The sequence below is a fragment of the Fundulus heteroclitus genome, unplaced genomic scaffold (genome assembly GCF_011125445.2).
Source record: "Fundulus heteroclitus isolate FHET01 unplaced genomic scaffold, MU-UCD_Fhet_4.1 scaffold_217, whole genome shotgun sequence".
Lineage (NCBI taxonomy): Eukaryota > Metazoa > Chordata > Actinopteri > Cyprinodontiformes > Fundulidae > Fundulus > Fundulus heteroclitus.
Genome location: NW_023396629.1, coordinates 1 through 69,023, shown reverse-complemented (window position 1 = coordinate 69,023; position 69,023 = coordinate 1). Strand labels below are relative to the sequence as shown.

General features: G+C 40.9%; 10 protein-coding genes across 11 annotated transcripts in view; 2 read left to right on the top strand and 8 right to left on the bottom strand.

Annotated features, from left to right (window-relative positions):
* Positions 1-10,598, bottom strand: part of dgcr2 (DiGeorge syndrome critical region gene 2) — a 17,272-nt gene extending 6,674 nt beyond the window's left edge. Inside the window, exons 1-3 of one of the 2 annotated variants that reach the window (XM_012849375.3) lie at positions 10,100-10,598; positions 3,747-3,779; positions 2,727-2,849 (exon numbers count right to left, since the gene is read on the bottom strand). In XM_012849375.3, coding sequence (XP_012704829.2) covers positions 2,727-2,849; positions 3,747-3,779; positions 10,100-10,184 — 241 coding nt within the window. In that variant the 5' untranslated portion in view covers positions 10,185-10,598. The remainder of the gene's footprint in view (positions 1-2,726; positions 2,850-3,746; positions 3,780-10,099) is intronic. The other variant, XM_012849376.3, reaches the window with a different exon arrangement.
* A 1,589-nt stretch (positions 10,599-12,187) lies between these two features.
* Positions 12,188-20,076, bottom strand: ess2 (ess-2 splicing factor homolog). The gene is made up of 10 exons (XM_012849370.3): positions 19,689-20,076; positions 18,832-19,000; positions 18,640-18,723; positions 18,319-18,488; positions 17,057-17,174; positions 16,771-16,904; positions 14,062-14,164; positions 13,737-13,846; positions 13,534-13,649; positions 12,188-13,401 (listed from the first exon to the last, which is right to left on the bottom strand). The coding sequence occupies exons 1-10, from the start codon at positions 19,830-19,832 to the stop codon at positions 13,122-13,124; spliced, it is 1,428 nt and encodes a 475-aa protein (XP_012704824.2). The 5' UTR covers positions 19,833-20,076; the 3' UTR covers positions 12,188-13,121.
* Positions 20,077-21,317: 1,241 nt separating this feature from the next.
* On the bottom strand, positions 21,318-23,548 carry LOC105915309 (homeobox protein goosecoid-2). Its single transcript, XM_012849374.2, has 3 exons — positions 23,214-23,548; positions 21,668-21,912; positions 21,318-21,515 (listed from the first exon to the last, which is right to left on the bottom strand). Exons 1-3 carry the CDS (start codon positions 23,434-23,436, stop codon positions 21,438-21,440), a joined length of 546 nt encoding a protein of 181 aa, XP_012704828.2. The 5' UTR covers positions 23,437-23,548; the 3' UTR covers positions 21,318-21,437.
* A 2,741-nt stretch (positions 23,549-26,289) lies between these two features.
* On the top strand, positions 26,290-29,629 carry LOC105915307. The gene is made up of 2 exons (XM_012849372.3): positions 26,290-26,515; positions 28,381-29,629. The coding sequence occupies exons 1-2, from the start codon at positions 26,386-26,388 to the stop codon at positions 29,055-29,057; spliced, it is 807 nt and encodes a 268-aa protein (XP_012704826.2). The 5' UTR covers positions 26,290-26,385; the 3' UTR covers positions 29,058-29,629.
* On the bottom strand, positions 29,217-34,285 carry rnf185 (ring finger protein 185). The gene is made up of 6 exons (XM_012849373.3): positions 33,699-34,285; positions 32,736-32,754; positions 32,522-32,634; positions 31,752-31,806; positions 31,303-31,420; positions 29,217-31,209 (listed from the first exon to the last, which is right to left on the bottom strand). Exons 1-6 carry the CDS (start codon positions 33,893-33,895, stop codon positions 31,112-31,114), a joined length of 600 nt encoding a protein of 199 aa, XP_012704827.1. The 5' UTR covers positions 33,896-34,285; the 3' UTR covers positions 29,217-31,111.
* Positions 34,286-37,694: 3,409 nt separating this feature from the next.
* LOC105915305 (chemokine-like receptor 1) lies at positions 37,695-39,644 on the bottom strand. The gene is made up of 2 exons (XM_012849369.3): positions 39,484-39,644; positions 37,695-39,259 (listed from the first exon to the last, which is right to left on the bottom strand). Exon 2 carries the CDS (start codon positions 39,246-39,248, stop codon positions 38,193-38,195), a length of 1,056 nt encoding a protein of 351 aa, XP_012704823.2. The 5' UTR covers positions 39,249-39,259; positions 39,484-39,644; the 3' UTR covers positions 37,695-38,192.
* Positions 39,645-42,574: 2,930 nt separating this feature from the next.
* On the top strand, positions 42,575-47,068 carry iscub (iron-sulfur cluster assembly enzyme b). The gene is made up of 5 exons (XM_012849368.3): positions 42,575-42,717; positions 44,956-45,069; positions 45,264-45,374; positions 46,328-46,406; positions 46,506-47,068. Exons 1-5 carry the CDS (start codon positions 42,616-42,618, stop codon positions 46,595-46,597), a joined length of 498 nt encoding a protein of 165 aa, XP_012704822.2. The 5' UTR covers positions 42,575-42,615; the 3' UTR covers positions 46,598-47,068.
* A 3,685-nt stretch (positions 47,069-50,753) lies between these two features.
* On the bottom strand, positions 50,754-55,635 carry tmem119b (transmembrane protein 119b). Its single transcript, XM_012849367.3, has 2 exons — positions 55,358-55,635; positions 50,754-51,966 (listed from the first exon to the last, which is right to left on the bottom strand). Exon 2 carries the CDS (start codon positions 51,948-51,950, stop codon positions 51,114-51,116), a length of 837 nt encoding a protein of 278 aa, XP_012704821.2. The 5' UTR covers positions 51,951-51,966; positions 55,358-55,635; the 3' UTR covers positions 50,754-51,113.
* Positions 55,636-57,999: 2,364 nt separating this feature from the next.
* selplg (selectin P ligand) lies at positions 58,000-62,482 on the bottom strand. The gene has a single exon (XM_036129779.1). The coding sequence runs from the start codon at positions 62,422-62,424 to the stop codon at positions 60,979-60,981; it is 1,446 nt and encodes a 481-aa protein (XP_035985672.1). The 5' UTR covers positions 62,425-62,482; the 3' UTR covers positions 58,000-60,978.
* Positions 62,483-67,007: 4,525 nt separating this feature from the next.
* On the bottom strand, positions 67,008-68,627 carry LOC118559084 (coronin-1C-like). The gene is made up of 2 exons (XM_036129777.1): positions 68,340-68,627; positions 67,008-67,335 (listed from the first exon to the last, which is right to left on the bottom strand). Exons 1-2 carry the CDS (start codon positions 68,622-68,624, stop codon positions 67,216-67,218), a joined length of 405 nt encoding a protein of 134 aa, XP_035985670.1. The 5' UTR covers positions 68,625-68,627; the 3' UTR covers positions 67,008-67,215.
* Positions 68,628-69,023: the final 396 nt, after the last annotated feature.

Genomic DNA, 69,023 nt, shown 5'->3' with positions numbered 1-69,023 from the left:
AAAATACCAACATGGGCAAAATGAAGTTAGCTATTGTTGACAATTTTGGTGTCTGTAAATTTTTGGTTTATCACCCAGGCCTACGTTAATGTCTACATTTTGTTATTTAAAGATAGGGCCGGTGATTTTTCTGGAAGTTTCCCCGTTCCTTTTTGAATAACTGCGCACACGTGAGACCGTCCTACCCACTGAGCTATATTATACACTGGAGTGCTGATTTTGCAGAAAAACTGAAGTCACTGGTCAGCTTGCTCCTCCCTACTCTCACAGAATCCCATAGGATTTGGTTGCAGCAACAAGCAGTTTTCTGGCTGTGTGAAAACGTTTCACAGGTAATTCTACAGTCAGTGGATGTACTAACACCATCAACAACTAGGAAATTAGGTGATGAAATATTTTACATGTTATTCATATTAATATATATATATATTAAATATATATATATATATATTAAATATATATATATATATATATATATCTATATATATATATATATATATAATATATATAAGTATGTGTATATGTATATATGTATACACATATGTAAATATATGTTTTTGTATATTGTTATTTATATATTTATAAATGTTAAATATATATACTTAAATGAATAAAATGCAAAATATTTCAGCACATGACTTTCTCAGTACTTGATAGTTTTAGAACATAACATAAAAGTATATGGCATTTGACATTTTAAAAGTTTTAAGCCCCCCCTGAACATGAAACAATCCTCGTTATTCGATGCTGTAGCGCACATATTCCCTAGTTACTGGGGGAAATAGGGAGTACCAATATGGCGGCTGGTGGCTTCAAAGCGACTCGTTCTAACAGGCGGCTATTAGCACTCCAGTGTATAATATAGCTCAGTGGTCCTACCTCACTCTTCCAGGGGATCGCATAAAAAAAAAAAGAGTCACCCAAATCCATTCTGGTCTTATTTCTTCCTACTCAGTCCTTCCTCTTCTTCTCATAAACATGAATGCGGTTCGCTTTCATGTTCAAAGTCTACGATGTGAGCAGAAGAACTACAATGAACCGCTAACCGCTAAGCTAAACTAGCCGCTAAGCTAACCGGATACATAAACACTAGAAGTGCGCATACGCAGCCAGCAAGCGGAAACTCAGAAAGAAAGAGCACGGACACTGGCATTACGTGAGCGCGTCAGATTGATTAGCATGTGGGACAACCAGTAGATAAGACGATTCCCCCAGAACCTGAAGGACAGAGGGGGGGGTGAGTGTATGACGTCTGTAGGTGAGAGCAGGAAAAAAAACTAACCAATCTTTGCCCTTGGGACCGAAAGGCAGAGATTGGTTAGAGATTTTACAGGCCTGCAGCTCCCACAGAGAACGATTTTTTACCTCCTTTTCCTGAATACATAATGTATTAACTACTTTCAGGATGGAAGGACCATTTTACCCAGTTTAACAAAAAGTGTTTCTGAACAGGATTACTAACTATGGCTTTAAGGGAACGTCAGGAGAGTTGTTATTCCACCGAGTGACGAGGTAATATATATATTTGTGCATAAAGCAGGTAGGGGTGATCTGACCTTTCAGAAGGTTTTTGATGCGTTTAGAGAACAATAGTTCAAATCAGCCAAGATTCGTGCAAAATTCCGGGTCTTGGTGAGTCGTTGTAGTCAGATTTGGAGCCACACAGTTATGTTATGGATATTTATCTTAACATACAGTTTCTGACAACACCTTCTGTAGCAAATCAGCAACGCTACAAGACTAACAGAAGGTTGATAAATCCTCAAAGGGTGATTCTTCCTCATTGAAGTATTTTCTGCTTTTCAGTTAACCCAAATAAATTCAGAAATGTAGCTTGGTGTTGCAACCCTTTATTAATAGTAGGTGGATAAATACCAAATTATCGGCATAGAGTCTTAATTACCCGGGACGTCACAACTCTAAAGGGCTCAAAACATTTAATTCCCGGTTGAAACATGTTCAGAAAACAAGAAAAATCCTCAGATTTCTTTCTATCCCAGTACTTAGAAAAAAAAACGACAGTTTTATCTTTTTCAGCCAGTCCTGGTGCCTGTTCAATACATGTGAGCTTATTGAAGAATAAAAAAAAAAAAAGGGGCCAGTGTGATGCCTTAATCAGCCGTACTCCAACAGCATTAACTGTGAGCTTGAAGCTTGAACAGCTACTCCTTTATGGAGGTCACATGCTGTACTCAATCCTTTCAATAATTCCCATTATGCGATCAGGGATCCGGGGATAAGTCTTCGGGATTTAGGGTAAAAACAATAGGATTTTGGTCAAAGGGCTTAGCTCTATAACATCTATACACTGTTGAGGGGATCAGCCCAATGGTAAACAACAAACAGACGTGAATAATTTAACTCTGGATTCTCCAACGTTTAGACGCTGTTACTCCTGATTTGCTCATTATTCATATTTACTGGTGAGATCAATGCGTTCATTGGTACTAATCACCCACTACAAATGTAAACCATTACTCTAGCATTAAAAAAACCCCGGCAAATCTGTCCTAATGTAGTCAAGATGCACAACTTAATCCAGATTGATGCAATTTCTCGACGTCCCCGAGGCCCTGTAGGTGCAGCCGCGTTTGTTTGTTTTTTTAAAAGCTGCTTCCCTGGGATTCGATCCTTCATGCGTGAAACACTCTGTGCGCCGCAGGGCTACTGAGAAGCCAATCAAAGCCCCGGTCGTTGGAACGGTTGTGGATGCGAGTTGTACTTACGGGGACAGTCCGTCTCGTCGCTTTTGTCCTCGCATGCTGTCCAGCCGTCACACTGCCAGGACATGGGGATGCACTTTATCGTCCCGCTGCGGCAGGCGAACTGCCCGGGGTTGCAGCGCGGCTCTGAAACACGACAAGGCGGTTTTGTGTGGTCAAACATGTGCCACGTGGACACCTTTATCGAACAAACAAACAAACGAAGGAAAGGAAATACCAAGGAAGACATGAAATATGCATGAGGGGCTTTAAAGGGATTGAGACGGGCATTTAGAACCATAGATGACGCTGATGGTGGATGGAACGGCTGCGATTGTTGTTCTTGTAACAAAAACAGGCGTCTGCTGTGCGGCAAACCGTATCAGAAACTTCGCTTTTCTGCTCCGCTTTTCATGTTCTTTGAGAAATGTAGAATTCCCAAGGGAGTGATAATAAAAAAGACAAATCTGCAGACATATCTGATCTTGTCTGCACATTTTTTCCTAAGAAGGAGCTGTTTTGTTTCAAACGGCCTGATGAGCCAATCTGTTTCACAGAGTCATTTATCACACTGCACAAGATCAGGTCACCCAAAGAGAAAACAACAGCAGGCCTGTTGGCTTTTACAAGCTTTCCATCAACTTTGGTTTAGGTCTGAAAAGAAAAAAAAAATGTAGAAAAACGACGGAATAATTCGAAAAAAAAATAAAAAATCCTGACCCGGCCTTAACATCTAACGTTGATGGCATTTGATAAAGAGAAAAGGCATAGAACCATCGCCTTGGGATCATTAATGAGGCTTATTTGTTTTGTGTTTTATATAATTAAATTATGAAAAATAAGAAATTTATTTTTTAGAAATTAAAGTAACTTTTAAAAATAATTAAATAAATAAATAAAACTTTTGAAAAATGTCCCTGTTAGAAATTATTCTGACAATAAATCAGCTTTACGTGAAACAAGGTTTTGGGACTGCTGGCGTATTCTAAGAAAAAAAAAAAAAAGAACTACACTTTAAAATAAATAAATAAAAAGCTTTCTTACCTGACAATAATCTTGCCACAGCTAGCCGTGGACCTGCAATAAACAGGAACAATGATGTGACTATCTGGCTCGTCAGACTGCTTCAATTTTACCTGCAATTCAACTGACCATAGTCAAAATTACCGCAAGATGCAATTAGTTTTTAAACAAAACGCCATTTACTAAGCTTTGAAAAACCATAATTGACCCTACTTTATAAAGTAACGTTTAATGGCGTATGAGGCCGACTATAAATTCTGTAACATCCAGTAAAACTAAGCGTGTAGCGGCTGAATGTCGATCAACATTTCAATCAGGGACGTCTAAACAGCAGGTAGGTCCAACAACCAAGCTGCGTGGAAGCCGAAGGTAAGCCCTAAACGAACTAAAAACTCTAAAAAAAAAAAAAAAATAATAATACATTTGTGCTCGGAAGCTTTGTATCAAAAGCCATTTAAGAACACTCAGCAGTCCAGTTTCAGTGATACTAAGTGGATTGAGAGGTTTTCTATGTACTGTAGGCTTGTGTCAGTTTCCAGGGACTGAATGAATTATGATCCACAAGGATGGGTAACAATAAAAGCCACGGATTTAAAAAATATATCACCGAGCACTATTAAAAAATGCATGCCTGAGGGTTTTTTTTTTTTTGCAAGGGTAAAGAAAGTTGAAGCGTTATCAGCGAGATGAATACCAGAACATGCGCTGCTATATAATTGTTTTATTAATTGAGCCGGCTCTTTAAGCTCAGGCTACACGTTGTTGTTCCAGCAGCACAACATCGAGGCATAGCTGCTGTCTCTGATGCGTGCGAGTCAAGGCTGACTGAACGCATCATTATTCACTGGATTTGGTGCATTTCTGATAACCGTGCCGCTGACAACTGCACAGGGACAGAACTCAGAGCTCAGATCCCAGCAGTTCAGGATTAGCAGATATCACTGGCCAGCTTTGATTATCGTTTCCACGCTCTCAATATGAGCCGCTTCCTTTTTACGGCGCTCGATGAATGTGCCGAGGCCTAATCGGGATTTTCTGGAAACGGGAACGGAGTACGACGAAATTACCGTGTAGCCTCTAGCTGTTTGTCTCTCTATCGGGTTTTAATTACAGAGAAGACGACTATTGATGATTCCCAATCATCATTACAGAAGCCAGTAATCAGGAAATTGACACATTTGACCGAAAGAGACGCACGGTGTTGGATGAACAACAACGTTAGGGGTTATGATTGAGGGGCTTTTAGAGAAAAATAACTAAAGTAATAATAAATAATCTAAAGAACATGTTTGGCGAGGCTGGCTGCAATTAAGTGTGTTTATCGTTTAGCTAGCAGACATAAATGCTAAATTTTTTTTGCAAAGACGTAATGCAAACAATCTCTATTTTATTTATTGTAAAATACAAGATGAAGTTTGCCTCGAACACATTACATCTGACAGTAGAAATATAACCAAAAAGTTGGTTATATAAAGCCATTAAATAATGCACATTAATGTCATCTTTCAGGGACGATAGAGGGGACTGCGTCAACGCTAAAGGTCTGCTGACTTATGAGAATGAAATCAAGTAAAGAGGTTTAAGTCACGCTTTAAAATACTGATCATTTCTTCTCTAAAACCCCAATCGGATGTCAAGATTTTAGGTGGAGTGCGAGTTTGTTTAAATAACTTCATGATGCCACAATCAACTGAATCAGTAATATAAGTTAAGTTACTACTTGGACACAATATCTGGTATCTGGTAGGGACTTCTATTTAAAGCCTGATGCGTTAACACTGAATGGACTCGCTGCCTTTGATGCCGACACCTAATGAAGATGATAGTGGTCAAGATGTTTGAGCTGACACAAAGATTCAGTATGATGAAAGAAAAAAAAAACAAGAGTACCGAAAATAATGGGTTGATTACGGCAAACGTCAACATTGGGATATTCAACAATAATGTCAGGTTTGCAAAGCTCTAAAGCATCAAGGAGAAAAAAAAAAAACATTGAAAGAGCTCATTAGTCTATTCTATAATAATAATATCCAAGCCCAAATATCAGTTTGGCTTATTTTTAAACGCTTCATATCCTAATTTCCCAATCCCTGTTCTCGAATCTCTAAACACGGGAAGTGAGTCATACGCCAGCGCTTCGCACGGCCAATTTTCAGAAGTCAGCTTATTTTCATGTGCACAGCTTGCAAATCTGCATTTAGGCTGTTCAGACCGTCCTGTGGGACAACCTGAAAGTGTTTTTCAACCAGACCAGTGACATTCACAGCGAAAGAGAGACAGTATTTGGTGTTTTAGCCTCAAATGTGAACCGCCCTGCACTGCCTGCGGTGCCCAGATATTATCTCTGGTGGTGAGATCAGCTCAGGACGCGGCGGAAACAGCTCGCCTTCAACCTTATGAGGTTCAGCGCACCGGGTTTGAAATGCAGGAGGACGATTCGCCGAAATCTGCTATGACGCAAAACGGAGAGTAGACATGATGGAACTAGCCTAGCGGCTAAGCTCCCTGCTCCCGATAACAACAAACAGCTTTAGAGACAAAAGTTCACTGTGTTTCAGGCGACATGTCGTCAGAACGCCGAGAAGCTCTCCTGTTTTGGTAAAGATCATCGGAGGCCGTCTTTCAGAAACTCACTTTGAGACAAAGTATCTGCAGCTGTCAAGAAAAACGAGCAAAGAGTCAGACTGCAGTTGGTTTGTGGATCGGTTTGAAAAAAGCAAAGGATTGAAAAAAAAAAAAGATCCTGTTTGGGACATCCTTTTCATTTTGATTTCAACTTTTCAAATATAGTTGGTGTTGCGAATGTTAAGACAAGCGAGAGAACCACGTGATTCAAACAAACACTGGAAACCTGGCCGTGTAAAACCAGCTCGGCTTGCTGAACTGAACCTGAAGGAAAACCACACGCAGAACTTTGACCCGGTTCTCCTCAGAAATCCTCCGTTTGCCGGAGGCTCGGCTCTCAGAGAGATGGAGCGGCTGAAGCAAAACCAAACCCGTAATCTGCCGTCTGAAAAGGCGCGTCAGCGTCTTGCTCACTGGTGTTCCTCTCACTCAGCAGCAGACGTGCATCCTTTGACGCACAGACAGTTAGCAGCACAGACCGGCCTAAAAAAAGGGAGTCTCTTATATAACAAAGGGGAACACGGCCCAACTGAGACGGACAGAGACGTGGCTTTGCACAGGTGATGACCCGCCTCACGCTCCTGATAATTCAGCGTGCAGCGATGCTGCTAAAAATGGCGAGTGAGTTTCTGCACTCACATTTAGAAACATCCCTGTGCAGATAAAAGCTCTATTTCAACACACCAACAATATGTCAACTGTGGATGTTTTTCACCCCCAGACTTCCCCGTTTCAGTTCTGATTTGATGAACTTAACACCTTAAAATAGCGAGTTGTACTCCTGCACTACCTCATTTCATAGCGAAACGTTTGCGCTGTCTCTGCAAACACAGCGGTAGTGACAACAGAAACCCGAGAGTATAAAACTATATCGAAGAAGACCGGGGCAGGGAAGTCGAAAATCACAAGAACAGTATGAAACCAGTCTTAATTTTCAATTCCTCTTTAAGTAGTTTCATTTGCTGAGCCGTGCAAGTTTTTTTTTAAAGCGACTGAAAAGGCCTTAAGCTGAGCCAGGAATATCAAGAGGATAAGGAATGTTTCACAGCTTCCTACGGCGGGACACAATGCTTCCTAAAAAATCGTCACCAACCTCACAGAGAAACCCCAAACATAGATAAAAATCAGGGCCATCTTTATATCTACACTCTGGAGGTACCAAACGTCTGCAACTGATTCCCAAGGATGCTAGTCAAATATTGAGTTTCATATTTACATGTTTATGTTTACAGTGAACGAACAAGATTTGCAATTATGTCCATACCTCCATAACTAACAAAGTAATATAGTTGTTGCAAAAGCTGAAAACAAATTGACTTTTTATTCTAAATAGCTATGTGTAAATGAACAAAAGTAATCGGAATAAAAGCGTCATGTAAACAATCCAATCGGAATATGATGATCAGATTAAGATCAATGGGAATTTAATTGTAATCCGAATGAGAGGGTGGTTTATGATGTCTGATAATCCGATCAATTTGCATATAAACACTTGTCGGGCTCAAATTATTCCGAATAATGGAAAACTGACCTGAATGCGCATGTGCGCCCGACGTAAACGTGACGTATTTCCGTGTTATTGAGTGGCGGATATGCGTCTGCAACAAAAACGGTCGGGGCTCCCCGATACAACCTTTCTATTCGGAAAAAAAATAAAAGAGCTAAAATTGTTGTTTACTGGGCGCTCGGAAGACAAACAACCTCATTTAACCCTGCTTTGTTTACTATTTTTGTTGTTTAGCAAAGACGGCAGTGTTTGTGGGGTTTTTTTTAGGGAAAATTGATAACTGCGCATGTCAGAGTGGTTCTATTCTGAATAAAGCCAGGTGCATATAAACGCACAATATGATCGGATTAATTGATCGTGTGCCGATAACTTAATCCGAATACGTTTTAATCCGAGCGTGAAATTTCGCGCATGTAAACATAGCCACTGAACTGAGCCATTACACAACAACACGTCTGCAATTAAAATGTACAAACCGAGCAGTTTCAGTCCAAACCTCGCTCAGATATGTCGCAATGTCTTATTTGGGCCTCTAATCTAAGGCATCAGCTGAAGTGGTCCAGTCGAAACTCGAACAGCCACAATTTAACGCCAAACGCTGCCACAGCCTTGCGCTATATTGCACCACTTCGTGCAGCGTTATGCATGACACACGAGTTGCTTGAATCACTCAACCAAAACAAAAATAATAAACAACAAAAAAAAGTTTATCATTTCGCCCCCCCTCCTCTGGTTTTTTCCCAATGAATCAATATATTTTAAAACTAAATTTATCAGTATTAAATATTTTTAGACGATCAAGCAAAAAAAATCCCATTGTTTTTTTTTCTTCTTCGCAGCACTGCATTGTGAAATAAACGTAAAAAACGTGGACGTCGCTTAGCAGCTTTAGCATGAATGCCCAGTGGTGGGTGCACGCTTACTAGACTAAACCCCATTCTAATCGAAGCGCCTCCTAAAAATTATTCCTCCATGCTCTTGAATTATGCACGCGTAACAATTTTCTCTCTCTGTTTTTTCCCCCCCTCCATAACACCTAACGTGCTCGACAAGTAGCCGTCAAACATGAACCGTGTGACACAGCCTGTGGAAAATATCATCGCCTAAACAACCAGTTTTCAAAGAATCGGGCATCTTGCTGAAATGTGCACACACACAAAAAAAAACAACAAAACGACCTTCACACTGTAGAAACAGGCCAGCAGAGCGGTGACTCACAGTTTTGACCCCTTTAAAGCCTAATTTGATTGCAGACTTAAAAGTGGCCGTGCGCGTCATCTCTCAAACAGGGCCAGAAGGCGCACTGAAAAAAAAATAATGTTTTGCTTCTTCTTTCTGCTTGCTCTCTAGGTAGGAGGTCAGGCCAGGGTCCTTTCGGTTGGAGGCAAACAATAATGCTTTTATCCTTGAGCTCAACCGATAACAGTTTCTCTAATCCGCACAATTGGCGGGATCACTGGACCAAGCTGGGAGGAAACCCACAAGATGCATTTGTCCTCCGCTGATGCTGACAAAGCTCTGGGAAAGGCGTTCAATCAAAGCAACAATACAGGCTTTTGGTTGAAGAGGAAAGAAGGGGGAAAAAAAACAACAACATTCAACTACTTCCTTGCTTGGTAAAGAGAGAAAGAGAGACACATGTCTAGACAGGGAAGAGGGCAGTAATCCAGTAAAGTGGTGCATCGTTTCACGTTTTATTGGGTGCACTTTGAATGTTTCTGCAGCTGTAACAACCAGCATCATCTTCTGTTGTGTTTTCAGCGGTGAAGATGAACGTGAGCCAGGTTTGGCGATCCGGGAGGAGAAATCTCTGGCGAGCATTTGATAAAAATCACATCCGAGGAGAAGGAGGGGGGAAAAAAACCCTGGGAACAGCTAACAAGGCTTTTCCAGTTACCCAAATAAGGGTGCGGGATTTGACGGGAAATAAAACGACCAAGTTAGCGTCTTTGGTTATTAAAAACAAAAACAAACATGGCTGTGGCGTAATATCTAATCGCCACTGGTGTAAATTGGCTGTTACAAGTGGCCTAGTTTGAGGGGGACCAAACATAGCTACTGCGCACACAGCTAGCTGGCCCTGGACCCTGACCAGCAGCGGCGGGGAGGCGGGTTGAAAACTACCAGAGTCCCAGGTCTGACCGCCAGGCCGCTGCGCGTGACCTGCACCTTCAAATCGGTCTCCCTCCCGCTTTATCAGCCAGAAACACAGTAAAATAAATAAAATAAAAACTTAATTTACCTGTCCGTGGTGGGTCCGTTAACGTGAGGACGAAGAGAAGAGAGAAGAGGAGGACCAAACTGCTGCTGTCAGCCTTCGGCAACATTTATCCTCCATTCATAGTAACTCCTCTATCCAGAAATGTAAAAATATACACCGAGGATCAGCGACGCCTCCGCCCTCTCTCCTAAATAACAGCCCCGAAACGTTGGAAACCACTCGTTCCCATTTCTTGTGCGCGCACGGCGTCGACTGGACTACATAAAGCAGCGCAAACGCAGCATAGTCGCAGCGCGAGGCGACGCAGGTTGTGGTTAATCTCTCCGAGCAGCAAGCGGCTAACGCTAGCTAGCTAGCTCGACTCGAATGGCTCCTCCGCCGTTTATCTTCGACCGTTGGTGCTCGGTGCGGAGCGGCGCTCATCCAAGATGGCTGCGGCCTCCCATCACAACAATTCCAAACATTCGCCAGCTCTCTCACAGGCAGCCAGACCGTCAACCGGAGGTGCTGCCGGAGGGGGCGGGGCCTGTCAGATTATACCCAAACAGAAGGCGTACGTGCACGTTGCTCGGGCCGGGGGTGGAGCCAGCAACTTTTATCAACGCCGCTTACAGAGGCGGTGTTAGAGGCTGGAATCACCGGGGGCCCAGCCCAGATCAATTTGGATTTTTACTTTAATGGCTTCATTTCCGACAGCTTATTTGAGGAACTTGTTAAAGGATGGCACGGAAAACTACCCAAACATATATATATATATATATATATATATATATATATATATATATATATATATATATATATAAAAATATAAATATATACTTGCATCCTTCTCTGAGTGCAAGCACGCTGCTCTAACCACTAGGCCAACACTGCCCAAACATACGTATACATATGTATATGTATACATATATGTATATATACTTATATGTATGCATATATACATATATATACATATATACACACAGATATATATATATATATATATATATATATATATATATATATATATATATATATATATATATCTTTATATCTCTCTATATATAAATGAAAAGGCCTTTTTGGACAGATGAGTTTAATTTCAGCTGTGTTAAAAAAAGCGGCCCTGGGGTCATTTGCGGCCCCTGTGCTGATTTTGTGCGCCCCCCCCCACCTGCATTTCAGGAAGGATGAAGCCGATCAGCACTAGTGGCTGGTGCGGATGAAAACTTTTTTTTAAATTATGGACACAAAAATAATCTCCCTATTTCTAGGCTGAATCTCGGTATACAATATTTATCTCGATATGTCTTTCTTTGAACACTGGAGACAGGCACCAGCAACCCCCGCGACCCCATGGGGGATTAAGCGGGTCAGAAAATGGATGTATGTCTTTCTTTTCATAAAGTAATTATAAAAAGGCATTTCTGATTCAAAGCTTTATCACAAATGTCTCACAGGCACAATTTTTAACAAACAGCTGTAGCTAAATATGAGAAACAGCTGAAAAATAACCTTTTTGGAAATGCATAAACTTATAACACAAGATAGACCATCTCAACATAAACGATATAGTCTCGTTTTATCCCTTTTTTTTAAAAAAAATCTCAATACATTGCCCAGCCCTACTGGAAATGGTTACAAAATTATTTCTGGGGCTTTGAAATTCCCGCCAACATAAGCGAAAATCATCATCCACAAATAGCGGAGAAATGCGACATTGAACATTCCCAGGAGAGGCCAGCCAATCAAAATGACTTCCAGTGTTCTGAACACTAGTCCAGAAAATCCTACCAGAAAATCCTGAATGACCATGCCTGGTTATCGATTCATGTCTTTGAAGTCAAGTACACTTGGATTACGCAGCAGCAGAATCATACGCAGTACACCAGCAAGTACACCTCTGAATGAAAAAAAATGAAGAAGGTATTTATTATAGTCCACAATGCAATTGAGATATTGTGGTATTACCATTTATCCTGCTCAAAAATCCTCAATGTGACACAATTTTTTAATAGTCAGCAGAGTTGGTCAAAATCTTCCCCAAGCAGAGTTAATAGATTTTACTGTCAGTTATCAGAAACACCAGACGGCAGCTGTAGCCAATGGTGGATTAAGTTACTAGATAGGGGCAATGTTTTTTTTTTTTTTTAATAACGCCAGGTTGGTATAGAAAGCTTTATTCCTGAAATAGATGTCACTTTAAAGTGTATATTACTCCACTTTTCTAGACGATTTGTGTGTATCTACATGCTTAGTCTATGAATTCCTGTTTCTTTGGTGTTCAAAGACGTCTGTTCCAAATGGTAAAGACATGAGAGCATTTTAATCATGCAAATCCAATCTCTCAATCCTCATTACTCCGGAAATGGACACAAGGCCCAAAACTTGTTCGATCTACCGTCAAAGCAAAAAGGACCAACTATTACTTTGTCCTGTGAGCAGAACAGTAAAGGAGAGATAAAAAAAATCTTCAAAGCTCACGAGTGACATCTTGGGGTTGCCATGTGTCCATTTCAACCTTTACTTTTAATTTAATTCTGTATGCATCATTCTATATACCATCATAAAGTAAGGCTCAATTATTCATGTAAAAATGAATGAAACATGATTCTCGACCAAATGACCACATTAACTGCAAACCTAACGGAGTCCATGCTACGTATTGAATAGAAAAAAAAAAACCCAAAGGTGTGATATTCTGTAACATTTGTACGTAACGGCTACAGAAACTAACATGTCGTGGTTGGCTTTCTGGTCTTGTGTGTTTGTGTGATCTTCAAAAGCCACACAAGATCATAATAAATATACATAACAATCTTACAATTTCCATTTGAAAAAGAAAAAAAAAAAAAAGAAAAAAAAGTGAAGAAGATGCATTTAACAGGGACGTCATTGAATTTACAAAAAACATTAGAAATTCTTCAGACATTTCTATTAATATGTTTTTTTTTTTTTTTTTTTTTTTACATAACTTAACCAGAGAAATCCCTTTCTGGGAATTTTTTAATGAAGATTCCTTTTAACACAAGTCCTCAACAGTTTGAACAGAGAGCAGCTTCTCTTAGAAAAAGTCTGAGGCTTTGCGTCTCTTGGGAAGCTGCAGCAGATTGTCCGTGAGCGACGTGAGGTCCTGAGAGCTCGGCGTCTTGGCTTTGGAGGGCGTCGGCGTTCCTGTGGGAGTGGCCGGTCCGGCAAAGGGAGACTTGCAGGGAGTGACGTTGTGCGATGGCGAAGGCGTGTAGCTCGCCCGCAGCGCTTTGTCTGTGTATTTGCTGGAAGTCCGATTCACTAGCCGCTGCAGGGCGGGTGTGAGAGCCGGGCTCAGACCTTTAGGCGTAAGACTGCAACGCAGAAATAAAGGGTTCACTTAGTTTTTCAATTTTTCTCGTTGAATACATCATTAGAAGAAACGGGGAAAAGTCTGACAGAGCAAGTGAACTCCAACGTAATATATTTGAGGTAAATCTCATTACCTTGCAAGGTTCTCTGTAACTCTTCTCAATGCCTCCTGTTTCTTTGCACGATTTTTAGCAGCAGCTTCGTTAGCCATCTTTAAACCCAGCCTCTCTCGTCTTCCTGGTTCGGGAATCTTTTAAACGCACACACATTTTTTATAAACAAACAATTCAAAAACGAATAATGCAGAGATACAATACAAAAAGGTGATATTTCTAACCTTGAACGACGGGCCGTGGTTTCGCTCTATGTATGGCGAGTCTGATCCGTCCAGACGGAACGGGGTGCTCTCAATCTCACCCCAGGTCATGAGAGGAGAATCGGCGACACCTGGAAAATATAGCAGTGGTATAAGCATAGAAGGGTCTAGAAGTCTGCCTCCAACAAACACAGACCAAGCAATAAAATAACGCCTTATTAAACTGGAAGGGACGGCCGACGCACGCCAGCATGAAAGTATCAGATCATCATTTTGGATCATCAATTCAATCGAAAAGAGTTAAGACAAAAAAACATATGTCTCACTATTTTGCAGACTCACTCACCTGGTGCAGGTGATGGAGTCCTTTCAAAACCATATCCATTCACTGTTGGGGATTCGTGTGGTATGAGCTCCTTCCCATCAGGTCCCACTTTACCCTGTTTGAACTACAAAAATCCCACAATGCATCAGCAAGACCATTTAAATAAACACTAAATTAGGGAGAGTCTATGTATTCATATCACAATTAGGCATGGACCAGCTATCTTTATCAGCATATATGAATACCTATAATCAATTTTAAAAGAAAAAAAAAAAAACTTTCAAGCATACAAAATCATACAGCTTAAAGCGTCATTAGTGAGATGCCCAGCCACATTAACCTGAATCGCCTCCAACTCAGAGGAGTGTAGTTTTGCCCCTCCCCCACGTGTTTCTGTGTCCTGCTGCCTGAAGAAAGCCTGCTTTGTTTCTCCTCGACTTACAACACTTAAAAATTGGCTGTTTGGAAAAATCTTTGGACACTTATGAAGCAGCACTCATGCTAATTATTAGGTTAACACAGTTATAGAATAAAAAAAACAATCAATAAATGTAATGGATACAACAATTAGAAAGACATTTTTATCATGCTGTGACCAAAGCTAACTTGCGATCAATGTCTGACATATTTAGAAAGAATATTCCGTAGTGTGATAGCTGCTACGCCCTGCGTCTAATCAGAGCTGTTACGATTTGAGAGGCTCCACAGATTATGAACGGTGCTGCCCCCCAGGTAAAAAAAAAAAAAAGAAAAAGAAAAAAGAAAGAAAGAAAGAATGATGTTTTGGATTTGGGAATCAATTGTTGTCAGGGATGTTCGGTTTGTTTTATCGTAACAAACACGTCGGCCCACCATGCGTCGAGGACTGTGAACAAGTGCGTAATCAGCTGTGTGTGGGTCCGATTGCACGGCAGGCACAAACCGCTGACAGCTTTCATTATTGGTCTTATTGTGGCAGCATAAACCATGACTGATAAATAAGTTACACCCAAACACATTTACAAAAAAACTTTTATTTATTTGCCTGCAGAAAATAAATAAATATTTTCATTATTCATTAAAGGATGTTGACATTTGATTAAACCGATTCATCCAAATATAACTGTTTAATTTATTACTGGACAATTTTTTATGAAACTTATTTTGATCGTGGTTATGTTTCAGATGGATTTTAGAGACAAGCATGCTGCTGAAAGGCTGATTTACTTTGTTTTTATTAATTACAGCCGGTGCTGTAGATGGATATCAGCAAACGCTGATTAAGTTGCTTGTTGTCGGACATTGTAAGCGATTTAGTAGGAAACGGTGATCGTACAATGTGCACACATCAAATTTAATGCCGTAGCGAAGATTATTAAATCCACGTCACACAGTGTGTCATGAAGTAGTTTTATAAGATTTGCACAGTGCATACTGACTGGGCTTTAAAGGAACACTTTTCAATCTTGGAATAATAATATAGAGGAAGTTAAACTTCTGGACAATTGATCAGGTCAGCTCAGCAGTAGAGCAGGTTGGTAAATGAATGCCTTTTAAAGGAAAGGGTCTGGAGAAGCTGTGGTGATCGGTATGACTGGTTTGGTGGTGGCTCAGTGCTGGTCTGGAGACGTATATTCATGGAGGGACGTGCAGACCTGTGCAGGGTAATTTCTGACACCATGACTGCCATCTATCGGGGTGAAAACCTCAGACCCTTCACAGGTTAAGTGGGTCCTGGGTTTCTCCTGGTACATAATGCCCAGTCTCATGTGGCAAGAGTATGAAGGCAGTACCTGGAGGATGAAGGAATAAATCCCTCTGACCTAAATCCAATAGAGCATCTCCAGGACATCATGTTTTGGTCCATCAGACACTACCAGGTTGCACATCAGGCTGTCCAGGAGCTCAGTGATGGCCTGGTTCTGGAGGAGATATGCCAGAAGCCCCGCCGTTGTCAGACACGCATACAAGCATGTGGGGTTCCATACAAACTAGTGGAGTAACGTTTTGAGTTGCTGCAGTGACATTTCAGTAAACTGGACTAGCCCGCCACAGCAGTTTGTCAGTTTTGCTTTTCAGTGACTTTGGATTAAAGCTGTAGTTGGTAATCCTGTTCATACTTTTTGTTATAATGGGTGAAACGATCCTTCCATCCTGACAGTAGTCAATAAATTATGCATTCAGAAAAAGGCGGATAAAATTAGATCTCTGTAGGAGCTGCAGGCCTGTAAAAACTATGACCAATCTCTGCTGTTCAGTCTGAAGGGCAGAGATTGGTCATAGTTTTGGTCCTGCTCTCACCCCCCTATGTCCATCGAGCTCCACAGGAATCGCTTTTTCGCCTTATCTATCGGTTGTCCTACATGCCAATCATTCTGACGCGCTCACGTAACGCCAGTGTGCGTGCTCGTTCCATATTAGTTTCAGTTTGCTCGACGCACATGCGCACTTCTAGCGTTTATGTATCCGGTTAGCTTCGGTGTTAGCCCTTCATTGAAGCTCCGCTGCTCTCACCCTCACCGTATACTCTGAACATGGCCGGAAGTCGCAAGAAGCAAACCACGTTCATGTTTATGAGAAGCAGAGGAAGGCCTCAGTAGAAAGAAATAAGACCAGAGTGGATTTGGGAGATTTTTTTTCATGCGATCCCTCTGAGGAGCGGAAGAGCAAGTAAGACGGTCTTGCGCATGCGCAGTTATTCAAAAAGGGACTCGGAGAAATTTAATCACAGCCTGGCAGTAGTAAACATACCTGAGCGTTGAGGGCTGCAGCCTGTTGAATTTGGCTTTTGTTCAGTGCTTTGCTAAATGGATCTCCGACAAACCGAGTGTTCTTGTGCACTACTTCTCTTGGCTTCTTAAAAATTGCATCGTCATCTTTAACACCTAGGAAAATAGGTAATAAAAAAAAACATGATTTGAGTCAAACATTCTGAAAATATTTTACATCACCGTCTAGAAAATGTGGTTAAGGAGACATAGAACAAAAAAAAGAAAAGAAAAAAAGAAACAAGGTTATCTGAGTTTAACATTAATACCCTCTGGATAATACATCAAGGCATTCTTCGCTTTGTACTCCCACGTCTCGAGCCCCGCTTTGACACATTCAAGAGCAGCTTTCTCCATCGATGGGAGGGCGAGGTTCTCCTCGTGGCGCTGTAAAAAAAACAAAAAAAGACCAGAGATGACTTGAATCGTTTCAAACGGTTGATGGCTACCTTCCTGCAACAACACCATAACTACTGACCCTCCCTAAGAAAAACAACACCACTGAGATTGATGGGTTTTAACGTGTCTTTCTTCAGAGTAGAACGTTTCAGTCACATTTCCAATTTCAACTCTTTCTTCAGTTAATTTGCTGTTAAAGCAAACCACAAAACCACGTGCAAACAATCATGTTTTACAGCTTTTTTTAAATTTAAATCAAAGAAGGTCATAATTATCTGATTCTGATACTCCCCACACTTCGACTCAGTCCAACTATGAACTCATCTCGAAAAGAGTTTTTTCTTCCTTTAGATGATTTGTTTGGGTGGCAACATCTTAGGGATTAATGCTGTTCAGCCATAAGGCAACACCTACAGCTCCATCAGTTGTTGTTATGACGCAACATCTAGCTAAGAACCTGTAAGCCGACAAAAACACTCTATGCTACGATAGGACCGGAGGCTAGAAGCGCAAATTAATCTGTCCTCAAAGAACACCTTTGAAGCTGGAGTGTAAATTATGTGAGGTTTTTTCAACTTGAACATGTGTGATTTTTCACGGTGATGGTGCCGCTTGACGAAAGAAGTGGAGCACGAGAATAGAAATAGAATAGAAATATCCTTTATCGCCCCTCCGTGGGGAAAGCCAGGTGTACCAGCAGCAAAGCGAAAGGCGAATCAAAGCAAGCAGATTCAAACTACGGCAAAAAACTATCAAAAGAGAAAGTAAGAACACAAAACTTATTTTCCAAACAAATGCATCAAAAACTCAGAGGCTTTCTTTAAATATGAATCAAATCTAAAACACAGAATAACATCTTTATTCTGAAAGCTGTGTTACCATGTTGGGCTCAGGATGCACACATAATAATAACACTTATACACATCATGTCTGTGGTAATGCACACATAATAGTATTAATCTTAATATCAAAGTGTAGATATGACAGAAAAATCACTATGATAACTGCTTAAACACAATCTAGTTTCCAGATCATCATTACTAAAAAAAAAAAAAAAAAACATACTTCCAAAACTAAAAAAAAACTTTAACTAACACATCTCCTTAATTAAAAAAAAAAAATCAACACCAACCTGTTTAAATTCAGCCTCTGCCTCATACAACCAGGCGTGCTTCAGTTTATCCTTGTCGTCTGCCAGATCCATTATCTGCTCGAAGGAGGCGTTATCTTCACTGGTGTTTTTAGCAAGAAAGCGATCCAAAGTGGGCAGCTGTTTTTCGTCTTTGTCGTTGTCCTTCCGCTCTGAAAAAAAAAAAAAAAAAAAAACATGGCCCAAGAGAATATGGGTCAGTTACGCTACTTTCAATGTATTTCTACTGAATTAACATCAACATCGTAAAAGCAAACCGAGCGCGAGCAAACACTTTGTGAGAATACATTTGTCTCGACTTACCCACGTCTGACATTTTATTGCTGTAAGTGGAGGAGGGCGAGCCTGCGTGACCCACTGGTGTCTCAAAGCTGGCGGGGGTCACATCTTGCATATTGGCAAAAAGAAATGAACAATTAAATCACTCATGACCGCCCGAAAATGTTATTGTACTAAGCACAGATGCTCATTTCATTTTGAAAATGTTCCTCTTACAAGGTGCAGAGGTTTGTGGTGTAGACTTATTCAACGATGATCCATATCTAATGGATATCTCCCTCATCCTCTCAAGGTCTCCATTTTCCTCCGCTTCAAGGTATTCCTTTTGCGCTTGAAGTTTGGTGACATCCGGGAAAAAGTCCCTTTGGATAATCTTCTCCAAGCTCTGTCAAAGGCAGCCAAGTAAAGAAGACAGATGGGCATTAAATTAACAACCAATATTAAAAATAAATATAAATACAATCTGAGGCATGATAAGAAACCACTCTTCAGAAAAGATTTACTAATCAAGCTTTTCCCGTTCATCGCCGATTCCCCGCTTTCTCTGAGGCACAACATTACAATTCTGATTTTTGAGCAACTCAGATTAGGATTATAGCATTGATAAACTCTTTTACAGGAGCAGTAGGTTTGAATGCTGCAAACATGATTAAGGAATGTCAAGATCATCACAACGAATACATTGAAGCATCTCTCCCTAACCATTTATTACTTCTCTAAAGTCTATGAAAGACAGTAATGCTGGTTTGATCACATCCGATCATGGGAAACTGATTGCAGAAATGAGCAGAAAATTATGCGATGTCAGCATTTCCTGTTGCACATGTTCACCTGTATGAACTCAAGCAGCCCACATCCTAAAAAAAGATTATAAAAACCGCTATACAACGTCATGTAACGATTACGTATGTGTAAACATATCCAGCTCCTGTTTCTTACAGATTTACAAGGTTAGGTTTGTAAGCCAAAACGTCTGAAACACGCACACATCTTTGAGGACGTGTTTACATCTCGGGGCCAAGGGCGTCTCTGAATCCGTTTTGCCGCTACAGACATTGTTTTAAAGTATTTACCTGAATATAATCCTCTTCGTCGAGAACTTTTCTATTCAGCTTCCCCTTCTCTTGCTCCTCAGGTTGACATAAGGCCATCGTTGTGACCGTTGCAGGTACCAGAGTCCCGGACAATGCCCTCCTCACACTGGCGCTACCCTCCATTTTGGAGCCGCTTAGCCTTCTAGCTTAAAGGCTAAGGGCGACACTGTCGCGATAAAAACAACTTAAAATGTTAACAAATAGTATATTGCAGCACAAAAAAATAAAGATTCAACCTCGGGTTAAGGCTACAATTATACAAACACTAAACGGAGAGCCAACGTTGCTAAGTGTAAGGTTTTAGCTAGCCTAAAGCCAGTACGCAACCGTGTAAACAACGTAATTGCGTATGTCTGAGTGATTGCGTAAGCGGAAGTCCATTATTTAGAAGAAACTTCCAGAATAAAAGCAATGGCAGGACTTTTTTTCTCCTTCCTTTTTTAAGACGAGACATAACAACATAAAGAAAGACTCCAATGGATATAAATTAACATTAAAATTATGTAAAAAAAAAAAAAAAAAGAAAAAAAAAGAAAAGGAAAATTGAGCTAAGATTTAAACATTTATAATCTCAATTTCCTTCTAAATATAAGAAACTCCATTTTAAAACAATTGCAAAAAAATATTTTTCAAATTAATTAATTTATTTATTCCTAACCTTATTTGATTTTGATAAATGTCACTTGTCTAAAACTGAGAATGAAGTAACAGAGCACAACTTGTTTTAGTTTTATCATTACGGGGTTCAGACTGTTTGGAAGTCAGTACATGTAGGAGGATTGAGTGGTTGGTTCTCTTTACCAGTATTAAAGGATTTGTTTTACTGTAATTACTGGATTGATCCATAGAACAATGTGAAATTCCAAGAAATCCAGGGAAGATATAAGAAGATCAAAAATCATCAGGTCAGATAATGTAAGTGCATGTTATTCAAGAAGAAATAACACCTTGACATTGTCTTGATGAAGACCAAAACTGCCCCCCCACTCTCAGATGAAATTAAACTTATTGCAGGATGGTCAGGTATGCCATCCACTAAGCCTTCCAAGAATACGTAAATAAATACTGTAATTTGTTTGCTATGATACAAAGGAACTGATTGTTATTAGAGTCTGATCACACATATAAAGACTTTAAATGTATTTTCTACATTGTCTACATTGCATTGGTCCATGCACCAACACCGATTCAATTGACGTTTGACCGATAATTATTAGTTCAACATTCATCGTGAAAAAATTGTCTATTCTTGTTAATCATTGGACAATGATTGTAAATAATTTCAGGAGCTGAATAACCAAACAGAAACACAAATACTTCTTCCTTTAATATTTTGCTGCACACTGTGTCTCAGAGTTGTTGGAAAGTGAAATATTATAAATCGTTTAATTTTTTTTTCTGATGTAGGATTAGTTTAGCTGATGGGTGGTTAACAGATAACATAGTAATGAAAGTCTCTGATTAAAATCACAAAGAAAAGAAGAAGCAATAATACAAAATGTTACTCCATCCTTTGAAAAGTGATATTTATTAAACTGCATGCAGACTACAAGCAAACCCTTTGACATTTGAAGTTCAATGCTTGTTTGATAGACATATCTTGTGTACACTCCTTGACTTGGTCAAATAATAATAATAATCTTGGCTATTTGTCTAAATCATAAGCAAAAAATATCACTTGAGATTTTTATATTTTTCCACATTGCTGCAGATTTGTATGAAAAAAAGTTAGTTTTCAGTGTTTCCCACAACAAATGAAAGTCTTTTCTGACGCCTCCATTTTGCTCTTCGGTTTTTAAACCAAACCTGTAAGAAATAAATGAAAGACAGAATTATCCCCTAATGCCTCACATTTTTTTCATTTGCAATATTTGACAGGTTGTGTTCATGTTCTCAGAATTAACGGAGAGTCAAACATCTCCATCCAGAATTAGCAGTACATGCAGCTGCTGTCTTACTTCCACTCTTTCTTCCCTCAGGTGAGTTTGCTGTGCAAGTTTCTCTCTTGTGTTCACGTCTGGATACTGGTTCTGGAGGAACAGCTCCTCCAGCGCATCCAGCTGTTCCTCGGTGAAGATCGTACGGTGACGCCTGGTTCGTCTCTGCACCGGGCCTCCCTTAGGCTGCTGCTCCTCCCTGTGAACCTCCCCCTGCCTGGCCGTCTCTGAGCTCATGGCTGCAGGGCTCCATCCATACTGACAGGCTGCGGGGAGATTTAAAGAGCACAGGTCATCGGATTTCTGAGTGAAAATTTCAAATGCACATTTCTGAAACAACAAAAAAGAGCCTTTTGAGTCGCACCCAGTAAAACAGGAAGTTACTATCATATATGTTGGTGAAGATTCTCAGTCATCCAGGTCATGATAAATCCAAAAAAAAAAAGGTTAAAAAATAAAACTTCTATTCTGAAGCTGAAGACATTTGACTTCCCATCCAGGAAGCTTTCTCAATTCAACATGTTTGGAGTAGTGTGGAGTTCCGAACTACCTGCCGGTGAGGCCTCGTCAGAGCTTGGATTTACATTTAGATTAACCTGGAACCATAAATTGCCACCTCTACATTGGTGGTATCCAAACTTTTTGCCATGTGGGCTGACATTTTAAGGCTGTAATTACTTGTGGGGCACAAAAATTTTATAAAAAAATGCAGCAACTTATTTCATTGTCATTATGTTTTTCACTTGTTCTACAATAAACGAAACATGGAATGTCTTAATGAAAGAGATGGCGTGATCTGATGTAAAAAAAAAAAAAAACAATCAAACAAAATAAAACAAACTTATCTGCACTTCATGCTAGATCCGAAAAAAAAAATAAAAAATAAAAGGGTCTTGCACTTATTGAAAGAAATGTATATTATTTCCGAAATTGTCATAGGCTATTCTCAGCAACAAGAACAGCATATAGGTCACAATTAAAGAAAACAAACAAAAAAACACTTGCTCCAGCAATTCTTAAGTAACATGAGGGGGACCGCAAAAAATCCCACCGAGTGCCACATAAGGCCCACGAGCCACACTTTGGACATCCCTGATCTACTTGAATGCTAACAGAATTTTTGTTTTCATTTACAATTTTTATTGCAAGTGGCCATTTGACACTGAGGTAAATGATAGGCAGACTGGGCTCACCAAAGAGAGTTTTTTACATCTCTCCCTTGGGTCCGGGTTAAATCACGTATTTGAGCAGAAGAATTTAATATCTCTAATTTTGCATTGGTTGGAAGGACTTTGCCTTATAAATTGATGCCTAAATTTTAGCATTCTAAACCTAACCTCATGAGACCTGTGCAGCATTTGGAGGAGTTCTTAGCTGTTTCACGCTTGAGCCTTTTTATTTCACAATATTTCATACATTTCTTGATTTCAGACATGAAACTGACTGTAATTATTAATCCCTTTAACCCTGAACACAACTGACAAGGATAAGTTGTACAAAGGATGGAAAATCCCCCTCAGGGATTCCAAGTAATTTCATGCAAAGACAGTTGAAGGTTTGTACCTACCTTCATGAATGAGGTCCGAGTGGAACATGTCAGCGCAGTGGGAACAGAAACAGCAGCACAAGCAGGCGTGATGCACAGGTTCAGGAGACACCATCTTTTCCTTCAGTCCAAGAACGCTTGCTCCATGCGGTTGTTTTTCTCCAATACCGCTCGGATATTTGCTCAGAATGTTTTCGATGGTGAACGGAAACTTTTGTCTTTCCATCTTGATGAGTCCGTCCATTTTTTTTACGGGAATCGCTTGAAATCACAAGCAGAAATGACGACCAGAAAGAGGCCTGCAACACTGTGATATTTCTCCCTCAGCGGCTCCTCCGGCTCTGCTCCTTCTACAAGAGCAAGTCTGGCCCTTATAGGCAAAGAAAGATGGAAGTAAAACTATAATCCCCCTGTGGACCAGACACATAAAACGGTTGAAACTTAATTCTGAGCTAATCTGGGCAGTTTTGTGAAGAGGTTAGGGAGGACGACAGATTCGGCTAATCTCGCCTCATTCCTTTCTTCGAGAGAAATCAGATTTCACTGCATAAAATGAAAAGTGGAGAGCTCCTGAAATCCTCATTGTTGAGGTTTTAGAGAAAAGGGGATTGCTTGGTATTAGAAACCCGGACTTAAAGATGGACACCTTTGGTGTGGTCTCGGGCTTGTGTATGATGCATTTAAGGATTAGCCTTTGAATCAATTTCATATCACTTATTTTACTCAGCTTTACTGTCAAATGATCTGGTATTAATTTGTAGATTTACTCAGAAAGTGAAATAAAGTAACTCCAAGCTGACATTACCAGTTCATAATGAATTGGTGGATAAAATCTTAATTAAGACGCACTAAAGGTGCAGTTTTAGGGAACGTATCCATGAATGTGGTTCATATTCACAATCATGCATCCTGTGTCTTATCTGTGTGTTGCAGTCTTTTCAGTTTGACTTTGCTGACAATGTGCTCAGCTGAGGTAAAGCTATTACTGGTTAAATTCATCTCCCTCCCAGTAAATCCTGTGATTTCATACAAGGCAATACACCTCTTTTTTTTTTTTTCTTCCAGGGAATTAACGGATTTCCACAATCTGTTTTAAGCCCCAACCTGTTATAAGGGCTTTTGAAAACAGATAACAATAAACAGCGTTCCCATCCTTTTCACCGGGGTTTAATAGCGCTCCCGTGGCTGATGTATAGTTTGTGCCGTGTGCGAGATCGCTATCTGCACGTTATTGTGGTCCTCAATAGAAGGAATTGCGGCAAAATCCGTGTAGGTTCACAGGGTTCAAAATTCATTACAGGGGATCAGAATTATAAAGGTTCGTGGTATTGTTGTAAGCAATATTTAGCACAACTGTCTGGCGAAGGGAAGGGAATTATCACCGCTCAGTCGGAAATCACATTTTCATTTTTGTTGGAGGTGCAGGAAGCTGAATCATAACTAAATCGGTTGTTCACAAGAAGAGAATGACGAGTAACATTTAAAGCATATAAACAATATTGTTATGAATAATATGTTTTTATGACTATCTAACAATGTACTCTACAAATTTAAAACAGTTAGACCCTTGCTACCAGCACTCCTTAATCTAAACTAAGAACCTTTATATATATATATATATATATATATATATATATATATATATATATATATATATATATATATATATATATTAGGTGAACACAGGGCTGCACAGTGGGGCAGTGGTAGCACCTTGCATACAGAAAGTCCTGGGTTTGAATCCTGACCCTGGGTCTTTCTGGGTTGCATGAGTTCTGCATGTGTGGATTCTGTCTGGGTACCCCGGCTTCCTCCCTTTGGTGTGTGTGCATGGTTGTTTGTCCTGTTTAGCTCTGTGATGGACTGGTGACCTGTCCAAGGGGTACCCCACCTCCTGTCCAATGACCACTGGAGACATCTTTTTTCATGTATCCTTGGATCTATCTCTGGCATCTGACCCATCGTTTGTTTTCCTTTACATTCTGTATTAAAAATGCATTTTTTAGTGGACTTCTACAATATTCACATTTTCTGATATGTTTAATGTTAGGTTTTCATTAGCTGAGGGCCATAATATCAAAGATGTACAGAACTAAATGTGAAATATGTTACTCTGTTCAATAAATTATTATAATGCACAAGTTTTACTCCTTGGTTGAAGGTTCTGAAATAAATTCACTTAAAATAAAGTTCTGAAGTGTGAGATATCGCATTTTACCGGCCAGTGCTCTAAAACATTTAGCCGTTTTCAGTTTGCTTTTCAGCAAAACTTGAATGTAAATTGAAACCTGTGAGTATTCAGAAAAAAAATATTGTTCCAGGAGCTATTTTAAAAATTACTCTGATGTGGGGTTCACCCTGGCTATTAGGGCTAAAACAGAGAAGTGTTGAGGTTAAAGTGTGATCCCCAACACTTATTAACCTATAAAATACCTCAAAAAACATTTCATAGATGTGACAAGTAATAGTAATATCATCTTTATTGTCATTGAAACATACATTACAACGAAATTTGTTCTCTGTTTTTAACCCATCACCCTTGGGGAGCAATCTGGGGTTAAGGGTCTAAGAGACCAAAGAAAAATAGTAACTCAGGCAATGCCTATAGCTGAAACAAAGACTGCAAAGGCTAAAATTGAGCTTCATTATTACTTTTCAAAATATAAATAATAAATATACCGCATATGGATAAAATGTCACAACATGATTGAACATTAAGAGCATTTTAAATTGTTTGAACCCAGAAGAATATTTCGAAAGAAATGTCTTTCTTCTACAAAAGTTGATCTGCAAAACATATTCCCTCCTGATTGTGTTGAAGACAAAAATAAATGTTTTTGACCTTAGTGTAAGCTGCATTAAAGTCTTAAAGTATATGCAGTAAAACAGTAATAAAAAAACTAGTCGTGAAACCAATAACTTATTCCTGTTATGTTTAATACACCTAGTACGTATTCTGTTCTAGTCAAAAGGTAAAAGAGTAAAAAGGACTGGTGGGGAGATGAGCCATTGGCGCGCCCCCTTGTGTTAGAACGCGGTAACGCGCACACGGCAGAGCGACGCGGGCGGCACGCAGTCCGCCACTCGCGATATCTTGCGTTGGAGCAGCAGCAGCAGGGGCGGAAAAGGCGGGAGGAGTTTGCCGCTTCCGCGTCCGCGTCACAGTAGCAGAAGCACAAAATACAAGGGCAAAATGGAAGATAAGTTAATTTTAGCTGTATTTAACTACCCAGAGTTGTACAACGTCACTTTACCGAATTACCGTTGCACGGAAAGTCGCATAAACGCGTGGAGAAACATCAGCATGGCACTTGGTCACCCATGTGAGTATTTGTTTATCGCAACTTTACTGCCAGTTATTCTTGGCTTATCCGCTTTTGGCTCGGGATTCTAGTCATTCACGACTAGTTAGAAGTGTTTCGCGCTTGTGAACTGGGCCGTTTTCCATTAAGGCGTCAGTCTGCGTCAATGAATCCACGTTGGCGTGGATGCAGCCAGCGCGCGCCGTGCTAGCGGTGGCGGCCGCTACCTCACGCCGCAGGCCGCGCAGCGCAGCGCCGCGCGGAGCGGAGCGGCGCGGCGTGCCTCTGCCGCGGAGCTAGCCGGGGCGCTGAAGTTGCTCGGCTTCGCGGACTCTCAGCCTTTCACGGATCTCCGAGCGATTAGAGGCGCTTTCTTTGCCGGAAACTGTGTGCTGGCAGGTGTTGAAAGGCGAACAGGAGCCGTGAAACCCGCCGGCGGCGTCACGGTCTGCCAGCAGCGTGTGGGACAGACGGAGGGCCCCAACCCACCACAGAAAAACTTAGTCCACACAGTGCAGGGCAGCTTATTATTAGAGGACTGTGCAGAACTGAAACATATTTCACAATCCTTAGACAAGAAAAGCCCTTATTTTTTTACGTTTTTACTTTCTTGAAGCGCTAACATCAGATCAGAAATCAAATGTGTTCATAGACCATTCAGACGAAGAACCTCTAAAATTTCTTTATTTCCATCGCATTGAATAGCGCAAAATTAAACCACTGTGAGGATCGTAACAGTAGAATTCAGATATTAACCAGAAAAATAAAATGACCATATCTAAAGGATCCATTATCTAAATATCTAAATTCTATTTATATTTAAAAATCAGTTTAAAGGCGAACTCAGCTTTTTACTGATGCTGTCATCTAGATTCATTGCTTTTCATGTTTTTCAATATTACAAACATGAATATATCTTTATTTGTTGCTAGATCAACACAAACTATACTGCATAATTCTAAAGAGGATATAAATTATACCCCTCCCCCTTCCCGATACAAAGTGTGTTAAACATCTGTTTAGAGTGCAGATTTTTGCTGCAAATGTGTTAATTATGTCTCCACCAGTTTTCCACTTCTAGAAATGTAGCTTTTGTCCTTTAGGGTGAACGGCATCTGTGAAGATCAGTCCGGCCATGGTTTATCTGTTGAATTCAGGTCTGGACTTTGACTAGGCCGTTCTAACACATGACTAGGCTTTGATATAATCCTGGGAATTCAGTCCAGCAGCTTTTAGGTGATGCCATCTCCAGGCCTCTGCACAGGAATACTGGCGGGGGACTTGATTCAGGTGTATCTGGGCAGCCCTGATCTAAACATCTTCATTGTAGCTCTGGTTGTAGCAGACTTAAGACTTCAGGGTGGAGCTTCACTTTGCAGCAATGACCCTAAACATACGGATACATCTAAAACAAATTAGAATATCAGGAAAAGGTTTGATTTTTTTTTTTTAGAAAGGGAAACAGACGTCACATTCCCACAGCCTGACGCGGCCACCATCATGTTTCAGGTGACGTTTTATCTCTTTTTATGGTCTCATCTGATTGCGGCGCCTGTTTGCCGTATACCGCTACATGGCTTTCTTTCCAACAGTGCTGTTCTTCTATAAAGGTTAGATTTCTGAGTTTTGCAACTATTGGTTGTGTTGTCAGATTTTAAAGGCTGACTAAATACACTTTTAAAAAACTGAAACAAGAGTCACCTTCCTTCTGTTACATAATTATCTGCTACTTTAATGACAAAAATCCAGATATAAAATACATTATGAGCTCAAGGTTCTGGTATGAAAAAAAATGTGGCGTATTAATTTTTATTCTGAATATAACTGCTCATTAGGTGATTCCTTTATGTTGCAGCTTTTACCCTCTGAAATCTTTTGCCTTTCAGCCCAGGAGTGCAAAAGAAAATGGAAAAACCTGAGAGACCGCTACCTGAAGGAGGTCCGAATGGAGCTCAAGAGCAAGAAGCAGGGCGAGTTTGTACAAAGCAAATGGAAATACAGACAGCTGATGAACTTTATCGGCCCCTTCACCGGGTCCAGAGTGGGCGTGATGGACCCCTGTGGCAACGAGGACGACAACGAACACGAATCCGGTAGCGCGGAGGGAGACGCCACTCTACCAGAGTCGATTAAGACGCCTTCAAATATTCCAAAAGCTGCTGCGAGTCCGCCTGAGCAAAAAGCTCCCCTGGCCTTCGTAACGCAGCTCCCCACGCTGTCCCAGGACACAGAGCTGACCCAGCTGGCCATGGTGGCCAAGATGACCCCCGTCTCCCAGATAACCCCCGCCAGCACCGCTGGACGCAAACGGACTTTGTTGTCGACGTCGTCGTCTTCTCCCCAGAGCGCGGACCCGTCGGCGAAGTGGCAGGCGAAGGACGGGGGCGGCCCGTTCTCCACCAGGCCGCGGCAGGACGAGGACGAACTGTTTCTGCTGAGCTTCGTTCCCGCTCTGAAGCGTCTGGCCCCGCAGAAGAGGTGCGAGACGAAGATGAAGATCCAGCAGATCATGTACGAAGCCGAATTCAACGTGCAGGACAAAAAGGCGCCGCAAGAGACGTAGAGACGGCGAAAGTCTCGATAAATCCTCTTTTCCTGGCAGTCCAGCGCGGTTCAGGCTAAGCTGTCTTTTATATAGAGCTGCGCGTTTTGATTTGTGTATTTATTAGACGACTCCTGCGGTGATAAATGAGTAATAAACAAACAAAAGACAACTCATAACTTCTTCATAAAGCTTTACTGTCAGTCCAGGAAATGAACAATTAGAAAAGTTATCCCGTTTTCAGATAGGTTTCATTTTAATCTTTGTAATCTACAATATTTTACATTTAATTACAGTGAAAATCAGGAGAAAAACGTTTGAAAGAAGGGATTTAATCTGCTAAGAAGCAGAACAAACAATCCATTATGTACTTGTAATGATAGCAGTTCTGGTAGTTGGGCCTTTCTGATAAATCACAGAGACAAATAATCAGGAAAGTGCTCAAAACGTCACCAATCTGGGTACAAACCAGTACGCAACGACCCAAAGAATAGAAAAAGGGGCGAGCACTCAACTTTCTTTTTAAGGCTTGAATAAAACCCGTCTGATTTGGGTCACTAAATTAAGACTTGTGTTTTGGAAACCAGGACAAACCCCCCCCCCCCCAACTAAATAACCACCCTTATCTTACAATTGTGTTAAATTATTCCTGCTTAATAATACAGATCATTAGACTTCCAGTTTTCTATACATGACCTCAGTAACTCGTGCGCTGCGTTCCACCATCCTGGTTTCTGAGTAACAGTGGGTTTGGATCGGAGCCCAGTTAGTTTTTCCTGCGTTAGTTTTGCAAAGAGGACACTCAGACGTGTCCCATTAGCAGGTTTAGATTACAGATTCAGCCTCACAGGATCCTCCTTTAACAGGGAGATTAGCTCAGAAATACAGATGAGTTTGTTAAAACGCCATAGGAACATTTCAAAAAAAGAAAATAATCTCAACATTTATATACAGTTTAAACCAGATGTTTACACTGTATAAGAAAAGGCAATCTTCCTTACAGTATGGCATTAATTCAGACAAACTTTTCCTTTTTTAGGTTAGGATTGTATAAAATTATTTAAAATTTGCTAGATACCAGAACATTTAGAGTTACAAAAGCCGAATGATGTCATAAGTTTGTAAATTTCAGGCTGATTCACAAAAAAACAAATGGCTTAAATTGAGGCATACCCACGGGATGTATTTTAATGCCACTAATTGAGAAGTTCCTGGTGGGAAATCCTGGGACTCTCCAGCCCCCATCCAGTTCATGAAGGAGAAGAGCTCTGTGTCTGAGATGGAGGTAGTCTGGTGTGAAACATGTGAATCTACCTCAGCACCAAACCCTGTGAAGATGCTGACTGGAGCTGGTAAGAGCGTCATTCACAGTAAAACGAGCCCTCTGCCTGGGCTGAAAGGCCACTCCGACAGGAAGAAGCCATTACTCCCAAGTAAAAGCAGAAACACCAGATTACAGGTTACAAATGGACAAAGCTATAAAGACCGTAAGCTGTTAAGACGTGTCCCGTGGTCTGATGAAACAAGAGTTTGGCCAAAATAACCATCGTAACATATTTACGATGTATTATTTAAAAAAAAAAAATACACAGGGAAGCTTGCAAAGCCAAGAACAAGGGTGGCGGCGTCATGTGGTAGGATGGTTTTGCTGTGGGAGGGGCCTCATGCACTTGGCCAAAATTGATGGCACCGTGAGGAAAAAGCACAATGTGAAAATATTGACGCAGCTTCTCCATACAAATCAGCAAACTCTTCATCTGAACATCAGAAAATATGTGTGTGTGTGGGCGATTCAGCCTATAAACCCGACTACACCAGTTATGGTAGGAGGAATGGGCCAAAACTCCCAACAAGTGTGTCTGAATCTTACCAACTTTTCTGGCTACTAGCAAGGAAATATATTTGGTCTAACAGACCCAAAACAGGAAAAGCCTGCAGCTTTTTTTTCTTTTAATTCAGCATGTAAGCATCTGGTGTCAACTGTATTTGAAAATGAGCATCGTAAAGCATCCAACAAAAAAAACCTTCTTTTTAACCCTGGAGTGAAAACGATCGGTTCCCTCTTCAACGGGTTTTCACGCAATCAGCAGCCAAAACATCATCGCCAAAGCGACAAACAGGAAGAGCTGGGAGAGAAACTGCTCGTCCGTGTGCTGCGGTGTCCCAGGGGCCGCTGTAACAGTGCAACAGAGGTTAGAACTTCTCTGGCTTAAAATGACAAGACATACAAAAATAAAATAAACTTTAGGGTGAAACGTGTCTCTACCTGGAGGAGGCCTCCCATCGTTGATGTTAAAAGCGGTGGCAAAAATACCGAACGGGAAGGCGCCGATTCCAAATGACATCTGGAAACCACCATCCCCAAAGCCGAAGCCCTGGAAGCCCTGCGAATTGTCAATGTACAAAAAAAACAAAAAAAGAAAAAGTGTGTTATAACAGAGTGAGGGAGATGTGACGCAACAAGCTGCAAAACTTGTGTGCAATTCTCCTGGGAGCAGCTTGAACTCAGCTGTTAACGTGTAATGGATCCCAGTAGGAAGTGGGTGACTTAATGAATAAAACACGGGTACGACCGGCAGTAAACACGCCACATGCAACGCTTTCATCACGAGTGGACGGCTTTCACTCAGCAGGTGACGGATGATGGAGTTTAAACATTAAACCCGGTGACATGAAATCATTATATAATACACTCCGTGATGTTCATGTACTTACGCCGCGGTTCTCGGGCTCAGGTCTTTGTCCTTGGGGTCGAGGCGGGGTTTTTTCCCTTTAAAACAAGTTTGTGGAGAAGAAAAGTGAGTAAATTATATAAAGTATATATATAAAGTAGCATTTTAGTCTGTTTCCTCAAAATCTACCCTCTACGGGAGGTTTCCCCTGACCTCAACCATCGGTTTTAGCTTCACTGATCATCAGCAGCCTGACAGCATGCAGGAGGAGGTGTTTTTTTTTTTTTTCCTTTTTCTGTCCAGTCACAGAAAATTTACTCTGGCGCAGCACTTGAGCGCATATCTTGCTCAGTGCGGCCAGCAGGACTCCTTCACAGGCATCCAGCATTCCTTTACTGATCACATTGATGCTTGATACTGATTAAAATAAATAAATAAAGGAGTTATGATGATATGAGTTTATCATCATTGGTAAAATACGTTACCAGTTCTCCAGCCTTAAAGATCTTACCAGCAACAGTATTCATAATTTTGAGGCGTGTGCAACTGGTCTGGGATTTTATTTATTAGATTTTCATGTGGGATGGGAATTTGTTTTAAATCAAAGAACCAGAAGAAACAACCCGTTCTCTTTTGTGTATATATATATATATATATATAAATAAATAACATTGTGCAGTCGAGCAGTCTCCAGTGTGACAGGGCCTTATAGAAACATAACATGCTTAACCTCAGAGTGTCACGTCATGATTAAAATATAAATACATCAGGTTTTAGAGTTTGCGTCAGCTGTCGACAGGCTACAGCACCCACCTGGGGTCCTGTTGACTCGTGCTTCCCCTCCCGTATAAGGGGGTCACTTTGTCCCGGCTGATGCCCGCTTTACACACCGGACACACTTGTCTGTTGGGCCGAGTTTCCAACCACTGCATGAAAACAAAGTGATGGTTTTGAGCCAACGGCATATTTTGTAAAACATCAACTTGTTTCTTGTGGTTAAGGGGGGGGGGGGGAGTATCCAGCTTACCTGGTGCAAACAAGGCCAACTAACAGGAACACAGGAAAGGAAAAAAAGAGAGCAAGAAGTTTGATTAGATGCATGTCTTTACAAAAGCTGATTCATAACATCCAAAAACAATTGGAAAAGGCAAAAAAAACTGATTTTAGATAAAGTTTCGGCTTATGAAAGAACTACAATATTAAACTAAAAAAATAGCGGCCTGGTTAAAGCCTCATTAGTAAAACTAACCTTTAATGGGCTTAAAGCGAATACCACAAAAATCAGCACAAGAACAGTATTTCTGCAATTTTTTTTGAGCATTTGTTCTGTGTTTTAGTTTTCATAAAGCAGAAACAAGTTTTCACGCCACAGCTACATATACCAGACAGTTTTTTTTAACAAGCTACAAATAAATGTCTTGTACAAAAAAAGCCCGGAATTAGTTATGTAATCTAACTATAGAAAATGTAAACCGATTTAATAGATAATCGGGCAATAGTCAGATTAAACATAATGAAAACATAATTCGTACATCAGAATACTTTAAATCCAGCTTTTTAATGTGGCACTTTCCCTCAAATCCTCTTTTCTGTTTTCAACTAAATACAATATTTTGTTATAGGATGTAACCGCATTTAATAGGAAGTAAATATTCTGATAGTATAAAGTTTTATTGGGATACCACTTTCATAAATATATCATTTAGTGAGTGAGCTGTTAAGTCTGAACATGTTTAGCTTCAAAAATGTCTTTATAAACGTTCATGTTGGAATTAAACGCAATTTTATTATTATTATTATTGTTATTATTATTAATAATAATGGAATCAACTGTGAAAGTAAGAGGCACTTAACAGTCAGGGTGGTAATAAATTGTGTTTTAGATCATTGTTGGAGGTCTCCCTCAGCTAGAAGCAGTCCTGTTATGATGTCATTCTGTAAATATATATATATTAAAAATGTAAACAAAAGTCCCACAGCTCAATCTCACCAGAAAAGGTGTCCACACAAACTGATCACGGCATCCTTGGCGGTGTCCAGACAAATGTTACACTCGAAAGTGCTGTCCTGGTTGCCGCCGCCGTCGGCAGCGGTCGAGCCGCTCGATCCTCCGGGACCGGAGGTCTCGGGAGCGGCCGCAGCGGAGCCGGAGGCAGGAGGAGGAGCAGAGGGCGCAGCGGTGGCCATTTGTCTCTCACGGATGAACTCACTCGGCGAGCCCCCGGAGCAGACACATACGGAGGTGCGGCTGAGAGGATGGGTCGCCGACGAGCGGCCGAAACGACAACGAGAGCTGGGATATAAAAGCGAATTCCAGCTCAGCTGGCGTCCATCTGACAACGGAAGCTAGGCTAACGTTAGCATGCGAGGAAGACAGCTCTAGGGACGCGAGTACAGATTGAAAGTAAACAATAACGCAGCTACTATTGGTATTCAGTTGCTGTTTTCATAAAATCCAAGGCGATAATTCTAAATTAACTAGTTGTAAGGCGTAGAAAAACGTCCTTAGAGGTGATTGCATCACATCCGCAACTTAATCTGGTAGTTTCCTCTTGGTGGAACGGAAGGGGGCGTGGTTTGGGAAATAATGGGCGGGGTTATTTTAATGAACTTCCGGCTCTCAGCCATAACATTGTAACTACCGTAATAACAATGTGATTTTACTCATTTACGTGATTCTCCGCAGTCAAATTGATATTCCTTTATAACCTTAATGGCTCCGATTAAACTCAATAAGTATTTATCATCTCTGCTGTTGTTTGCAGTCTTTTTTCGTCTTCTTGTTAATAGAAAAAATGCATTTCTTGCATAAATATACACGTTTTACACATTTCTTAATGTGTAAAACGTGTATGTGTAACCATACAGTTGCACACTTCTTAATTTCTTCTTATTTACCAGCAGCTGTACAATATTCTTTTCTTGTGTTGCAAAGTAGTTCTTTTTGCACAGTTTCTACTTATTTATTTTTTGTTTTTAAATATTTATCTTTGTGTGTATCTACCTGCTTCTGCTGGGACATATGAATTTCATCACTCGTGGATAAAAAAAGGTAATTTCTATTCCATATTTTTCTTCTATGCTGTACAGTTTCAGTATTTTTTAAATATCAGCGGCATCCTTATACAGTTCAGCTAATGGAAAATCCCAATACACCCCTAAAATGTTTACCATTATCAGAACCATCCACATTTTGTATGGAACCCTAAATATAATCTGATTTGGGGACCCTGGTTAGGCATACTGACTACCAGCCATAACAGCAGCATTATTGTCTCTTTTATAGCTTACCTACTTAATTGGTTTTGCATTATGTTACTTCACTACACCTTGTTTTAAAGCCAACTGGTGAGCGAATGCTGAAGTATTTCAAGGGTATATTTAAGATTTATTGCAATACAGTTTTTGGCCAGGGAGAATGAGCCCAAAGGATGTGTTCTTGCACTTAAATACACACCTGAGAGGTTTTGTCTTACAAGTCAGAGTTGTTTCGAGTCTAAACCAGAAACTGAACAGACAAGTTTAAAACCAGCATTCGTGCAAATTATAAAATATGACTGACGTAGAGGTAATAGGTACTTAAATCCTGTCTGATTGCCAACCTACGAAGAAATAAAACACATTATATGAATATCAAGATTTTATTTGTAATACAATAAGCGTTTAATCGCCTGCAAACAAATTTAAGCTTTTGTTCCTATACACTATGTATCCTTGTACCACACAGTTCAGTCAATGAATGACATCTGACCTTATCGCAATACATTTTTAAAGCACAACTGACCATCAAATTAATTTCTCTTATTCCAACCTCTCTGCGACCATACCAGAACAAAAATCTAAAAATCCTGACTAATTGGGTTCCAAGACCATAATCAAAAATACTGGGGAAAAGTGACGATTCTTGTTTGGATTGTTAAATGGTAGAAATAGAAAAATAATCATAAATCGCTGTTTATTGCTGTCTGAGCTTCAGACGAGATCTTTTCTCATAGGGTGAGGAAGATCATGAGAAAGCTGAGGGATCAGCTCATGATTACACAGGAGGAGCTTGTTACAGATGTGTGGTAACCACATTGACCATAATTTCCTCATGAGCAAATTTACAACATCAGCAAGGGTCTAAACAATTATTTCCTTCACTGACTGCTGGGTTTGTATTTCATACAAACACTGGCACACTGGATTTTCACATATGCTTATTTATTTTATTCTGTACAAAAAAACATACAGTTATGTATTTTACAGTTAGGTAGGTAATTAATTTTGATACAATCACAGCATTTCTTTCATTTGTAAGGGATAACACAAAAGAATTAAAACTTAAAAAAATAGTATAAATTCAAAATGTATGTTTTTTTTGTTTTTGTTGTTTATAAAGCTATAGATTTAAATGCATTGGTCAATTTGGTTGTTAGCGGACCAAAATACCAAGACTTTTTAACTTTTTAAACTTTTTATTTGCACATTGAAGTATTCTTTTGTAGATAACCAAAATGATATGTAACTAAGCGCTTTAGAGTTTGCTTGAAGTCATGGCCGACGAACACATAGAGACTGGGGGAGATCACACCTTTAGCCCAGTGTCGAGCACTTCCAGCTTACATCGTTCTAAGTCTAATTCCATGAGAACAAAGGTATGGTGGACCCAGCAGAAGAAAAACAACAGAATGAGCGCCACCATGATCTTTAAAGGCCTTTTTGATCGGATGGGGGAACCTCTCAGCTTCACACCGAGCACCACACAGCTAATATCCTCAGGTGTCCTGAGCACCTGTAAGACTCTCATACCTCAAGCTGAGCCTGACGGGTTCTGATCTGATCATAAATCGTTTACACCGTCTCCCAGATACGAAGGTAAACTTGCACACACCTTAGCTACGTCGAGATGCCGATGTACCATCATGCATGTTGCATATTATATTAACTTAAGTTCTGTAAATAGGCTGGTTTTTTTTTCCACTGTTAAACACAAATGTTTCATGTTATTTTTCCCTGAGCATGGCATATTATCAGTAATCAGTGCAATATTTACTCTGATATTTACCTTTTACTTTTTATTCTTGGCGTTTCTTTAGAACTAACTGTAGATTAGACTGGCTTATTCTTTTTTCTTCTTTTTTTCACAACCATTAATTATGTGTAACTCGGTCTGTGTCTTTGCAACGGTCTCACCCGAATTTCCCCACAGTGGGACAGTAAAGAAATTTCCTATCTTATCTCTTTATCTCATCTTTACAACAATTAGCAGGTTTAAAATCTTTACACTGAGAGGAACAACAGCATGTGACTTCCTTCTGGTTTAGTGTCCAAAAGGCAGAAATGCTGATTGTACAGTATCATATGTAGCTTTAATTCTGTCCAAACACAAATAAGGAAGGGAAAGCAATTGTACAAAAACAACTTCCAAGGAAAAATATAAAACAAACATGGTAAACTATGTGCTTTCCTCAAGGTGAAAACTTTGTGTGGTCTTACAAACCACGACCCAGGTCAAAACAAAAATGTTAAAGTTAAACCTTTTTTAATATATTTTAATAAAACATTTCCATCTTAGATAGTTACAAAACATTCAAATGTCAGCAGCAAAACCAACGACAATTACAGAATATAATCACTATTCTGAAGTAATCCGAAAACCCGCATCGTAATATGATAGTTAATATGTGTGATGGACCGAGTTAAAAAGCAGGAGCGACTGAAATTAATAGAAAAAAATTTCAACTCAAAAAGTTGTGCAACACCAATTCTAAAGAAATTGAGAGACTGTGTAAAACTTAAATTAAAAACAGAACATAACAATTTGTTAATTATTATCATTTCAATACACAAAGACAAGATTTTTAATTGAAAAATGTATAAACTATTGTTTCTGTGTAAACAATCACTTATTTTGAATTTTGTTGCCTGCTTGATGAATACACTTTCCATAAAAGCTGGGACAGGGCCAACAAAAGACAAAAAAAAAAAAGTAGAGAAATGCTCAAAATAGAGCATCCCATGGGTGAACAAGTTCATTGGAAACATAAAAGTGTCATGATTGGGTATAAATAGAGCATCCCCGGAAGTCTCGATCATTCACAAGCAAGGATGGAGAGAGATTCACCACTTTGTGAACAACTGCGTGGGCGAATTGTCCAACAGTTTAAGTTTTCTCGGCAGACAGTTGCAAGCAATTTAGGGTTTTCACCCTCTACAGTCCATAATATCATCAAAACATGCGGGGAATCTGGAGACATCTCTGCGCGTAAGAGGCCACGGCAAAAACCAACAATGAATGCCCGTGACCTTTGAGCTCTCAGGCAGCGCTACATTAAAAAACCGGCGTCGTTCTGTAAAAGATGTTACCACGAGGGCTCAGGATCACTTCAGAAAGCCATTGTCGTTAAACACAGCGTAACACGTAACATTTAGAAAGCTATAGATCTAAATACATTGATCGATTTGGTTGTTAGCGAACCAAAATACCTCTTTAAAGCTCATTCTATTTCCACCTTGAAATGTTCCTTTGCAAATTACAATTAGAATTTGTCACTATTTCCATTGACTTGGATCTTGAGTGATTGAGGCCACCCGTACGGACGTCCTCAGCCATCGCCTCCTCGCACCGTGACACCAAAGAGCGCTTTAGAGTTTGCTTGAAGTCATTGCCGATGAACACATAGAGAATGGGGGAGATCACACTATTAGCCGCCGCCAAAGTGGCCCCCACCCTTAGCCCAGTGTCGAGCACTTCCAGCTTACGGCGTTCTAAGTCTAATTCCATGAGAACAAAGGTATGGTAGGGGACCCAGCAGAAGAAAAACGACAGGATGAGCGCCACCATGATCTTATAAGGCCTTTTTGATCGGATGGTTGAACCTCTCAGCTTCACACCGAGCACCACACAGCTGGACACGATAATCAGGAAAGGAACCAGGAAGCCACAGATGAACCTCCCCAGAGCCACAGCCGCGTGTCTGGAGTTGGGGCCGTAATCCGTGCGGCACTTGGTGACCGACCCTTGGGTTGTGGTCGTTCTGAAGATCACCGAGGGCAGCGTCAGGAGTCCAGAGAGGAGCCACATCAGGGCGACGGCTCCACGCGCTTTCCGCACCGTTCGGTGGTTGTTCGCCCACACGGGGAACAAAATCAGGACACAGCGGTCAGCGCTGATCAAAACCAGCAGAAACACGCTGCTGTACATGTTGAGAAACAAAGCGGAGGAGGTGAGCTTGCACAGCATGTGGCCAAAAGGCCAGCGCGAGGTGAGCACGTAGAACACCTCGAAGGGCAAAAAGCCGCAGAAAAGCAAGTCTGAAATGGCCAGACTGGTGTACCAGGTGGTGAGGACGGTTCTTTTCATTTTACACCCGCAGATCCATATCACCACAGAATTTCCTCCGAGACCAAGAACTGATATGAAGATGTTGACCACCCCGAGGACAAGAGGCAGGGAGGACTGAGAGCTGTAGAAATGCAGCTGTCCTAGAGTGTTTGTGCTGTTCTCAGTTTCATTGTCTGGAGTGTAATCTTCATATTCAACATAATCCACTTCCATTGTTAGTTTCCCTAAAAAACAGAAACACCATGATATTCCTCATGAACAATTCACACTGACCGCTGTCAAAATAAATTCAATTCAATTTTCAATTCAATTTTATTTATATAGCGCCAAATCATAAAACATGTCATCTCAAGGCACTTTACAAAGTCAAGTTCAATCATATATCAAAATAAATGTTAACGGAAGTATTTCTGTATGTAACATCATATAAATATAGATAAACACTTACTTTGTGTGTCGAAGTGAGATCCGACATTGCATGTCCCTTCCGCAGTTTTCTGCGCTGAACTCCTCACTTCTCTTTCTCGGGTAGTGTTGCTAAAGAAATGTTCTTGAATTTCGGCAGCAGTGACAAAAAGGTGTGGCACACACTCAGAAGGATGAACACCAGAACGCAGCGACTTACAGTTTCCCTTCAAAAGTGTTCATACATGTGGACGTTCATTCATTGTTTACGTTCTGTGATGATGCAGCCAAACGTTTCAGGTTTTTTTTTTTTTTTTTTTTTTTTAGATTTTACGAGACAGATCAATGCAAATGTAACCCTTAAGTATGAGGTAGAAGGAAAACGATACATGGTTTTCAACATAAAAAATCAATAAGTTGAAGAGTGTTGCATGCATATGTATTGACTTAAATCAAACTCAGTTATTTTCTGCAAAATAGCCTAAGATGGGAACCTTTGCCTGTCCTTGCTGAGGCAAAGGTTCCCATGATTATAATGCTGCCACCAACAGGTTTTATCAGTTAGATGTTTTACTGGCAATGAGCAGTGAGATATGTGTGGGGGCTCACACTCCTAGCTGCTCTGGTGACCACTGGCTGCACTGAGGCCCCCACCCTCCACACAACTTCTTTATTTCCTCTTTGACCTATTGGTATCTCTTAAGCTTCTTGTGTTCCTTCTTCCTGCTGTTGTTGTTGCTCAGGACTACAACGTCTGCCACAGCGGCTTTCTTTTCTGCTATCTCCACTACCAAAACACCCGTTTGGTTAGTCCCACTGAATCTTAGGCTTATTATCATTAGCCCCTCTTGTTATGGTGTTTCAATGTACGCTTTGCTTGCCAGCGTCTTAAACCTTATGTGTGTTAAATTGTTTCAGGAACAAATTTGCAAAGCCAAAATCTGGGTCCGGTCTGATGTGGCGGAAACCCAACCTCTGTTTCTGTTCCTCTATCATTCAACCCTTTCCAGGCCATAGGTAAGATTTGTGTTGTCGGCCACTTCCTTAATCTGTGTGTGTATGTACATATGTATGTATATATATATATATATATATATATATATATATATATATATATATATATATATATATATATATATATATATAGAGAGAGAGAGAGAGAGAGAGAGTTGGGTGGGCCTGTGGCAGAAGATCTTATCTAGTCTAAAGTTAGTTCTAAAGCAACATAGGATGATCTTATCAGAATGACCAAGTTAAAAGTCAAATATAAACCAGAGTAAGCAATGCGCACTTTCTTTTAATATGGCTTGTTCAGGTAAAAAAAAAAAAAAAAAAAAAAAAAAACCAGTAGCCTATTTACAGAACAATATGCGAAAATATGCAATATGGATGAAAGTACAGCAGCATCTGGGAGTAGCTAAGGCATGTGCAAGTGTACCTTAGCATCTGAGAGAAAGCATAAATTATTCATTATATTATTCATTATTAGATCAGACCCCGTGCAACGATTAGCATGATGTAAACACCTATTGAGTCTGTTGTGAGCAGCAGGGTTTATAAAGCCCAACAGCAGCTGGGATGAAGGTCCTGCAGAAGCATCTGGGATGCAGCACTCTGTCACTGGAGGAGCTCTCTAGCTCTGCAACAGCTCCATGCATGGGGTGGGAGACAATGTCCATCAGTGATTTCTTACAGGCCTTCTGTCTCCCACCATCTGCACTGGGTCCAGAGGGCATCCCAGGACAGGGCTAGCCCTGCTAATGAGTTTATCCAGCTCCTTCTTCTCCGCTACAGATCAGCTGCTGCTCCAGCAAACCACACCATAGAAGATGGCTAAATTTTGATTAGTGGTCCACATCCAGTGAAGCCCACCCAATTGTCAGAACATTACAACTGGTGCTGTCAATCTGACATTTTAAGCTTTCTCTGGAAAACCAGGCTAGCAGGGGTCCTAAGCAGCTGTAAGACTCTCATACCTCAAGCTAGCCCTGGAGGGGGAGTAAAGGTTAATGATGTTGGTCTTATCTAAATCTGATTCAAACCTTCATTATTAGGGACAACAAGCTATCTTTACAACATTTAACAGGTTAAAAATCTTTGCACAGAGAGGAACAAACAGAACAAGGCATGACTTCCTTCTGGTCAAGTGTCCCACAGGAGAAATGCTGACTGCACAGTATCATACGTGACTTCAATATTGTCTTAACACAAATAAGGAAGGGAAAGCAATTGTTTAATAACAACTTCCAATGACAAGGATGAAACAAACATGACAAACTATCTGCTTTCTTCAAGGTGAAAACTGTATGTGCGCTTACAAACCATGACGCAGGTCAAAGCAAAAATACAAGAGTTAAATTTCTTTAAATATATTTAAAAAAAGAAATACATTTTCATCCTAGGTCGCTACAAAACATTCAAAATTCAGCACAACCATTGACAAATACAGGGTACAATCACTATTTCTGAAGTAATCTGAAAAATCCCCATCGTTACTTGGTTAATATGTGTGATGGAGTTGTAAAGCAGGAGGGACTGGAATTAATAGAATAGAAGAGGTTTTATTTTATTTAAAAAAGTTGTACTACACCAATTCTAAATAAGGTTTTAGTATATAAAACCTAAAGTTAGGTTTTATATATATGTATTATTGAACAATTTAAAAATAAAAAATTCAAACATTATAAGTACGAGTAAACATAAAATGTCATCCAAAACAGCTGTTATGAAACAGAAGGACAATTAAAACAAACAAGATAAAAAAAAACAACAACACAGGGGTTTAGCTCATATATAGTGCTAACATTTCTGAAAACTTTAAGGCCATATTATTTTTCAGTATCTCAATCGAGGTGTACAGATATTAAAGAAACTTTGAAGAATCTGCACTTGTGTATATAAAATTTTCCAATAATACAAATATTATTACACAGGAGTTCCACATCTTTGTTTTGAGTAAGCAATACCAAATTGAACATGTTTATATTAAAAAAATTAGGTGATATAATTTTCCTGTTTACGTTTCAAGACTTGGCACCTACAGGACACCGTAGCTGTCCTCTGGCTGGTTTACATAAACAGAGCATGCGCAGTTTGCATAACTCCTCCCCCCGTTACCTCACCGCTGCTCGGTCGCGCTGCTCCCTGGTTACGTTAACTGCGCCATTAGGTCAACATGGCGGGTGTAGTGGCGAAGAAGTGTCTCAGTCCTCTGTCTTTACTCACTCGGAGGCTCTCAGCTCCAGAGTTCATCACTCAGTGCTGCTACCACAAGAAGGTAGGAATAAAAACACCTCCGGCCGTCAAACCTGTCCTCGCATATTGTGTTTAGTACGTCGCTAATAGACGAATTACGTAAAGATGGTTTCTCTGCTCAGGAAATTGCATAAAAAGTTATTAAAAAACTTGGGGATAACCAGAGGAAATGAGCGTTTGCGTTGCTGATGAATGTCGTAAGTGACATCAAAGCCACAGGAGGGGCGTATAACAGCGACATAAACACTTTGTTATGAAGTAAGGGAAGAAACTGAGAATAGCCTCATTGCTTGTTTCTGTTGCAACTAGTTAGGAAGTTTAAAAGCTGGAACCGGGGCACCGATCGTCCAACCAGCTGTCTGCAGTTTTAAATGTTAAGATCCAATTAATACGCTTGCGTGTGCGTGGTGCTGCTAGAAACGGATAAATGCTACGTAAAGCCTGCACGCCTTTGAATTACATAACACATTTTTAGTTTGGTCTATTTTAACTTACATTTTTATAGAAGAGCTACCTGTCAATCTGGATTAGAAATGCATAAAACGCTTGGATGTATTTTTGTTTCACTTGCAATTTATGGTTGTATAATAATAATAATAATAATAATAATAATAGTAAAAATAATATACATTTTTGGGGGAGACTTTGCTTGTGAGAATCCATTTGGTAAAAAACAAACAAAACAAATAAACTGTTCCTTTTTGTTTATTTGAAGAAAGTATAGTCAAAACAGTGTAAGTTAATATCGTATTGCAACGTATTCACTCTATTTCTGCTCTTAAATCTCGTCCAGCGTTGAGATAACCCCTTAACCTCATGCTTTGCTGGTCAGCATGACTCAGCAGAAGCTGGGGGGGTTGAAAAGGAGGCAGGAGGGGTTTCGGGTGCATGAGAGCTGAGTTTTGTGGAGAGAGAAATCCACATCTGTGTATTGCCTCACTTTTGTAAGACAGGAAACTTGTTGCATAACAGACCTTGAGGCATGCGTCCTGAGGCAGGCATGCGTCCTGAGGCAGACATGCGTCCTGAGGCAGACATGCGTCCTGAGGCAGACATGCGTCCTGAGGCAGACATGCGTCCTGAGGCAGACATGCAGACATGCGTCCTGAGGCAGGCATGCGTCCTGAGGCAGACATGCGTCCTGAGGCAGGCATGCGTCCTGAGGCAGACATGCAGACATGCGTCCTGAGGCAGACATGCGTCCTGAGGCAGGCATGCGTCCTGAGGCAGAGCGCTGAGGTGTATTCCTGGGATGTCCAGCGTCTAGGCCCAGATTGGCCGTCCAACAAGATTGACATTTCTTTTTCACCTTAAAAATAAATCCAAATGAACTATTAGACTTGTTTTCTTAAATTGCAAATGGCATACTTTTATCAGATCACATAAATACCAACTTTTAATCCAAATCACTGAAGATTACAGGAAATGAAGCAGAACCATCTGACCGAAAAAAACAATAACAAACCTTCAGGCGAATTACACACACCTAGGTTCACTTGAAACATGAAATGTTTTATTTATCAAATGCTCACAGTAAACTTCCAAATTCAGAACAGGTGAACAGGAAAACAACACTAACAGTTTTTGTTATGTAGAGCTACAAAACACAGAGGGCCATATGAATTTATGTAACACTTGTTTTTTTAATTGACAATTAGAAAAGTGTTATTTGACATTGACTTTATATCACAAATAGAACTGTGCTTTTGAGCCCCGCAATATAATCAGTTAACTGAGCTTTTATAACTAAAGAATTGAGGTTAATTTACATGAGAGGACCAAACAAATACCTGCCTGCAGTAATGTGAAGGGGGGCTGCGGAGGTGTCGTCTGCAGAATGCAGGCCAGGTCTAGTTTTGATGAGCAGGTTGTAACGTACAGGCGAGAGTCAGCTAGTCTTGTTCTCACCCGGTTCTTGTTAAGGTTAATAACCGAGAATGTGTTCTGGCACAGATATGTCGATCCAAACAAGCTCGGCATTTTCTTTGCAAACGTTCGAGTCTCTTGGACCCTGAAAGCGTCGTTGCACTCAGCCTCACAGCAGCTTAATGAGCTCCAATATCAGGAAGTTTGGAGCCTGGGGCTGATCTGCTGCCCTCTGTTGGCAAATCACATCATTTGTTTTTGGACAGGTGTTCTGTACATTATTATTAATTTTATAAGAGGCCGCGGACCACGCCTCTCCCCAAATCCCACGCATATATTTGCAATGTTATTCCTGAAAAATCAACTTTTCTTCAACACTGTTTGTTTGTTTAAGGTGGTGGATCATTATGAGAACCCAAGAAATGTGGGATCACTGGACAAAAACTCCAAGAAGGTTGGAACCGGCTTGGTGGGGGCGCCAGCTTGTGGAGATGTAATGAAGCTACAGGTACCGTCTCCCTTTAGTTCAAGCCTTTATTAGAAATGTCACAGGGATAATCTACACAGCAGATGGAGTATCAATATATATACATATTGTAATATAGCCGCTATTTAAAATGGATATTTGTAATTCTGAGGAGCACTGTCATTATAAAAGGCTTAGAGAACTGTATTAAAGTGTGTTCCTCAAATGTTGGACAGATTGAAGTGGATGACGAGGGGAAGATTGTGGATGCCAGGTTCAAAACCTTTGGCTGCGGCTCTGCCATCGCCTCCAGCTCTCTGGCAACTGAGTGGGTGAAAGGCAAAACAGTAAGTTAAACCTTCTTACTTTATTCTTTTGTACTTGTATATCTTACTCTAAGGGGTTGGAAAAACAGCAAAAAGGGATTTTTTAATTTTTCTATAAAAATTTATATTGTTGTTAATAATAATAATATACATTGGTGAATGTATATTCACTAAATTGAATAAATTGGGTGTACTGCTCAATTTTACTTGGAAAACAAGTAAAATTGGGCATCAAATGGGGCTGGACGATATGGACAAAACTTACATGTCAATGTTAACTTTATTTATATAGCACATTTAATAAATACGCCTCTGTTCAAAGTGCTGTACACAGTGACAACAATACAATTACAATATATTTCTTAATTTATGTTGATACAATAGCATTACGATGTCAATATAAACTAAATAAAAGCCTCAGAAAAGACTGAGCGAAAATTATTATGCCATGATTATGAAACTCCTCCAATATAACAATTTAGAAATATTGTGTTTAAAAAAATAAAACACATAAAACTACAGAAAACCCAGAATGTCAGTCAGCGACAAATGCTGTAATCATAAGACTGTAACGTATATTGAAATATGGGAAATGTCACCTTTAGTGAATACATTTATATTACAATATATATTGATATTGAATCATTGTCCACCCCAAGCATCAAGGTCAGACGTCATTCCATAAAATATTTCTTAGAAAATAAAATTCTGAATAAAAAAAATAAAATAAATAATTGATTTATATTGCTTCTGTCTGATTCGCCTCATTCTAAATAATAAAAAATTACTCTCTGGACCTGTGGTTCTAAACCTGGCTTCAGTTAGATGCCAAACAAAGTTTTATTATTAATATTGATTCATCTTTTATTATTACTATTGATTAATATCTGTCTGAAAGCAACAAAACCCTAAGAGAACAAAACGGAAATAGCCCTTGGCAGTATCGTTACTGAAGGGTTGTGCTTCTGTTTCAGCTGGACGAGGCTCTGGAGATCAAGAACACGGATATTGCCAAGGAGCTCAGTCTTCCACCTGTGAAACTGCACTGCTCCAGTAAGATCTCATTCTATTCCTCTAACCTAATGGTGTTGTCGTGGTTCAGCTTTATGCATTCACGTATATATAATCCACCTTTGCTTGACGCTTCCTCAGTGCTTGCTGAGGACGCCATCAAAGCGGCCCTCGCAGACTACCGCCTCAAGCAGGACGACGACCAGCAGGAGGCAGCCAGAGCCAGCAACTGAACGCCGCACTCCTACTTCGAGCCGGATGCCGTCTACTTCCTGTTCAAACGAGTAGCAGCAGCAGCAGTATTACTGTTTTACTTTCCAGCAGCGCCGATGGCAAACGCACACTAGTCAGCCCTTTATAGAAGAGTTACTCAAGGCTTTCCGTCTTAGACTTTGCTCCTCTAACCCCGTCTACTGTATATTTTAGCCTGTCACGTAAACGCACAATGTACCATTTTGGGTTGGTGGTGCAAAGCTGAGCCTTATGCTTCTTGAGATTATGTTTGGGCTTCAGACTGGGTTCAGGAGGAGTGTATGTTTAGAAAGGTGTGATGGAGGTAAAGGTCTTAGCTCAAGGCTCCACTGACTGATTTGCAATGATGTGGATTGCAATGGTAAAAAAAAGGAGGTCCAGTAGTTGTAAGTGTAATTTATTATATTCACAAATGCTACCTTGAAAGCCTGTAATAAAAATACTTTGCATCATTACGTTTCTTCTCACTTTATTTTTCAAGGATCACAATCAATAGAGCTTAGACAGGTTTACAGATATTTCTCTCTTTCTTTTTGATACTTTATTGCAATAAAATGTTCATGTGGGGGATTTTAGGAGACCTGCATGAGAATTATATAACTAGCAATTATAAAAGTGACGTGTTATAAATCTGAATTTTTAGATTACAGTATCTCCCTAAAATACACATGCCCTTTGAATTTTTCATGTATTTTGTTGAATAACAGCCATAGATTTTGATACTTTTTATTGGGATTTTACTTGATAGACTGACACTATGTAGTGGATGATTGTGAAGTGGAAGGAAACAGATTCATGCTTTTCTGAAAAATCTTCAAACGAAAAAAGGAAAAGTTATACTATAAAGAAGAAACTTAAAGTCAGGATAAGAGAAAGAGAAAGCAAGGAGGTGTACAGGAAGAAGCTGGAGAGCGAGCATTATGACAGGGGTGGCCAAACTTCAGTACATGGGCCAAAATAATCAAGTCAAAGGAACTCGAGGGCCAAAAAATGAACACAATTTTTTTTAAACCAAAAAAAAGCATGCTATTTTTTTTACCTGTTCTAGAAAATATGATAATTTCAAATAAATTAGTCAGATTTTTTGTAGTAAATAAATGTGTAAATCGTAGATCCAAAGGTAAAAAAAGGGTTTTGCTCATTTGTTGTATTAAAAGATAATCATTCAGTTTACAGAGTATTTTGAATAACTTAATTTAACTCTAACAATAATAAACTTTTTGGTCTAGCAATATAAGAACATTATTTGGGTCAGTTGTTTGAAAACGCTTGCTGTAATTGGCCAACTTTAATAACTAAATTCAAAGCAGATTTTAATGCACCAAAGTTTGCATTTCAGTGATTAAATGTCATTGGATAAGTGTTACTATGACATTAAAGAGAATGTGTGTTTATTAAAAGATGAATACTTTGTGTTGTACTTAATATTTTCAACTGTAGGATTTTAACTTTTCTGTAATAATTTTGCCCTAAAAACAATTTCCCAAATTTCCCCATTGTGGGACAGTAAAGCATTTCTTATCTTATGATATTGAAACATTAAGTATAGCAACGGTGAGATTGATTATGATTAGCTAACATTTTCCTCACTGGTTTCCATGATCACTAAGTCATTGCTGGTGTTCTTGAGGTTCTACTCTTAGTTTCTTAGTTTAGATCTGTAACTTATTGGCACAAAAGGCTTTAAAAGTCTCTCATAGTCCCCATAAATGTCGTTGGCAAGCAGAGTTTTATTGTGTTGCACCTGAATGGTTTTACTATTATAGCCTAGCAAATATTGCACCTAACGTGTCCATTGTTGTTCTGATACTGCACAAATTGATATCCAAATTACACATGTGCCTCAATATATTGTGTAGCCCTACTTTAAAGAGCAATCTTTTGATGTAATTGTCTTTTTAGGTATATCTCCACTCGCCCATCTGGAGACTAAAAATGTCACTTATTCATCCTTCCAAACCAGCTCAAATCCGATCACATTGCATGAAGAGTAATTGGAGGTCAGTTTTCCAGTCAGGCCACAGATTCATCATTAAGGTCAGGTCCAGACTTCGACTGGGCCATTTTAAGACATGAATATGTTATATCCAACTGGTTGCAGCTCTGGCTCTATGTTTACTAGTGTTGCACCGATACCAGTATCGGACAGGGCCCCGATCCAGCCCTAAAATGGTGGCATCGGTATCGGCGAGTACCAACAAATAGGGCACCGATACCATTTTGATGTTTGTTTGTCACTTGAACGCAGCCTTCCCTTTCCCGACTAGTATTACACATGTTATATAAGTTCATGAATGTTGCACTATTTTGGGATTTGAGAGCCAAATCCAGTAGTCCATCACTACTGGGAGTAGTGATGGACTCAGACCTGAACCTTCAAAAGCATCTAAAGACAATTACAAGGTCAGCTTTCTATCACCTGAGGAACATTTCTAGGATTAAAGGACTGATGTCTCAGCAAGATCTGGAAAAGCTAATCCATGCATTTATATTTAGTAGAATTGATTACTGCAACGGTGTTTTCACAGGTTTGTCTAAAAAGTGGATCAGACAGCTGCAGCTGATCCAGAACGCTGCTGTCCGCGTCCTCACTAAGACTAAGAAAGTAGAGCACATAACCCCAGTTCTAAAGTCCTTACACTGGCTCCCTGTATCTCAGAGAATAGACTTTAAAATACTTCTGTTAGTCTATAAATCCTTAAATGGCTTAGCACCTAAATACATCACAGACTTGTTATCAGCGTATAAACCCTCCAGACCACTCAGGTCTTCTGGCTCCAGCCTGCTCTGCAGAACCAGAACCAGAACTAAACATGGAGAAGCAGCATTTAGTTCCTATGCTCTGCTTATCTGGAACAAACTTCCAGAAAACTGTAAAAGTGCAGAAAGCCTGAGTTCTTTTAAATCAAGATTAAAAACACATCTGTTTAAAATTGCCTTTGACTGTTCTAGTTAAACAGTTTTACTGTTTTTAATGTTCTTTTTTGTTACTACATTCTATCCCTACTTGCTTTTATTCTATTTTCTATCTACATTTTATTATTTTGGTATATCTTAATCATGTAAAGCACTTTGTATTGTCTTGTACTGAATTGTGCTATATAAATAAATTTGCTATTCTGCACAGTGGCGCAGTGGGTAGCGCTGTTGCCTTGCAGCAAGAAGGTCCTGGGTTTGAGTACACCCCTGGGTCTTTCTGCATGGAGTTTGCATGTTCTCCCTGTGCATGTGTGGGTTCTCTCGGGGTACTCCGGCTTCCTCCCACAGTCCAAAAACATGACTGTTAGGTTAATTGGCTTCTCTAAATTGTCCTTAGGTGTGTGCGTGAATGGTTGTTTGTCCTGTTTGTCTCTCTATGTTGCCCTGCGACAGACTGGCGACCTGTCCAGGGTGTACCCCGCCTCTCGCCCAGTGAACGCTGGAGATAGGCACCAGCAACCCCTGCAACCCCATGAGGGATTAAGCGGTATGGAAAATGGATGGATGGATGGAAATAAATTTGCCTTGCCTTGCCAAAACTCAGGGTTTAAAAGAGATTATTCAAATATTAATGTAATTTTACTGTCTTACTGTTGCACTACAATTATATATGTTATAATTTCACGAATGTTGCACTCTTTTAGCCTTTGAGAGCCAAAAGTTTATTCAACTATTGTCACCCATTCCAGGTAGGCAATAAAAAGTTCTACTACCCTAAGTAGTATGCAGTTCTTCATATATACACACACATCAATTTCAAACAGCCAGGTATCGGGTATCGGTATCGGGGCCACAAAATGGCATCGGACCAACACTAATGTTTACAGCTGTTCTCCTGCCAGGAGGTCAACCCTCCACCAAGAATCAGGTCTGTTTCATCCTAATGCTCCGTATTTAGCTCCATCCCTAAGCATTTTCCCTGTGCCCGCTGAAGAAAAGCATCTCTGCAGCCTGATACTGCAGCCACCAGGTAAACCTCTGTCCCTGTCTTAGGTCTTTGCAACCTTAAGCAGGCTTTCTTACAGCATTGCCCTGTGTTTAGCTCAGGGCAATGCTGTAAGAAAGCCTGCTTAACCTTTCAAGGTTATCTTCCAGTGTCCGTTTTCATTCTCTCTTGACCTTTTTTGTTTTGTTGCGAAAAAAAAAAAGGTACATTTTGGTAAAGGGGGGTTGAACACAAAGGCAAACCAGATATTTCTCATTTTTATTGGTAAAAAAGAAGAAAAAAAATCAAGATTAATGCACTACTTGGTGATCTGTCAATTAAATCTCAAGTAGGTTGACGTTGAAACATGAAAACATGTGGAAAAGTCATGAAGGCACTGCAGATCCCATGTGTGATGACAATATAGCCACAGTTTTAGTATTTTCCTAAAACCTCTTAATACTCTAGTTTGCAAAACATTTAGGCTCTCCCAGAACGCTTTTCTTAAAAGTTCTATTCACAAAATGGTACAATTTTGATGTCATCTGAACGTGTGTAAGTTCTTGTTTCATTGAACTTTGAGGCGACGGCGATCAGAAGGCAGTTTTCTCTCCTGCGATCAGCTGCAGTGTAGCAGTTTCATTGTGAATGTGCAGGGACGGGGGCCGGAGGCTCCTTCCGGTCGGAGGCTCCTCTGAATCCTCGTCTCCGGGGGCCGGTTGCTCTGGATGCTCCGGCTCAGAACCTGCCGCCTCAGCTTCTCTGCTGTCAGGAACCTCACACTGCTCCTCCTCAAGCAGAGTTGGTAGCTGCTGGTCCAGGATGCTACAATCTGGGTCAAAGCCGTCCGCAGGACTGTGGTCCGCTGCGCTCTGACTGGCCTCGCTTCTCTCTGCGGCCTGAGCGCTTTTATGTGGCGTGCGTAGGCTGCTTGCAGCTCTCAAGATGTCGGCCTGGAGCTGCTTGTTAGAGTCCACCGACTCCATTTCCAGCTCAGGAACGGCTTTGCCTCGGACTTCGTTGAAAGGCTTGGCGCCTCCGGTCTTGTCCTGGTGGTCCACGTACATTTTCGAGGGGAAGGAGCAAGGGTGGTAGGAGTTAACTTTAAGCCTCCGGCTCATGAAAAACGCAGCACAGGTGATGAGGAAGGTAAGAAAAACAAGCGTGGTCAAAACGAGGATGGGGAGCATGTTCTCCTCCAGGAAGTTTGCGAAGTCTGCTGAGGAGCTGCTTTGTTCTTGTGACGGTTCTGGTGGAGTGGTTCGGTACTCTGTCGGGCGGACTCTGGGAATTACAGAGGACTTGACGTGAAGCTCTTCCTCATCTGTACTTCCCTCTAGAGGACTGTAAAGAGGCAGGTGTGTGGCCAGGCTTCTGCAGATGCAAAACACCAAGCACAGGCTGATGGGATGCAGGGCTTTTGGCTGCATGGTTTCCTGTCAGGATCTGCAAAGGTCCACATGGAAAAGCAGTTAATGCAACAAAGAGTGTCTGCTTTTCTGGAAGTTGTAAATCAGTTGTAAACAGGGATTTATGACCGGGTGAATGAGAGAATGATGTATTTTTCATTACAAATGTTAAAGTATGAATCAAAACAGAAAGTTATTAGTTTTAGTAAAAAGTTTTAGCACTCTGTTGCTCGGGTTCAGACGCCGGATAAAGTGATGGAGTGAGTTTCTTCTGCCGTGTTGAGCATACAGTTCCCGTCAGCAGACTGAAAGACGGCTAGAGCACTTTTCTTTCGGCTTCAAGAAAGAAATTCAGCTGTATTTCTATCACAACTATTTACTCAAGTAAATGAGTGCCACCCATTTTTTTTTTTATCAAAGTGACAGAGCAAAACTGAGGTTGTGGTTTTTGCTCTGGGTAAAATGGGCTTTTGCCCAGGGCGGCAATTAGAAAGTGGGTGCACCAACACCAAATTCTGAATATATTCTACATTTATCTCTGTTGCATCCTGAATCAGTTTTCTTTTGCATATTTGCATTTACGTCCTGTCCAGGGTGTGCCCCGTATTTCACCCATTGACAGCTGGGGATAGGCTCCAGCCCCTCCAGCGACCCTGTACGGAGAAGCGGGTATAAAAAAAAATGGATGGATGGATATTTGCATGTAAAGTTAATGTGGAATAGCCCCCCCCTGTGTGCAGCTGACACAAAGACCTGCTCAGCTGTGTGTTTGCTGTCAATAAAAAGCACCAACGTGGGGTGAAGTGACTCATGTTATGTCTTTGCTACCATCAACCGGAGCGTTATGATGGTAAAGTTAGCTCAAGACATTTACGCAAAAAGCAAAAAGATAAAAGATGCACATTCAAGGTAAAGCGAACTTATTTTTCACGTGGCATAAAATCCTAAAGGTGATAGTTTTAACAGCTGATGTTGTATTGGTGCTTTGTGAAACTGGGATGGGTTCTGCAGGTGCTGTGATGAACGTGTGATGACTAGACTCAAAACTTTGTGATGCACAGAGCTGAAGTAAGAGGAAGCTGCACATCCAAGGCATCATTCACACCAGAAAAAAAAAAAAAAACATTGCTTATCAAGCTATGAGCAGCATGAGTTGGAAGCAGGTTACTGTGCTAGCTACCTGAGCAGATAGCCTGACTAATGAAACAGCTAACACCAACATGTTGCATTAGTTGATAAAGGCATAATACTCTTGCATTAAGTACCCCCCAAAAAAACTACCAACTCTGCTGGGATTCTATATTTTTGCTTATGGCTATGTATCTGTAAAAGATAATACTCTATGTCTACTGTAATAATCAGTCTGATTGATTATTTTGTCAATAAAAGGCTGTTTTAAATAAAAATTACAGATCATGTTCAAATGGTTTGGCGTTCAATATTTTGTATTAAAACTGGATTTTCTAATGCCATTAGTATCTCACACCAGCCCACGCCAAGTTGAAATTCTTCATGGATAATACATTATTCCTACATTTGAAAAAAAATACTATTTTGGTTTGGAAAATGCCTCCAGACCAGCCTCTACCAGGTCTCTGAGCTGTAAATGACATTATAAACATCCCAGTAATCACACCTTCAGTACAACATGCCTGATAGACAGCACCTTTGTCAGGCACATGTTAAATTAAAAGCATTTTAAAACAGAAATAAGTTCAATGTCTGCTTTTTAATCGCTACATTATGTATCTGTCTTTGTTTTAATGCGTAAACCTAACACTACCTAACAGCAGAAGACTCCAAATCCAGGCCTCTCATTTCAGCGCCCTCTGACCCGACCCTGGACTCACTTGGGTCTCAGGTTGCGCCTGATGTTGAACACATGTTGACACAAGTGACGGGTACGTAAACATGAAGCTTTACACACAACATCTCTGTAGTGGTGGGCGATAACAAGTAATTTTACCATTAATTAACCGCTTTGGGTTCGTAAAAGTCGTTAAATAATTTCCTGTCTCAGCTGCTCATCTGCTCCACGTCTTCTTTATATTTTTGCGTCTTTGCTTTCTGACTTTTATTACATATCTGGACTTGAAATAAAACAGAAACATAAACATTTCTATTGTCCATTACTGGGGAAATTCAGGTGCACCAGCAGCAAAGTGAGAGGCAAATTGAAGCACGCAGATACACATAAAGATAAGTGATAATCAAAAAAGAAGGTTGACGGTACAGTATGGTCAAATGTACAATTTAAGAAAAATGAAAACAGTGCAGCTACATAAGCATACACACGGTTGAAAATGATCAACTGAGTAAAATCATTTAAAAGGTCAGCTCTGAAGCCAGGCCCCATAACAAATAAGCCACAAGTAGATCAAAGTTGCTCCTAAACTTGTGTTTGCAGATTAAATGTACTCATTTTATACATTTTAATATTAGTGCTGGAAAGCCAAAAGATTGTTTCATTTCAATTAATTAAGGTTTAGAGTATTTTGAAAGAAATAATCTATTTTTTACAACGTATCAATGTCCAGGTACAATGAGTAATTTATGGATGCAAAATGAAGGTATTATAAAAGTTATAGAATATTACTATACAAGTCAATGCTGCTTGAAACTACCACATATAAAACTGTAATTAGTCATCAATCTTTACTTGTAAATTGTTGTCCTGCTGACCATGCACCACCCAGTCCTCTGTAGGACAACAGAGTTTTTTTTAAATTCCTTATCATTCGGGCGGATGCGGCTAAAATGGGATACAGTATGTGTAAAATTGTGTTCTTGGTACATTTTCTGACCTCTCTCATTTGAAGGTGTCGCCCAAATGAAATCAAATATATCTGCTTGGCCTATTATTAAATGGCTGTTTGGGAAAATTTTGTTCTCTGCTTCATATTTCGGGAACCGAACCTTTAAACGCAGCTGTATTTATTGACTTGGACCTCACTCTGCTCACTCTGTGTGTGCGCTGGCAGCGGGTCACTTTTTTTTTTTTTTTATCTCGGATGCATCTGTGTGCAAGCTGTCCCACATGAAACTTAGCTTCCAGCTGGAAAATAGGCTTTTTTCACCCCCCCACCTCATTTATCACCTCAAACCAAATCTACAAATTATGTCTGTGCAGTCAGACACAGAAACATTGCCAACAAAAGGTGCCCATGTGGACACAAAGGGACGGAGGTATATGAGGCAAGTTTAAGGAGTATTAACAGTTTCTCTGATTTGTAGGTCAACATCGACAGGGAATGCAGAAACACCCCAAAGTTTAAACGACCGCTCGAGTCCCAATTGTGCTCCGAAAGCATCCTGATGCCGTCACGTCTCCTCCTTTCAAGCTGCATCATGCGTAGGAGCAGCATAATGTGCCTGTGCTTCTCAAACTTCTAAGAAACTAAAAGTTAGAAAGATTTCCTTTTACTCACCATTCAGTGTGGAAGAAGTTTCTCTGCTGAAATCCCCTGTGCTGGAAGGGTGACGGAAACCTGTTTGTGAGAAGCAAAGTTAGTGGGAGTGCAGAGGGCATGTGACTGATTGGGGAACCGTGCAACCTCTGCAGTTTCAGGTTTCAATGTGGAGGTTCGTCTGGATAGTGCAGAAGAGAGATGTCATTAACCAGGAGTACAGATCCCTCCTTCTGGCCCTGCTCTGCTCTCCTCCCCCTCCTTCAGTTTCCCCGACAGTGTCTGGGTTCTCCGGGCCTGCGCACAGATTGTTCTTGTTAGGTATGAGTTTATAAAGTGCTGTGGGGGCAGGGACCTCCTCTCTGCTCTTTTGTGTGGTTAACTGGACATGGAAGGTATTCACATCCCTTCAACCCTTTTTTTCCCCCTCCAATTTCATCTTATAGGAGTCAGAAAATTCTGTTTATTTTATTGGGGTTTTATGTGATAGACCGATGGAAACGGAAGAAATACACGTGACATACATGTACATGATACGTGTTTTTTTTAATTTGTGTTTGCAAGCAGAAATCTGAAAAGTGTGACATGTATTTTGGTTCAGTCCGTTTTTCTCTGACGCTACTAGATAAAAACCGTCTGCGTGTGAACGACGGCGCTCTGGTCACATGAGACAAAGCTGAGCTTTCATGGCACGACGGATGCCAGAAAGCTAACGCTGCATCACCTTGAACAAACAATCCCTACGGGGAAACATGGCGGTGGCAGCATCATGGTAACCTGACCCTAGCCAGATGTATTTCGCTCCGCCTAGCTCCACTCACATGGCCTTTTTTGAAGGCTGGGCCTTATCAAAAATCCTTGCATATGATTAGATAAGCCACTTGTCTGTCATCTTTATCGACGTGCTATTTCAACCACTCACACCGAAGCTAACCCGTGACGCTGTGAGAGCGACGCAGGAAAAAACAAAACTTGCCAAATCCGGTCGGGAGAAGGGCGAAAACATGGTTTCCACCAACAAAAGCCTTCAGAGCCGTTCTCTGATGTTCTATTAATGAAACAATATTAGGTAGATTGGACAACACGGAAGAAATAGCAGCATCAATGTTAACGCTTGCTTCCTCGATGCGAGCCGCCATTGTTGTCTGAATCAAAACAGTCTCACGGTCGCTTCTCCACTACGTCACATCTATGAAACTCCAGCCCTGCGTTCTGATTGGCTGGACAATAAAATTGGTTGGAGAAATCACTCTCTATGGGAGATGTCCCAGATGGATGTGAGTGAAGCTAGGCGGAGCGATATCAATCTGGCTAGGGTCAGGTTAGCATCATGGTGCCAGGAGACTGTTCCTCAGCAGGGACAGGAAAGCTGGTCAGAGTTGATGGAAAGATGGATAGAGCAAAACACAGAAAGGAAAGATGTTAGAGGCTGCAGAAGACTCGAGACCGGGGGACAGAGACCGCAGGACGACGGCCCTGAATGTGCGGACCAAGTTACGATCGAATGGTTTAGATCAATGTGTTAGACTGGCCCCAGATGCAAATCCAATTAAGAAACGGTGGCAAGATTGAAAACCCGTGATTTATAGCTCACCGTTTTGCGCTGTTTCAATAAAATAATAATAATTGAACTTTATTGATCTCACAATGGAGAAATTCACTTCTGCATCTTAAACACATCCCCTTGGGGAGCAGTGGGCTGCCACTGTGCGCCGCCTGGGGAGCAATTGGGGGTTAAGGGTCTTGCTCAGGGACCCAGAATGGCAGCTTGTGGGAGTTGAACTCAGAGCCTCTGGGACCGAAGCTCTGTGCTCTAACCACACGACCACCACTCCCCGTTTTATGTCGTTCTATCGCATAAAATGTCAATGAAACACGCTGAAGCTTTCAGTTTAACGTGACAAAACAGGAAAAAGTCAAAGTGATGTTAATCATTTTTACAGGACCCTATAATTAAGTGATTGGATAACAATAATAATAATAAACATCATAACCTAACCATTAACTTCAGCGCTTCTTTCAGGCGAGGCCTCAGATATGGCAGCCGATCATATCAAAGTCATGCTAATGAGTAACAGCAGACCACCGGTGGGGTTGAAATAAAATAAATAAAGGTAGTGAGAGAGAGCAGTGTGTGTGTGTGACTGACCCGCTAACGCAGGAAGAGGTTAATGTTTCCTGTGGAGACAAAACAACCGTAACAACCAGAACGAGAAGGGGGAAGGAGAGGGCCATGCACTGAGCACTGTTATAAACAATGAGGTGTTTTTCGTCCACAGGCAAACGATTCAAGCCACACGGCTCGTGTGTGACCACTTTAGGGCCCGTGTGTGCCTGTGCCTGAGTGGCTGCGTTTTTTTTTTTTTTTTTTTACACGGCTCTACTCTGTCTGTGATTGAAGACAAGCCCGGGCTTTATATGGTCAGGAGGAGCACGGGACGACGCCCGGCATCTGAAAGGTTTACACTGGTCTCGGCTTTGTTGATAGTTACTGCTGACAGATATTAGTGGCACACAAGGCACACAAAAGCGGAAAAAAAAGAGGACTTTGTGAGATGAATAAGCATTTAGAGAATGCAGGAAGGGAAGTGAATATGAAATCAAACTCCAGCGTAGGAAGAGAACGGCTGTTTGAGAAGGCATTTGTAAATAAGGGAACTGACTGAGTTTAGAGAGGATCCGGTTTTATTATGACTGTTTGCCCTTTAGAAACTTGCAAATAGAATTTACAAAAGAACTACAAAAACTGCACATTTAATAATAAAAGCTACAGATTTCAGCAAACTTACAGACTAATGGCCTCATTATTGATCCCTTTACAGCGAGCAGCTCAGCTGCAGAGAAGGACCAAAGGTTCGGTAAAACAAGCGTGTATCTTTATGTAACTCCCTAACAAAGATTCCTAATTTTGCAGATGTTAAACAACACATAGATTGTGTTTAACAGTAAAGAAAACAGATTTTAAGTCCAAGTTTAAGATGTAGAATTGGGGTTTTCGGTGCCCCAGTTTTCCTGGAGTCCCAGCTTCACTAATACTAATTTCTGTCCTCATGCAGCACCATGACATATGTGTTTTCTTTTTAAAGTCTATTCTGACGCAATCTGAGGAAAGCGCATGCATCAAAATGATTATTCACCAATCTGACAGGATGTTGTTGGAGTATTGTTAGAGATACGAGCAAACAAAATGGAGGCAAAAGAACATAAAGGGATCAGCAGCAATAAAAAAAACTTTTTTTTCTATTTGTATAGTTTATTAATATTAATCTGCACTTTCCCAGAAATAAAACATCAACTTAAACTTAACATGGTCGCCTTCTACGTCATCTTGTCCAGCACTCTGTGTGCTACGTTTATGCTTTCCTACTGAAAAACCTATGCAAAGATCCTTTTCAAAAGCTTACAGGAAAAACAAAAAGTCAAGCAGTCCTACAAGTGGAAAAACTTTTTTAACAGGAAATTCTATAGTGGATATGCAAAGACTACAACTTCCCGTTAAAGCATAACACTTTGGTCATGACAGAAAACATAAATAAGATAAGAAAACAATTTCAGACCAGTTTTTCCTGTGAAGTGTAACTAAAGAAACACAAACACACTTTTAATAGGGATGAAAGATAAATAGAATAATGTGGTTGCGTAGGTGTCTACACTCTCTTGTAACTAAGGATGTGGTCGTCATCAGAATGAAACTTTAAATTCAAGCTCAAAAGGAGAGAGAGAGCGAGAAAATCTGCCACGATCTACAAAGCCACTGATTAACTCCAAATCATAAAGTTCAACTTTTCTAGGAGGGAAATATATTGCATCAGAGGGATCACAGCATCAAAAAATAAATAAATAAATGGTATCAGTTAGAAGACGTTACAGGATTTTCCCAAAGTGTCAGCTAGACGACGGAGCACAGGGAAGACAGTCAAGGGTCAACGATGTAAAGACGTAAACTGGTCGAAGTTTCTACCAAACGACCAAACGTTAAAATAGCTGCAGGGATCTCTGGGAGGTTCTGGCTGTGGAGTGATTATTACAGTAATTTCCTAAAGTCTCAATACATCAGGGAGGTGGGACAAGGTGGCAAGACTGTGATCTAAATTCAACAATTATACATTTGGGGTCTGGTAAAAGCGTTGTGGAGGATGTGCTGTGGTCTGATGAAACCAAGACTGACGTTAATTACAAAACTTTGTTTGGCCGCAAATACGACACTGAGCAAAACCAAAAGAGCGATATCAGCTGGACCTGGGGTATTTGTCAAGGTGGGGATAATGACCAGTTCAAAATACCAGTGAAGGTTGGCACCAACACTTCAGCCTGTTATAAAAAAAGCTGAGGAGGACAAGAAGCTTCATCTTCCAGCAAGACAAAGACTCAAATGGCTCTTAGTACTGGGAAGTTCAATTTCTCTGGTTTTTAATAATAATTGGTTTCAGGCATGACTGCAGGCTCATAGACTGAGGTGAAACTTGCCAGTAGGCTACTATTCTCATCCACTTTGGATGATTTGTGTTCAGGGCTAACTGTGCCGTAAAATATCTACTTGTTGTGAACACGTTCCTTTCGTGTTTCAAGCCATAAAATGGAGAGCTCTAGGTTATCAGCTTCACATTTAGCTGAAAACAAGTAGCACTTTGCATCAAAACAAATAGTGAATCCCAGTGTTTTCTGCCTTGCGACCACCTAAACTGACAGGCCTGAAAAGGAGAACATTAATCAGCAAAAAAAAGAAGAGCTGCAGAGAGCCAAAGTTCAGGCGGGGGAAATCTGTTGACATTAATCCATTACTTCTACATTAAGACATTAAAGCCCCCATTCCCAGCTCTGTGCTCCAAACCCTAAGACACATCGACCGCTGCAGAGCGCTCATCTCCCTCTGCAAAGGAGCGGCTTCACTAGAGGAAGGTTAAAGTTTCCGACGGGCCCAGCTGGATCTGCTAATCTGTGGGGTGTGCTGGAAATTGCATGACCTGATTGGTCAGGGGTGTTTTTGCAAAGAAGAGTGCGAAAAAAACCCCCACTCAATTCAAGATATTACATGCTAATAAGGTCTTACCCTTAAAAAGAGACATGAGCCCTTAATAAAATCAAAAGGTGCCATGAAAACGAATCGGTAAGGGCGGACTCACCTATGCAAGCACATTATTTTGGTTTGTAAATTACCCCACTGCTCAAAGAGTTTTGATTTTCAGCCGAGCTGTGCGGGTTACAGGTGGAAAAAAAGTTCTGAAATAATCGGAAATAAGTCTTTCGTTTCCAACAACAACAACCGTGTGAAGAACAGAGACGTTTCTCAGCAAAGAATGACTTCCTGTCTGTTGCTGCAAAGTAAATTACCAAAAGTCCAGATGTTTGAAAGAACAAAAAAGGGAAAGTAGCTTTGATCGCTCTCTCTCCTTCCTGGTTTCCAGTCTCCCAAGGGGGGTGTGTGTGTGTGTGTGTGTGGATGGGGGGTGGATTAAAGGCGCGTGTAAAGTTATGCTCAACGTCTACATCCTTTGGGTCAAATGTCGGACACAGCTGATGAAACGATGAGTGCCTGTGGTCTGTGCATCTGTTCCTCTGTACATAACGTGTCCGCCACATGAACTCGCTCAGTCTCTTGCACCACAGACCCAAGAAAGGTCTGCTTGGCTACGTCAATCCGGCTAAACGTAGCGGTCGTTTTCCGGAAGGAAGCTGCTGAGAGTGAGATTATCCCCGCCTTCCTCGTCGCTGTCTCCTCCCAAGGGGAACACCAGGACTCCGTTGCTCACCGGGTTGCGCTGCCTTGTGTAGGCGGGACTCTTATCAGGCAGCAGAGAGGAGATGCACATCATCTCGGTGGCCGGCGGAGGTTTCCTCCCTTTGTATTTCCTCGCCGACAGCTTGATGCAAAGGACAATGGTGGAAATGACGAAGACGGTGGCCACCAGGGCCAGGACAGCGATGACGACCAGGCACTGCTTCACTACGCCCTTGGTGGAGCAGGGCAGGATCTGGCTGCTCGCGGAGCCGTTCGACGGTCCGCAGGGAGCCACTGTGGTTGACGGGACCCGGGTTGTCGTTGACGCAGGGCCACGAGGGATCAAGACGCCTGCTGGACTGGTAGAGTTGGCAGTGGTGGTGTTGGAAGAATCCGTGTAAGTGGAAGTGGAAGCCGGTCCCGTTGATGTGGGGTTGGAGCCGGTGGAGGCAGGAGCAGAACGCGATGTAGACGTGAGCTCGGAGGTGGTGGATTGAACGACCGCCGAGGTGGTTACAGAAGCGGTGGAGCCGCTGGAGGTGGCTGCACTTTGAGTGGACTCATTCGTAGCGTGAGTGGTGGGTTCCTCTGACCTAATTCCAGTAACGGACGTTGGCTGTTGCGTAGAAGCATGCGAGCCTGCAGAGGTCGTCGGAGGAGAAGTCGTGTCGGTGCGACTGGAGGCTGACGAGTGGAGGAGAAGACCTGTTGTTTGATTTGCTGCGTTCGCCGTTGTTGTACGGTCTCGAGGTTGTGTTTCACTTGTGGCTGCGGTCATGGCAGTGGACGATCGTTGCCCGCTTCCAGCCGATGTGACTTCGGTGAAAGTCTGCGCATGGCCTGTGGTCTTTGACGAGGAAACAAGGCGTTCTTTGGCCGTAGGAGCGATGGAGACAGTGGGAGATCTTGTTCTAGCTGGGAGTGTTGGACTGAGAGGCTGTGGTTCGCCTGTGCTCGCAAGCACCGCAGTGCCATTTCGTTCAGCTGCAGCTGCTGTCAACTCCACAGGAACTACATCCTTAGTCGTCACCTTTTCTGTGGGGGCGAGAGGTTTGGAGCCGCTGGTTGCAGTCGTCACAGCAAGCCGTCTGTCGCTGGTTTTGTTTCTGACGCCGTCTTCGTGAGCCGCTGTGGGCGTCGCTGCCTCCTCTGCACGAGCAGCCGCATCTGAAGGCTTCGCTGGATGCAGGGCTGTAGGCTGCAGCACGCTTGCAGATGTAGCGGCCTGCTGGTTGGTTGCGACTTCGGTCGGAACGGTGACGCTTGTGTTGCTGTTTTCTGGCGCTGAACTCACCGCAGGGTTCGCAGCAAGCAAAAGACACATTCCCCACAGCAGCGGGGTACGTTTTGTCATGCCGCGGGGCGTCATTGTTGAAGACGGGGTCTGAAATGACAGAAAAAAATCATTAGTTAAAGAGACATACAGTGCCAGTGAGAAATTTCAGTAGGTTGGTAGGTAGGTGCGCATTTCCAGGGGGCCTCTTTCTTGGTCTGCATTCTCTCAGTCCATGTTCATATGAAACAGCCTTTGCTATAAACGGCGCCAGTGTTTTAGCATCCTCCTCCAGATACTGATAAGCTTGAGCCTTTGTTTGATTCTTGGTCCTGATCATTCTGCTCAATTATCTGTTATATGGGGCAGACAGTTTGGGTCAGGTGGTGAAAACCTGGACACGATTGGCCGTTCTAACAGGAAAACTGGCTGTAATTAATGCAGCTTCTGCAATGACCTTAACCATGTTGAAAAAAAGGGAAATAAAAATAAATCAAATGAACTTTAGAAATTCTGGCCAGCAGACTGGCTAAATACCAGGCCAAACGGATGCAAGGTCCTTGCTTGTGCCTGCAGAAAAGCTGTGGGTTCTTGTACGAAGGCATATGTAGAACCATACACCCTGAAGTAAGAGCTGTTCAAATGCATCCTGAAAAAGCCTAAATTAATATATTCATGCACATATGTACGCCTCCCCCAGCGCTGTAGACATTGAGAAACCTGTGTGTCATTTCTATACCAGCAACATCTTACATATTTTGAAACCATCATGTGCCTTCACCACACCCTCTTGCTTAATTCACACTAGAAAAAAAACCCCTCAAAGAACCACAGTAAATGTAGATGTTTTGTTCTTATCCAGGTAAGATAAGATAAGATAAGATAATGATAAGATAATAGGTAATGAAGCACTCAAAGTGTAAAAAAAAAAAAGAAAAGAAGAAATGTCTCAGTATTACCACCGTGAAGTAAAAGACAAAGTTGAGCAGAGCGTCGTTACCATTCCACTAACACCGTCACACAACAGGTAGACTAGATGTCTTTGATCTTAAAAAAAAAAAAAAAAAAAACATCTCCTGAATCACCTGCTTGTGTCTTACCTTGACGTTGGACGTATTCACTGATAAATCCAATAAAAAGGTTCTCCTCAGCTCATTTCAGGCTCTCTCTGCGTACATCCTCGTGGCACTGATACAGTGACTGTTGCTCTGCTTGATGACAGAAACAGGAAATGTGTACACTCAGAAGAAGAAGAAAAAAAAAAAACCATGATGGTATATCACATTTTAGAAACGATGAGACACTACCCTGTACAACACACGTCCTCACCCATCCACTAAAAGGAGCATTTCCACTTTTTGAGGAGACGATTACTTAAATCCAGCCCTACTGGACACCTTAAAGGTGCTTCTGTTTAATAAGATGAGACGGGACTCACCTGACCAGGGTAAAGTAGAGGAGCGATCAGATTCGTTGTTGTGGAGCGCCCTTTGCATGTCTGGATTGCTAGTTTGTCTGAAATACCAGGAAGTGCTCAGTTCTGTAAAACACTCAGATGCTTGTCGTATGTCAAGCCTCTGGTCACATTTCTGCCTCGCATTTAAAGCTGGATGTCATGTGGGAGAAAAGCTCTAAATGAGAGATTTCATGGCAACGAGAGCTGACCACAGGGACAGAGGGATCAGTCATAATGTAGCGTCTTAGTGGCTGCGTTTTGAAAAAAATAAATAAAAATAAACCAGTGGAATAAACTGAAACCCCTTATCAGTGAGAAAACTTCCTGCTGAGTTAAAGTTGTGGTCAGATGATGTGATGACCGTGGCCTACATGTCAGAGCTGTGCAGAATTTGACGCTTTGCCTCCTGCTTTAAACATCCACAGTGAGACGGACATGTCCGTCTTGTGTGGAAACCATAACTGTCACTTCCTGTACTGGTGAGTCACACTGACATGTGGTTTTGTCACAACAGTCATATACACACAGTATGTTTTTGTTTAGGGGTTACCATGCAGAATTAAAACAAAATAATAATCCAACCACACAGCTTTCAAGCTTGTTTGTTTGGGAATAATTCAATCCTGTGGTATCGTGACTGTCACCTTGCTCCGTGTTCCATATACCAGATTATGTGCCAGAGGTGTCAAAAGTATTCATATCTATTACTCAAGTACAAATATAGATCCTAGGGTTTGAGAATACTCCTGCAGAAGTAGCAACTCAAACCGGTGACTCAAGTAAAAGTACAAAAGTAGCGGCTATAGAAATACTTAAAGTATTAAATTAGAAGTAATCCCCCCACCACCACCATTACTATAATTGTATAGTGTGATATTATTAAAAAAATGTGATTGAGTGTTTCACCCACATATATGTCCACTGAAAACAAACCATTTAGTACAATGCAAATATGTTAAATATGGTCCATATAGGTGCAATACTGAGTGTCAACATGGGTTTCATGGAGCAGTAAATCTGATGTTTGGTTGCCTGTAAGTATTGGTGCAAAAAGTCAAATTTCAGAGACATTAACAACCTTTTACTTATTATTGGAATGTAAATGAACATCCAAGTGTAGCTACAGGTATTGATGAGAGCAACAGATGTAAGATAACAAAACTGGACATGAAATTGAGTGTGTTACCCTCTTATAGTAACCCTTGTATGTTTGTCTGTATGCAGTAGACAGTGTTGTCAAAATGAATGATTCATCTTAGCCGTTAGTCAAAAAAAATTAAAATTAAATGAAAATAATGAATAATCCTTAAAACACAATGTTCTTCTACGTTTTGTTCCTCCTAAGTTTTGTTTAGCAAACGACTTGGTGCAGTACTGCCTCCGACCACAATCAAAATCTCTGTTCAGGTAGCGCCACTTATCTGAATATTTGTTTTTTATTGACAAGCCAGAACGAAAACAAGCTGAAATAAAATAGAAGTAATGAGACTATTATCAAAACGGAAGGAGTAGAAAGTACAGATAATTGCATGAAAATGTAAATAGTAGACGTAAAAAGTAGGCTAAAAAATAATTACTCCACTTACGCATAAATTATCAAAATTTCTACTTAAGATAATGAAGTGTTTCTACATAGTTACTTGACACCTCTGACAAACTGCAGTACTCAGGGACATCTCCTGTGGTCTGATGAATATCTAATTCAGCTGTTTGGTCATATTGACCGTCGTAACGCTTTGATGAAAAAAGGGGAAGCTTGTAAGCCTGAGAGCACCATCCCAGCTGTGAAGTACGGGGGTGGCAGCGTCATGCTGTGGGAGTGTTTTGCTGCAGGAGGGACCGGGGAGCTTTAAGCAACAACTTGAAACAGCATGTAGGATCCAAGCGTATGTCCAAATCAACAGGAGAATCTGGTGGATTCTGGGAACTTTAGCAAAGTGAACGGTTTCCATATTGGCAAGTCAAGATGCTGCATACTGACAGACTCCTAACCGAGTAAGAGCATAAGGGTCTTCACTGCAAAAAGGGAACTAAAAGTAAGTCACATTTTCTTGAAATCTGTGTATTTTTCCTTGATTTAAGCAGGTAAATAAAGGGTATCTGCCAATGGAACGAGTATATTGACCCTTTAAATAAGATAATTAGATACACTGCACTTGAGAGATGATGGAGATGAGTTGTTCCTGTTTCAAGTGCAAAAATCTTATTCCACTGGTAGATCATTTAAACTTGCCTGCTCAAATTATGGACAAATGCACTCATTTCAGGAAAATGTCCCTTGCATTTAGTTGTCTTTTTGCAGTGTTCAGGTGTATGCAACACATTTTAATTGTCCCTGTAAGCTTAAAGCCAGCTCCAGGATCTGAAAATCTAACTTTGATCAAGTCCTAAAGTATATTTGACAGGAGTTCTTAAACTCTCACCAGCCTGAACAGTGTAACTTTGACTGATGTCAATCAGTCTAGATTGCAAATGCTTATGTGATGGCAGAAGTGAAGTAGAGGAAATGCAAAATTGCCGACAGACGAGGACAAGAATGAAACAAAGAGGAAAAGAGAGTTCATGTGTAAAATTGTTTATTATGTGCACAGAGCTGTCTGTCAATAGTCCAGTAAAACACAGGCTGCGAGTGGTCCCTTCCCCTATACCAATATGCACCGGAGAGGGCAACTTTAGTTTGACCCTTAACAGTGACAAGAGGCACCACAACATGTTCACAACATTTACAGCAGGAAGATGTAACCCCCCCACCCCCCACCCTCCATCATCACATCAGGATGCCCATGGTAGATCTGAAGCCCGGGAATAACAGGAGAAAACTGTTTGGGGATTTCTGCTGTAGTCGTAAATCTGTCTGTCGCCAACGAGCGAACCGAAGGGAAGAAAACAGTCCGACACCTATTGTTTGAGAAAAAAAAAAAATTATAATCCAGATTGACTTGTACTGGTCTACCAGGTTGTGACTGGAATGTACAACGGGAGGAGAAACAACAACAACAACAACAACAACGGCAACAACGTAAAAGCAGTGCATGAAACGGCACACAATTCATATTTGGCAACACAATAAGAACAATGGAAATACTGATGCTACAGTTGTTGAGCAGTAAGTACAACCTTCACATGAGAATGCTTCACCACGTTTTAAAAAATAAAAACAGTTAAGACTTCTTTTAACAGAAAAAAAAGTCTTTTCTTCAGGAGTGAACATGAGTTTTAAAAGTTTTTTTTTTTTTTACTCTCTCTCCTCTGTGAGAGCGACAGGGGGGGCCGAGTGTGAACCAGGAGGACCGATGAGCGAAAAAATAATAGTTTGTCTTGGAATGTGGGCTTGGTCTCGACGGGCCAAGCTCTGGTGAAGCCGAATCTTGAGAATTTGGCCGCAGCGGACTCCCGAAGGAGACGGCGATCCTGGCAAGGGTCTCTGCGTCTTACATGGCAACCTTGGCGACCTGCTCTTCAAGTCGGGCGATCCGGCGGTCCTGGAGGATGACGCGGTCCCTGAGTGACTTGAACTCTCGGAGTACCTCTTCCAGTTTGTCTTCCATTTTCTAAAAAGGAAACAAGGAGAAACGTTGGGCTTTCTAAAGGATGCTTCAGATTTGCAGAAGAGAAAGAACAATTTGGATTATTAAGCAGAAAAAAAACAGCAACATCTGTTCATCTGCACCAAGTCAAATGTGATCCGACAGGCAATGACGTTTATTTTTCCCTGCAGCTGCGCTAAACTGTGAGCCAGAAAAGAGATTATGTGCTGATCCACAACTTTCTTGGGTTTTTCCAACCAAAATTATTACTGTGTGTGAACCAGGAAAATCCAGCAAACAGAAAATGTAGCTTTACAGTAATATAAGTTTGCTTAAATATTCCAATAAGGGCTGAACTATTTTGGAAAATAATCTAATTGGGATTTTTTTTTCTTAATATTGCGATTTAATGCAATTTTTCCCCCCAGTTTATTTTATCATATCTTTTTAAACATATACAAACAACAAATCAATTTGTTTCTAAATTGTTTAGTTGCTAAAAAGGCCCACAGCATCTAAACTCGGAGCAGTAATGATTGCGTTCTGCCTATGATATATTTCAACCAAAATTCCAATTTTGACTTTTGTATGCATTAACTACAAGCAACAAAAATGACCTCTAAATAAAGATGTTTGTAAACAAGGACTATTTAAAATAAGAACTTTTAACATTTCTATTGATCAGAACAGCTTTTAATTGATGCAACCAACAAGCAAGTCTATGTATTAAACTGATTGACCTGTACTTAATGCTATGTATGATTATATAAACTCTAAAACAAGTAATAAAATTAGATTATCTCACTGCTGCAACTGTCTTCCCTTCCATGTGGAGGCAAACCCACTTTAAACATTTTACTGACTCCTAAAGGGCGCGTCCGATTCACCAATTGTTATACAGCCAAAAATTGCAGAACTCTGCGATTTGGAAATTGCGTTTTTTTAAAATCGCGATTATATTGAAAATGCAATTAATTGTTCAGCCCTAATTCCAATGAAATGTTTTTATAAGTTGCATTAAAACTTACAACAGTGGATTGTGGAGAAGCATGCTTCTGGATGGTGGGGATACTTTCTGCTTTTGTGGCCGGCTTGCTCTCCAGGATGTTCGTTTTGACCACCTTCAGGTCCCGGTTCTTGGTGGAGACGTAGCCGTCTTTGAGTGAGATCAGGATCGGGCCTCCGTTCTTGCCGGCGAACCACTCCTCTGCCTCCAGGGCGGGATCAGGGCCGGCCGTGTCTGGATACAGGTCGTCCTGGAACAGATCAGACTGGGAAGAAAAGGAAAAACGATTAGGCATGGACACCAGCATACGGAGCGATAAAAGACACAATACACCCCTGCTCTAAAGCAACACCTGAGTGGTAAATTAAAACATGTTGGAATGGCCTAGTCAAAGTCCAGACCTAAATCCAAATGAGAAACTATGGTTAGACTTGAAGATCGCTGTTCACATGTGTAAATCATCCATCTCCAAAGAGCAGGAGCTGTTTAGCCTCGAGGAATGGGCAGAAATCCCAGTAGCAAGATGTGGTGAGCTCATAGAGACGTGTATCCAAAGCCACTTGCAGCTGGAACAGGTGGCTGTTATGCACGCTGAAGTTTTCTGTTACTTTGTCCCATTTGTTGTTACCTTCACACAATAAAAAATGTGGGCATGTTCTGTACATAAAATGGTTCAAAAATCTCAAACAATCAATTTGAATTCCTT

Coding starts and splice junctions, on each gene's coding strand:
- LOC105915309 (XM_012849374.2), bottom strand. CDS start 23,436: ATGGACGGACTCATCAAGATGGAAAGACAAAAGTTTCCGTTCACCATC. Junction 21,913..23,213: donor CTCGGACCTCATTCATGAAG/GTAGGTACAAAC, acceptor ATCTCCCCGCAG/CCTGTCAGTATGGATGGAGC. Junction 21,516..21,667: donor TGAGGGAAGAAAGAGTGGAA/GTAAGACAGCAG, acceptor TATTTCTTACAG/GTTTGGTTTAAAAACCGAAG.
- LOC105915305 (XM_012849369.3), bottom strand. CDS start 39,248: ATGGAAGTGGATTATGTTGAATATGAAGATTACACTCCAGACAATGAA.
- rnf185 (XM_012849373.3), bottom strand. CDS start 33,895: ATGGCCACCGCTGCGCCCTCTGCTCCTCCTCCTGCCTCCGGCTCCGCT. Junction 31,807..32,521: donor ACGAGTCAACAGGACCCCAG/GTGGGTGCTGTA, acceptor CTTGTTTTAAAG/GGAAAAAACCCCGCCTCGAC. Junction 31,210..31,302: donor CGATGGGAGGCCTCCTCCAG/GTAGAGACACGT, acceptor GCACTGTTACAG/CGGCCCCTGGGACACCGCAG.
- LOC105915307 (XM_012849372.3), top strand. CDS start 26,386: ATGGAAGATAAGTTAATTTTAGCTGTATTTAACTACCCAGAGTTGTAC. Junction 26,516..28,380: donor CATGGCACTTGGTCACCCAT/GTGAGTATTTGT, acceptor TTTGCCTTTCAG/CCCAGGAGTGCAAAAGAAAA.
- selplg (XM_036129779.1), bottom strand. CDS start 62,424: ATGACGCCCCGCGGCATGACAAAACGTACCCCGCTGCTGTGGGGAATG.
- ess2 (XM_012849370.3), bottom strand. CDS start 19,832: ATGGAGGGTAGCGCCAGTGTGAGGAGGGCATTGTCCGGGACTCTGGTA. Junction 18,724..18,831: donor ACCACAAACCTCTGCACCTT/GTAAGAGGAACA, acceptor CCAATATGCAAG/ATGTGACCCCCGCCAGCTTT. Junction 18,489..18,639: donor CAATAAAATGTCAGACGTGG/GTAAGTCGAGAC, acceptor TTTTTTTTTCAG/AGCGGAAGGACAACGACAAA.
- LOC118559084 (XM_036129777.1), bottom strand. CDS start 68,624: ATGCTGGTGTCCATGCCTAATCGTTTTTCCTTTTCTTCCCAGTCTGAT. Junction 67,336..68,339: donor CTTCTCCACAATCCACTGTT/GTAAGTTTTAAT, acceptor TTTCCTTTTTAG/AAAATGGAAGACAAACTGGA.
- iscub (XM_012849368.3), top strand. CDS start 42,616: ATGGCGGGTGTAGTGGCGAAGAAGTGTCTCAGTCCTCTGTCTTTACTC. Junction 42,718..44,955: donor AGTGCTGCTACCACAAGAAG/GTAGGAATAAAA, acceptor TGTTTGTTTAAG/GTGGTGGATCATTATGAGAA. Junction 46,407..46,505: donor TGTGAAACTGCACTGCTCCA/GTAAGATCTCAT, acceptor ACGCTTCCTCAG/TGCTTGCTGAGGACGCCATC.
- tmem119b (XM_012849367.3), bottom strand. CDS start 51,950: ATGCAGCCAAAAGCCCTGCATCCCATCAGCCTGTGCTTGGTGTTTTGC.